We start from the raw sequence: 72,089 nt of genomic DNA, 5'->3' as shown, positions 1-72,089 counted from the left end.
AGAAGGTAAAAAGAGGTGATTTTTAGCCTCTCTCGATTTTGTACTTAGAAAAAATCCAATAATTTTTTTTTTTTTTTCCGTTTTTTTTCTAAGTGTCTGATCGAGAGAAGGTAAAAAGAGGTGATTTTTAGCCTCTCTCGATTTTGTACTTAGAAAAAATCCAAGAAATTTTTTTTTTTTTCCGTTTTTTTTCTAAGTGTCTGATCAAGAGAAGGTAAAAAGAGGTGATTTTTAGCCTCTCTCGATTTTGTACTTAAAAAAATCCAAATTTATTTTTTTTTTTTTCCGTTTTTTTTCTAAGTGTCTGATCGAGAGAAGGTAAAAAGAGGTGATTTTTAGCGTCTCTCGATTTTGTACTTAGAAAAAATCCAAGAATTTTTTTTTTTTTTCCCGTTTTTTTTCTAAGTGTCTGATCGAGAGAAGGAAAAAGAGGTGATTTTTAGCCTCTCTCGATTTTGTACTTAGAAAAAATCCAAGAAATTTTTTTTTTTTTTCAGTTTTTTTTCTAAGTGTCTGATCGAGAGAAGGTAAAAAGAGGTGATTTTTAGCCTCTCTCGATTTTGTAATTAGAAAAAATCCAAGAAATTTTTTTTTTTTCCGTTTTTTTTTCTAAGTGTCTGATCGAGAAAAGGTAAAAAGAGGTGATTTTTAGCCACTCTCGATTTTGTACTTAGAAAAAATCCAAAATTTTTTTTTTTTTTTCAGTTTTTTTTCTAAGTGTCTGATCGAGAGAAGGTAAAATGAGGTGATTTTTAGCCTCTCTCGATTTTGTACTTAGAAAAAATCCAAGAAATTTTTTTTTTTTTCCGTTTTTTTTCTAAGTGTCTGATCGAGAGAAGGTAAAAAGAGGTGATTTTTAGCCTCTCTCGATTTTGTACTTAGAAAAAATCCAAGAAATGTTTTTTTTTTCCGTTTTTTTTCTAAGTGTCTGATCGAGAGAAGGTAAAAAGAGGTGATTTTTAGCCTCTCTCGATTTTGTACTAAGAAAAAATCCAAAAAATTTTAATTTTTTTTCAGTTTTTTTTCTAAGTGTCTGATCGAGAGAAGGAAAAAGAGGTGATTTTTAGCCTCTCTCGATTTTGTACTTAGAAAAAATCCAAGAAATTTTTTTTTTTTTTCAGTTTTTTTTCTAAGTGTCTGATCGAGAGAAGGTAAAAAGAGGTGATTTTTAGCCTCTCTCGATTTTGTACTTAGAAAAAATCCAAGAATTTTAATTTTTTTTTCCGTTTTTTTTCTAAGTGTCTGATCGAGAGTAGGTAAAAAGAGGTGATTTTTAGCCTCTCTCGATTTTGTACTTAGAAAAAATCCAAGAAATTATTTTTTTTTTCCGTTTTTTTTCTAAGTGTCTGATCGAGAGAAGGTAAAAAGAGGTGATTTTCAGCCTCTCTCGATTTTGTACTTAGAAAAAATCCAAATTTTTTTTTTTTTTTTTCAGTTTTTTTTCTAAGTGTCTGATCGAGAGAAGGTAAAAAGAGGTGATTTTTAGCCTCTCTCGATTTTGTACTTAGAAAAAATCCAAATATTTTTTTTTTTTCCGTTTTTTTTCTAATTGTCTGATCGAGAGAAGGTAAAAAGAGGTGATTTTTAGCCTCTCTCGATTTTGTACTTAGAAAAAATCCAAGAAATTTTTTTTTTCTTTCCGTTTTTTTTCTAAGTGTCTGATCGAGAGAAGGTAAAAAGAGGTGATTTTTAGCCTCTCTCGATTTTGTACTTAGAAAAAATCCAAATTCTTTTTTTTTTTTTTCCGTTTTTTTTCTAAGTGTCTGATCGAGAGAAGGTAAAAAGAGGTGATTTTTAGCCTCTCTCGATTTTGTACTTAGAAAAAATCCAAATTTTTTTTTTTTTTTTCAGTTTTTTTTCTAAGTGTCTGATCGAGAGAAGGTAAAAAGAGGTGATTTTTAGCCTCTCTCGATTTTGTACTTAGAAAAAATCCAAGAATTTTTATTTTTTTTCCCGTTTTTTTTCTAAGTGTCTGATCGAGAGTAGGTAAAAAGAGGTGATTTTTAGCCTCTCTCGATTTTGTACTTAGAAAAAATCCAAGAAATTTTTTTTTTTTTCCGTTTTTTTTCTAAGTGTCTGATCGAGAGAAGGTAAAAAGAGGTGATTTTTAGCCTCTCTCGATTTTGTACTTAGAAAAAATCCAAATTTTTTTTTTTTTTTTTCAGTTTTTTTTCTAAGTGTCTGATCGAGAGAAGGTAAAAAGAGGTGATTTTTAGCCTCTCTCGATTTTGTACTTAGAAAAAATCCAAATATATATATTTTTTTTCCGTTTTTTTTCTAATTGTCTGATCGAGAGAAGGTAAAAAGAGGTGATTTTTAGCCTCTCTCGATTTTGTACTTAGAAAAAATCACTTTTTTTTTTCTTTTTTTTTCCCGTTTTTTTTCTAAGTGTCTGATCGAGAGAAGGTAAAATGAGGTGATTTTTAGCCTCTCTCGATTTTGTACTTAGAAAAAATCCAAGAAATTTTTTTTTTCTTTCCGTTTTTTTTCTAAGTGTCTGATCGAGAGAAGGTAAAAAGAGGTGATTTTTAGCCTCTCTCGATTTTGTACTTAGAAAAAATCCAAATTCTTTTTTTTTTTTTTCCGTTTTTTTTCTAAGTGTCTGATCGAGAGAAGGTAAAAAGAGGTGATTTTTAGCCTCTCTCGATTTTGTACTTAGAAAAAATCCAAATTTTTTTTTTTTTTTTCAGTTTTTTTTCTAAGTGTCTGATCGAGAGAAGGTAAAATGAGGTGATTTTTAGCCTCTCTCGATTTTGTACTTAGAAAAAATCCAAGAAATTTAATTTTTTTTCCGTTTTTTTTCTAAGTGTCTGATCGAGAGAAGGTAAAAAGAGGTGATTTTTAGCCTCTCTCGATTTTGTACTTAGAAAAAATCCAAGAATTTTTTTTTTTTTTCCGTTTTTTTTCTAAGTGTCTGATCGAGAGAAGGTAAAAAGAGGTGATTTTTAGCCTCTCTCGATTTTGTACTTAGAAAAAATCCAAGAAATTTTTTTTTTTTCCGTTTTTTTTCTAAGTGTCTGATCAAGAGAAGGTAAAAAGAGGTGATTTTTAGCCTCTCTCGATTTTGTACTTAAAAAAATCCAAATTTATTATTTTTTTTTTCAGTTTTTTTTCTAAGTGTCTGATCGAGAGAAGGTAAAATGAGGTGATTTTTAGCCTCTCTCGATTTTGTAATTAGAAAAAATCCAAGAATTTTTTTTTTTTTTCCGTTTTTTTTCTAAGTGTCTGATCGAGAGAAGGTAAAAAGAGGTGATTTTTAGCCTCTCTCGATTTTGTACTTGGAAAAAATCCAAGAATTTTTTTTTTTTCCCGTTTTTTTTCTAAGTGTCTGATCGAGAGAAGGTAAAAAGAGGTGATTTTTAGCCTCTCTCGATTTTGTACTTAGAAAAAATCCAAGAATTTTTTTTTTTTTTTCCGTTTTTTTTCTAAGTGTCTGATCGAGAGAAGGTAAAAAGAGGTGATTTTTAGCCTCTCTCGATTTTGTACTTAGAAAAAATCCAATTTTTTTTTTTTTTTTAAAGTTTTTTTTCTAAGTGTCTGATCGAGAGAAGGTAAAAAGAGGTGATTTTTAGCCTCTCTCGATTTTGTACTTAGAAAAAATCCAAATTTTTTTTTTTTTTTTTCCGTTTTTTTTCTAAGTGTCTGATCGAGAGGAGGTAAAATGAGGTGATTTTTAGCCTCTCTCGATTTTGTACTTAGAAAAAATCCAATTTTATTTTATTTTTTTTCCGTTTTTTTTCTAAGTGTCTGATCGAGAGAAGGAAAAGAGGTGATTTTTAGCCTCTCTCGATTTTGTACTTAGAAAAAATCAAATTTTTTTTTTTTTTTTTCCGTTTTTTTTCTAAGTGTCTGATCGAGAGAAGGTAAAAAGAGGTGATTTTTAGCCTCTCTCGATTTTGTACTTAGAAAAAATCCAAATTTATTTTATTTTTTTTCCGTTTTTTTTCTAAGTGTCTGATCGAGAGAAGGTAAAATGAGGTGATTTTTAGCCTCTTTCGATTTTGTACTTAGAAAAAATCCAAGAATTTATTTTTTTTTTTCCGTTTTTTTTCTAAGTGTCTGATCGAGAGAAGGTAAAAAGAGGTGATTTTTAGCCTCTCTCGATTTTGTACTTAGAAAAAATCCAAGAATTTTTTTTTTTTTTCCGTTTTTTTTCGAAGTGTCTGATCGAGAGAAGGTAAAAAGAGGTGCTTTTTACCCTCTTTCGATTTGGTACTTAGAAAAAATCCAAGAATTATTTTTTTTTTTCACGTTTTTTTTCTAAGTGTCTGATCGAGAGAAGGTAAAAAGAGGTGCTTTTTACCCTCTGTCGATTTGGTACTTAGAAAAAATCAATTTTTTTTTTTTTTCTCCGTTTTTTTTGTAAGTGTCTGATCGAGAGAAGGTAAAAAGAGGTGCTTTTTACCCTCTTTCGATTTGGTACTTAGAAAAAATCCAAGAATTATTTATTTTTTTCCCGTTTTTTTTCTAAGTGTCTGATCGAGAGAAGGTAAAAAGAGGTGCTTTTTACCCTCTTTCGATTTGGTACTTAGAAAAAATCCAATAATTAAAAAAAAAAAATTCTCCGTTTTTTTCCAAGTGTCTGATCGAGAGAAGGTAAAAAGAGGTGCTTTTTACCCTCTGTCGATTTGGTACTTAGAAAAAATCCAATATTTTTTTTTTTCTCCGTTTTTTTTCTAAGTGTCTGATCGAGAGAAGGTAAAAAGAGGTTCTTTTTACCCTCTGTCGATTTGGTACTTAGAAAAAAATCCAATTTTTTTTTTTTCTCCTCCGTTTTTTTTCTAAGTGTTTGATCGAGAGAAGGTAAAAAGAAGTGCTTTTTACCCTCTTTCGATTTGGTACTTAGAAAAAATCCAATACTTTTTTTTTTTTTTTCTCCGTTTTTTTTCTAAGTGTCTGATCGAGAGAAGGTAAAAAGAGGTGCTTTTTACCCTCTTTCGATTTGGTACTTAGAAAAAATCCAATAATTTAAAAAAAAAAATTCTCCGTTTTTTTTCCAAGTGTCTGATCGAGAGAAGGTAAAAAAGAGGTGCTTTTTACCCTCTGTCGATTTGGTACTTGGAAAAATTCCAATTATTATTTTTTTTTCTCCGTTTTTTTTCTAAGTGTCTGATCGAGAGAAGGTAAAAAGAGGTGCTTTTTACCCTCTTTCGATTTGGTACTTAGAAAAAAATCCAATATATATATATATATTTTTCCCGTTTTTTTTCTAAGTGTCTCATCGAGAGAAGGTAAAAAGAGGTGCTTTTTACCCTCTTTCGATTTGGTACTTAGAAAAAAATCCACTTTTTTTTTTTTTCTCCGTTTTTTTTTCTAAGTGTCTGATCGAGAGAAGGTAAAAAGAGGTGCTTTTTACCCTCTTTCGATTTGGTACTTAGAAAAAAATTCACTTTTTTTTTTTTTTCTCCGTTTTTTTTCCAAGTGTCTGATCGAGAGAAGGTAAAAAAGAGGTGCTTTTTACCCTCTTTCGATTTGGTACTTAGAAAAAATCCAAGAATTATTTATTTTTTTCCCATTTTTTTTCTAAGTGTCTGATCGAGAGAAGGTAAAAAGAGGTGCTTTTTACCCTCTGTCGATTTGGTACTTAGAAAAAATCTAATTTTTTATTTATTTTTCTCCGTTTTTTTTCTAAGTGTCTGATCGAGAGAAGGTAAAAAGAGGTGCTTTTTACCCTCTGTCGATTTGGTACTTAGAAAAAAATCCAATTTTTTTTTTTTCTCCTCCGTTTTTTTTCTAAGTGTCTGATCGAGAGAAGGTAAAAAGAGGTGCTTTTTACCCTCTTTCGATTTGGTACTTAGAAAAAATCCAATACTTTTTTTTTTTTCTCTCCATTTTTTTTCTAAGTGTCTGATCGAGAGAAGGTAAAAAGAGGTGCTTTTTACCCTCTGTCGATTTGGTACTTGGAAAAAATCCAAGAATTATTTATTTTTTTCTCCATTTTTTTTCTAAGCGTCTGATCCAGAGAAGGTAAAAAGAGGTGCTTTTTACCCTCTTTCGATTTGGTACTTGGAAAAAATGCAATTTTTTTTTTTTTTTTCTCCGTTTTTTTTCTAAGCGTCTGATCGAGAGAAGGTAAAAAGAGGTGCTTTTTACCCTCTTTCGATTTGGTACTTAGAAAAAATCCAATATATATATTTTTTTTTCCCGTTTTTTTTCCAAGTGTCTCATCGAGAGAAGGTAAAAAGAGGTGCTTTTTACCCTCTTTCGATTTTGTACTTAGATAGAAAAATCCACTTTTTTTTTTTCTCCGTTTTTTTTTCTAAGTGTCTGATCGAGAGAAGGTAAAAAGAGGTGCTTTTTACCCTCTTTCGATTTGGTACTTAGAAAAAAATCCACTTTTTTTTTTTTTTCTCCGTTTTTTTTCTAAGTGTCTGATCTAGAGAAGGTAAAAAGAGGTGCTTTTTACCCTCTTTCGATTTGGTACTTAGAAAAAATCTAAGAATTTTTTATTTTTTTTCCTGTTTTTTTTCTAAGTGTCTCATCGAGAGAAGGTAAAAAGAGGTGCTTTTTACCCTCTTTCGATTTGGTACTTAGAAAAAATCCAAGAATTTTTTTTTTGTCTCCGTTTTTTTTCTAAGTGTCTGATGAGAGAAGGTAAAAAGAGGTGCTTTTTACCCTCTTTCGATTTGGTACTTAGAAAAAAATCCACTTTTTTTTTTTTCTCCATTTTTTTTCTAAGTGTCTGATCGAGAGAAGGTAAAAAGAGGTGCTTTTTACCCTCTTTCGATTTGGTACTTAGAAAAAATCCAATAATTTTTTATTTTTTTTCCTGTTTTTTTTCTAAGTGTCTCATCGAGAGAAGGTAAAAAGAGGTGCTTTTTACCCTCTTTCGATTTGGTACTTAGAAAAAATCCAATAATTTTTTTTTTTTGTCTCCGTTTTTTTTCTAAGTGTCTGATGAGAGAAGGTAAAAAGAGGTGCTTTTTACCCTCTGTCGATTTGGTACTTAGAAAAAATCCAATTTTTTTTTTTTTCTCCGTTTTTTTTCTAAGTGTCTGATCGAGAGAAGGTAAAAAGAGGTGCTTTTTACCCTCTGTCGATTTGGTACTTAGAAAAAATCTAATTTTTATTTTTTTTTTCTCCGTTTTTTTTCTAAGTGTCTGATCGAGAGAAGGTAAAAAGAGGTGCTTTTTACCCTCTGTCGATTTGGTACTGTTGCGTCGACAGCTCTTCCTCCCAAGGAAGTCAAAGTCTGCTGTCCACTCCCAAGTTATTTTAATGGCAAATAAGCTGATGTTGAATTGACCACCAAAAGCAGTAGTTGGTATTTCGTTGTTTATTGTCAAAGCTTTGGCAATAATGAGACCAATCCAGCACCCAAGCGTTCCCTAGCCCGGTCCAGATCGGTCTAGCTCGGTCTCCCCTGTGCTCGTTATCTCAGGAATGTTATGGCAGTCTCAACAGCGCTCTGCCTGTCTACTCAAGGACACTCGAATCCAAGCACTTTGTACCACACGAGACATTAGCTGATGTAAATATGACTATAGGAGTTTTTAGAAAGAAGTAACACTTAAATATGGATATATGGAAAATATCTCGTTCCATCACTCCCCCTTTAAGATCTTCTTATAAGATCTTTTACTACTAGTTAAACACTTCTAAAGCACGCCCCACATTAAAGTAGGTGCTGTTTTTTTTCTTTGAGCAAGCTAGCAATAAAACAACAGCTTATTTACATGGGAGATAGATGGAGGGAGTCCACGTCAATGTCGTCATGGTCAGGGAAGTAAACCAACAATTCTCGAAAGTCTTAAATTTACCACTTTGCTAGACCCCCTTTAGTGACACTTAGCCCAAGGGGCGATAAAGCAACCGCATGAGGCTATGATGGCCAAAAAAAAACTCCGAATGGAGACCAAGACAGACTTAATTAGGTCAGTCCACCTGCCTAATGTGTCCCTAAACAGGGCCTGGAGGCCCTTTAAGGCCCTCTGAACTGAGCCATCGGGGGTAGTGTTGTTAGGAATGAAGGTACAGCATTGGTCACCAAACATTGCACACACGCCTTCTTCCTTGGCTAGGATGCGATCAAGGGCTATGCGGTTCTGGATGGCCATGAGGGAGGTCGGGGCAAGTTGTTCAGCAAGTCCCTCAACGGCGTCACGAGTCAGGTTGGTCAGTCTCAACAGATTATAAAAAACATAGTTAATGCGTTCAACATTTTTAGTAGCTGTCACAGGGAAAATAGCACCAATGATAGGAAGGTTTTCGAAACCTGCACAGGATTCACACCACAATTTATGTTGTGAGGGGACCCCTCTTGGTTGGCCTATTGCATCAAAGTAAACACCATCAGGGTTCCTCGTCAAATCGAAGGAGCCCTTTACACTCCTCCGAGATAAAACATGACGGCGTCGGTGGGGAGTTAGAGTGGCAGCTGAGACAGGAGTTACAAGGGGAGTTAATTAGGTACCCACTAGGGTGAGTGGGGTCACCAGTCTAACCATAGCACAAAACCCCACGAATAACTTTGGAATTCTAATGTACAATCTGTGCTCCCCACAACACCAGAATAAGTCAGCTCGTGCCCAAGGGCCTAGCCTCGAGCCATCTATCAGTGTGGTGCACCAGAAATGGTTGATGTCACCCAATTTGTTGGGGGACGGAGAGGGTCCTGTAATTTGAAAACGCGTGTAATTCAGCTTTTGGGCCACAAAGGGAAGAAGTCGGGTGGCATTGTCAACAGAAGGGTACACATGTCAGTCAACTTAAAAGGGGCGGGGTAAGTGTGGGAAAAGGGACGTCCAGCGGAAGAAGCAACACAGTCACCCAGGTTTTGGCATCCACCTGAGCCACAGGTTGTCTGCACCCGCTCCTAAGGTCAAAGTTACCAGGCCTTCGGCGGTGATGTCATTAGCACACACGGATGTGAGCCTTTGAAACACCACCGAGTTGGGGTGGTACTTTAGGGTGTAGAGGTAGTTAACGCCCTCTCAAGGACATTCATTTTAATAATTCCTTTAGCGTCTGTATCAGTCAGGTCAACCCCCAAAACAACATAAAAGGGAAGATGGGCACAACTTACCAGAGTATGTTGTCTGCATCCGACACCAATGGTTCAGGGTTGAGTCGTAACAAATATAGAGGTTATTACCACGGTAATAGCTATTGTGTCCCCCGTAATTAATCACACTGCACAGGTCAAAAAATAAGTCTTGCTATCCCCTTTGACCCAGTCTATTTAAAGTCCGCTGTATGTTCTTAGACACTTGTCAGTCACTGTCGTCAGGAAGGATGAACTGAGACACAAAGACAGTAGAACACGCCCAAGGGATAAACGGGGATGAACATCAAACTTTTCACTTCATGTAACGACACATATAGTTATGCTGCAAACAAGCAAGAAAAACTAAGAAACATTTAGCATACTGGATTGGTCTCACACAAGGATATACAATATAGAAGTTGAAAAGAGTAATGTAGGTAGAAAATCTCTCTCGTCTCCTGGGCTGAGGGGCAGATGTTGTGGCGAGGGGGTCAAGAGGGGCAGATGATGTGGCGAGGGGGTCAAGAGGGGCAGATGTTGTGGCGATGTCAGCAATGACATCCGCTGGTAATCTGTCAGGTTCTTCAGCTGTAGTGCAGAGGGAGAGGTGGTACCAGGTGTCCCCTCCACCAGCCAGTCGAAGGGCGTGGGACGTCCGTTCCACGACCTTGAAGGGACCAGTCCACCTGAGCTCCGTCCACTTGCGTTTGATGACCTTGATCTTGACCCTCTCAGCGGGCGGAAGGGAATCTGTACTGAAGAACTGGCACACAAATTCTGCAATTTTTTGCGTAAAATACCATTTTGGTTTTACGCTGAGTCCTCCTTCCATGGGGGGCTGCTGGTCCTGTGAATGGATGACCTGTATGCAACTCATAGGGTGAAAAACTCAAAGGGCGGTAAAACAGTTTTATTCACGGACCTTCGAATGATCATTAACGCTAATTGCAACATGTCAATCCAATTAAAGTTGGTCTGTGCACAGATTTTAGCCAATTAGTTTTTTATGTTCTGGTCCATCCTTTCAACCTTACCTTGGGACTCAGGATGGTACCCCAAACCTGTGTTCTAGTCCGAAAGCCTTTTCGACCAAGGCTAAGTGAGTATTTTTTTAATGGTTGCCGTTGTCTGACCTAATCTTTTTGGGGAAACCATGTCGGGGTACTAGGCCATTCACAAGTCATTTAATTACTGATATTGCATCCTCTTTTGAGGTTGTTGTTGCTTCTGGCCAACCACTGTGATTGTCAACACAAGTCAGTACGTACCTTTTCCCTTGTACCGTATTGATCATATCAGTGAAGTCAAAGACTATACATGGTTCACCCTCACCTCCTCCATATTCTAAATTTGATCTATTAAACTACTATCGATGTGTAAAATCTTTATTTTCAAATTAAAATTAGTTATAACTTCTTACCCACGGGAAAAACGTTAAAACTATGGAATGTGTCAGAGTCGGATGATTGTCGATTTTGTTCCAAGGAGTCTGTTTCCACCCTCACTCACCCCCTTCTGTTTCTGAAAAAAGGACTGTGTTAGTCACACTATCACTTTCAGAAACATCTCAGAAAAAGGTCAGCTAATAGTCAAGTAGCGGAGGACAGGTCATGTTTGAGGTCAATGATTGTCTCTTTAGCCTCTATAGTCCACTGGGGGGTGGTGTTAGGGTAGGGGACCCCTTAGCACTATCACAATTAACTCAAACTCAACTAAACCCTAGCTTTTATGTAACTTATTCAATATGGTGAAAGTAACAAATATGCTTATATTTATATTGTCACCAATACTAGAAAAATACTACCCTTGTGGCGAATGCTTTAGCAATAGTATTTTCAAATTTTACCACACCTAGTAGCCCCAATAATTCATTAAGTCAAGCTCATGTTGTAGAAAGTTGAATGATGCGGACACGTTTGTTACTGAATACTTTCTATCAGACTTCTGCCATGGCAACTTTGTGTATGTAATGAGCAACTATAATTATTTGATATGCTTAAATGTGTAATGTGTCGTTTTAGCTCAGCTGTTGTGTAGCTGCTAGCTCCTCGTAGCCTACAGGTGTTTAAAGTGCAGCCCATAGTTATGTGTTTAACATAACCATGGGCTAAACCTAAACAATTGAAAATGTGGTATTTGGGTGTCGGTGTAATGTTTGGCAGCTACGCCGTGTCTTATCATTGGACCTAAGTTCTTTGGTTTTGTAGGCGAGACAGAGAGCAAGGGAACAATGTGGGACACTATTGTGTCCATCTTATACCATGCTAGCTGTTGCAAAGATAGGTCAACATGAGCAGCCACACCTTGAGTTCCAACATATATAAATAATCATAACATATGGCGAGTGGGGTGGCAGAACACACGGAAGCATCTCAGTCAGTCAGGGTTTTCACCGTTAGAGCCATTCCTGTTGTTTCAGGCTGTGGTATGCTTGGTAGGTAACACCAGGAATGTTCCTTCTTTGCGATTTGAATGTCAGGGTACAGTCTGTAAAGGAGGTCCAGCAATCTGAACCGGAAGTGGTTTGGTGACAGTTAACCTTCTTGTGACCCCAGCGAAGCCTTCGACCTTTAAAGAGGAAGCACACAGTTTTTTTGGTACCTCTGCATTCAGAATCGAATGGGTGGCTGATAAAATTGTCCGTTGACACTCATGTCCAGCAGGGGTCCTGTCTGTACTTCCTGCTGCGGCTCCTGATGTGGGCGTCCTCTTACACGCCTTCGTGTTCGTTTGTCGGCACGACGGAACCTTTCCTGTTCGGAAATGTTCGGACAGTCACGACTCCAGTGACCAGGCTGGTCACAGCCGAAACAGTGTCTACCCCAGACTGGCTTTGAAGCATCGTGTTGTCCACCACCCGAGTCCAACCGCATGTCTGTTGAGGATTCTTTCCTCCACCTGTTGGAACTCAAAAGCAAGGTCACCCACTGCTGAATATACCCTAGCTGATCTTTGACCTTTTGGTTCTTTTAACCTTTTATCTTCAGCGATCTGTAATTTAAGTAGTCGTTTCCTTGTTGCTCTGTCATTAGCCCTATTTTGCATGGGATGAATAAAATGTCCTGCCATATATTGTTTTTGGCACCGTGTATATCAGGGTTAACTTTGTCCAAAGTGTTTGGCCAAAGGTTCCCTCCCGGAGGTACAGGTGGGAAACAAGGTCAACAATGGCTTGCATGTATGCATCGGCAAGAGACTTATATTAAAGTAGGCCCCTATAATTGTCATGTGTCAAAAATGTCTGGTGTGCACCGCCCTCTGCTGGAGGAAAATGGTCAGACTTGCAAAATAAGCGGTTAATACTTTCTCTTTTAACGTTGATGTTCCAGGTAATTTAATGTTCAGTGAATGTATAGGATAGGCCGATGTCGTTGTGGCTTGTACAGCCCTTTGAGACACTTGTGATTTAGGGCTATATAGATAAACATTGATTGATTGATTGATTGATTGATGGTTGATGGTTGATGGTTGATGGTTGATTATATGACCAAAATGAACTTATTTCATTTATTCATTCATTTTCTATCGCACTCATGGTTTTATTCCATTTTGCATCTAATTATTCCTATTGATTTCTTCCCATTTCACTCAAACAACTAAACAAACAAATAAACAAACTTGCAGCTAACCACAATCAACAGCATACCATTTACGAATACCTTCATTTGTCACTTTCTCATCTTTCTTTCACTTTCGTTTTCCTTTACAAACAACCTCCTGTTCCCTAACTCTTCCTTACATTTCACACAATGTTTCTATTTTCTGTTGTCCTAGAAACCATTCACGTAACGTAAGGTTATAAACATCCTTTTCCCATATTGTTAATGTCATTTGTCAAAAATGTCTGCCGTAGGAAAATGGAGAGACGTGTAGAAGGGGTTAATTTTCGGAGGCAAGATCAATCTTAGAGGGGGCGTGTTAATACCTCCTTCTCTTGTCACTGGAGTAGGGGGCGGTGTCAGTCAAAGTCTGGGCGGGTCGTTTGAATTGTCTTGCGCATGCGCGGCAGACAAAAAACCAATCAGTTCATTCTGTCATTAATCATTGTTTCTTTTGCTGCATTTCGTTTTTCCACGTAATGCCCGTTTACTTTTATCATACGCCAAACTCTTAAATTCTCTCCCTGAGTGTTCCATTTTCACCAGCGCACACACACACACACACACACACACACACACACACACACACACGAGCGCGCGTAAGCACTCCCACTCACACACACTCACACTCAGCAGCACACTCTCTGCGTTTCACTTTACCATAAAACTTCCAGTTACTTTTTTTTATTTATTTTTTATTTTATTTTACCAGACGTTTGAGTTCACGACTTTTCGAGTATTGTAAACTCCCTCTTAACCCTTTCAAGGAACGTTCTCCTTTTTTTTTTTCTTTTTTTTTTTTTTCTTTTTTTTTTTTTTGAACGGTAGCCAATCATCACATTTTGCCCCGCCGCCATCACATTTCTGTTTGTCACACTCCAAGGCCATTGTGTCTATATTTTCTTAATTCTAGTGCCCTCAACGCAAAGGGATCTTCCAACCCGCTTCCTTAGTTTTAGTGTCTTATCACACTGGTATCTATCAACCCGCTTCCTTAGTTTTAGTGTCTTATCACACTGGGATCTATCAACCCGCTTCCTTAGTTTTAGTGTCTTATCACACTGGGATCTATCAACCCGCTTCCTTAGTTTTAGTGTCTTATCACACTGGGATCTATCAACCCGCTTCTTTAGTTTTAGTGTCTTATCACACTGGGATCTATCAACCCGCTTCCTTAGTTTTAGTGTCTTATCACACTGGGATCTATCACCCCGTTGCTCTTTTAGGCGGCGACCAACTACCCAGGGTGAGCCACACCCAACTATTAGTTCACTCGTCAATGAAACTGCCCGTCACGGTAATCGAGACACAATGCCGTGAGTTGACCACTTATTTACAATTTTAATGCAATGGCAGGCTCGGCAAAAATGCAATCAATCTATCGAAATCACAGCTCTGCGTCTGGGGTACAATATAGTGTTTGACTTACAGACTTCAGGACAGACTCCTAACGCAGATTTTATCTAAAAAGAAAGGTTCTGCTTACCTTGAATTGGCCAATTGAGTCTGTCCAGAAGATTGCAAGAAGTCATCGATCAACAGCGTGCCATCTCGGACGAAGCCCCCAAATTGTTGCTTCGACAGCTCTTCCTCCCAAGGAAGTCAAAGTCTGCTGTCCACTCCCAAGTTCTTTTAATGGCAAATAAGCTGATGTTAAATTGACCACCAAAAGCAGTAGTTGGTATTTTGTTGTTTATTGTCAAAGCTTTGGCAATAATGAGACCAATCCAGCACCCAAGCGTTCCCTAGCCCGGTCCAGATCGGTCTAGCTCGGTCCCCCCCAAGCTCAGCACTCCCCTGTGCTCGTTATCTTAGGAATGTTATGGCAGTCTCAACAGCGCTCTGCCTGTCTACTCAAGGACACTCGAATCCAAGCACTTTGTACCACACGAGACATTAGCTGATGTAAATATGACTATAGGAGTTTTTAGAAAGAAGTAACACTTAAATATGGATATATGGAAAATATCTCGTTCCATCACAAACCTGGCTTCACCTAAGGAAGGCACACGTGACATACACAAAGCTGGCTTCACCTAAGGAAGGCACACGTGACATACACAAACCTGGCTTCACCTAAGGAAGGCACACGTGACATACACAAAGCTGGCTTCACCTAAGGAAGGCACATGTGACATACACAAACCTGGCTTCACCTAAGGAAGGCACACGTGACATACACAAAGCTGGCTTCACCTAAGGAAGGCACACGTGACACACACAAAGCTGGCTTCACCTAAGGAAGGCACACGTGACATACACAAACCTGGCTTCACCTAAGGAAGGCACACGTGACATACACAAAGCTGGCTTCACCTAAGGAAGGCACATGTGACATACACAAACCTGGCTTCACCTAAGGAAGGCACACGTGACATACACAAAGCTGGCTTCACCTAAGGAAGGCACACGTGACATACACAAACCTGGCTTCACCTAAGGAAGGCACACGTGACATACACAAAGCTGGCTTCACCTAAGGAAGGCACACGTGACATACACAAAGCTGGCTTCACCTAAGGAAGGCACACGTGACATACACAAAGCTGGCTTCACCTAAGGAAGGCACATGTGACATACACAAACCTGGCTTCACCTAAGGAAGGCACACGTGACATACACAAAGCTGGCTTCACCTAAGGAAGGCACACGTGACATACACAAAGCTGGCTTCACCTAAGGAAGGCACACGTGACACACACAAAGCCTAACCAGGCAGATTTGAATTGTTGTTTTGGGCAGTAGACGTGATCTTTGATCCAAGACACAACTTACATTGAACTAAAATGTTCTTTTCTTTGTGCTCGACAAAAGAAAAGAAGTGACAATATCTCATACTTGCCAACCCTCCCGAATTTCAGTGCCTCTCCCCGGGACAACCATTCTCCCAAATTACTCCCGATTTCCAGCCGGACTTATGGCACGCCCCCTCCAGGTCCATGCGGACCTGAGTGAGGACAGCCTGTCGTCACGTCCACTTGGCCAACCAAAAGGTAACCACAGAACACTATAGTGTTCTGTGGTTACTTTTTGCTTGGCCAACGGTTTACGTTGTATTGCGCACCCCCCTCCCCTCCCCTTCCCACACCCAGACACACCCAGACACACCCAGACACACACAGACACACAGACACACCCAGACACACACAGACACACCCAGACACACCCAGACACACACAGACACACCCAGACACACACAGACACACACAGACACACCCAGACACACACACCCAGACACACCCAGACACACACAGACACACCCAGACACACACACCCAGACACACACACCCAGACACACACAGACACACCCAGACACACACAGACACACCCAGACACACACACCCAGACACACCCAGACACACACAGACACACCCAGACACACCCAGACACACCCAGACACACACAGACACACACAGACACACCCAGACACACCCAGACACACCCAGACACACCCAGACACACCTAGACACACACAGACACACACAGACACACCCAGACACACCCAGACACACACAGACACACCCAGACACACACACCCAGACACACACACCCAGACACACACAGACACACCCAGACACACACAGACACACCCAGACACACCCAGACACACACAGACACACCCAGACACACACAGACACACCCAGACACACCCAGACACACCCAGACACACACAGACACACCCAGACACACACAGACACACCCAGACACACACAGACACACCCAGACACACACAGACACACCCAGACACACCCAGACACACACAGACACACCCAGACACACACAGACACACACAGACACACCCAGACACACACAGACACACCCAGACACACCCAGACACACCCAGACACACACAGACACACACAGAGCGCGCCATCTGGACTAACTGCAACCGGGAGAGAGCTTTTTGGCTAATGGCAGCATAAAGTGCATTGCAGTAGTCCAGGCCACTTGAAATAAAAGCATGCACCACTTGTTCAAAAAGGTTAAAGGATAAAAACGGTTTTACCTTTGCTAAAAGATGAAGATGATAAAAACAGGATTTTAAAACGCCCCTGACTTGTTTGTCAAGTTTAAAATGGCTGTCTATAGTGACGCCAAGGCTGCTGACTTTGGGACGCACATCATTTTGAAATGGTCCCAAGTCAGTGAGGGCCGGACCAAAAACTTGATTGATTGATTGAGACTTTTATTAGTAGGTTGCACAGTGAAGTACATATTCCGTACAATTGACCACTAAATGGTAACACCACAATAAGTTTTTCAACTTGTTTAAGTCGGGGTCCACTTAAATTGATTCATGATACAGATATATACTATCATATATACTATCATCATAATACAGTCATCACACAAGATAATCACATTGAATTATTTACATTATTTACAATCAGGGGTGTGGAGGGGGGGGGGGATTAGATTTGGTTGTTATCATCAGTCATCAACAATTGAGAACAGAAAAATGGACATTGGAACAGTGAAGGTCTGACTTGGTAGGATATGTACAGCAAGTAGTGGACATAGAGAGAGAGAGAGCGAGAGAGAGAGAGAGCGAGAGAGAGAGAGAGAGAGAGAGAGAGAGAGATAGAGAGAGAGAGAGAGAGAGAGAGAGAGAGAGAGAGAGAGAGAGAGAGAGAGAGAGAGAGAGAGAGAGATCAGAAGTCATAAGAAAAAGTATCTGCATTTGATTGTTTACATTTGATTATTAACAATCCAGGGAGGTGGGATGTGGAAGGGAGGGTGTTAGTTTAGGGTAGAAGTTGCCTGGAGGTGAACTTTTATTGCGATTTTGAAGGAGGATAGAGATGCCCTTTCTTTTATACCTGTTGGGAGTTCATTCCACATTGATGTGGCATAGAAAGAGAATGAGTTAAGACCTTTGTTAGATCGGAATCTTGGTTTAACGTGGTTAGTGGAGCGCCCCCTGGTGTTGTGGTTATGGCGGTCATTTACGTTAAGGGAGTAGTTGGACATGTACTTCGGTATCAGGGAGGTGTAGCGGATTTTATAGACTAGGCTCAGTGCAAGTTGTTTAACTCTGTCCTCCACCCTGAGCCAGCCCACTTTGGAGAAGTGGGTAGGAGTGAGGTGGGACCTGGGGTGGAGGTCTACAAGTAATCTGACTAGCTTGTTCTGGGATGTTTGGAGTTTAGATTTGAGGGTTTTGGAGGTGCTAGGGTACCAGGAGGTGCATGCGTAATCGAAAAAGGGTTGAACGAGAGTTCCCGCCAGAATCCTCATGGTGCTTTTGTTGACCAGAGAGGAGATTCTATAGAGAAATCTCGTTCGTTGGTTGACGTTTTTTATTACCGTGGTTGCCATTTTATCACAGGAAAGGTTAGCCTCTAGAATGGAACTTAGGTAGGTGACCTCATCTTTCCTGGTGATAACAATGTCACCCACTTTTATAGTGAAGTCATTGACTTTCTTAAGGTTGATGTGGGACCCAAACAGGATGGATTCAGTTTTACCCAAGTGTATGGATAGCTTGTTGTCAGCGAGCCAGGTGCAAGTTCTACAGAGCTCAGCACTGAGGATTTTCTCCACCTGTGACTTGTCCTTGTCTGATACCAGCAGGGCCGAGTCATCCGCAAACAAGAACAATTCACAGTCGCATGCTGATGACATGTGGTTTATGTATATTAGGAACAGTAAAGGCCCTAATATACTGCCTTGGGGGACTCCACAGCTTACTGAGAGGGGGGGGGGACACGGTGCCGTTCACCTCTACCACCTGTTTCCTCCCCTCCAAGTAAGATTGCATCCAGCTTGATGAGGTTTTGTTAAATCCGATTGCTCTGAGCTTATCCAACAGTATAGCGTGGTTAACGGTGTCAAAGGCCTTCTGAAGGTCCAGCATGACCATGCCGCAGTATTTGCCCGCGTCCACCTCATGTTTGATGTGGTCGCTCACATAGAGAAGGCATGTGTCAGTGGAGGGGTTAGTTCTGAAGTCAGATAGAGAAGGCATGTGTCAGTGGAGTGGTTAGTTCTGAAGTCAGATAGAGAAGGCATGTGTCAGTGGAGTGGTTAGTTCTGAAGTCAGATAGAGAAGGCATGTGTCAGTGGAGTGGTTAGTTCTGAAGTCACATAGAGAAGGCATGTGTCAGTGGAGTGGTTAGTTCTGAAGTCACATAGAGAAGGCATGTGTCAGTGGAGTGGTTAGTTCTGAAGTCAGATAGAGAAGGCATGTGTCAGTGGAGTGGTTAGTTCTGAAGTCAGATAGAGAAGGCATGTGTCAGTGGAGTGGTTAGTTCTGAAGCCGGATTGGAATTTGTACATGAGTTTATTAGTGGCAAGGTAACTATCGACCTGTTCATAAACTATTTTCTCCATTACTTTGGAAATGGAACTGAGAATGGAAACAGGTCGGTAGTTGCCAGGTTCCAATTTGCTTCCTTTTTTAAAGAGGGGAGTTACTCTTGCTATCTTAAAATCTTTTGGTACTTGGCCTTATGTAATTGATAGGTTTATTATGTGCGTGATGATCGGGGCAATGATGGAGGCAGAGTCCCTAGGAATCTGGAGGGAATATTATCAAGGCCGGTGGCCTTGTTTGGGTGGAGCGCGCTCAATTTTTTGAGCACCTCATCAGCTGTGACCATTTCTAATTTGAAATCATTATTTGATACTCCTAGCTTTCTGCAGAAGGCTTTAATGTGTTCTACACCAAAGCGACCAGAGTGGTGGGACAGCTTGTTGACAAGAGTTGTGGCTATGCTGGTGAAAAAGGCGTTAAGTCTGCTTGCTACCTCCATTTTGTCTGTAATGAGGGAGTCACCCTCCTTGATGCTGATGTTGGTGAGTCTGGTTTTAAGTTTTTGGCAGCAACCGGGAAGCTGGTTTTTCCAGAGCTCACGTGACTGACATTTCCGTTTTTCCCTCATTCAATATTAAAACATTCTGGGCTAACCAAGCCTTGACGTGGCATAGACAGTTGAGAAGGGGTGTCAGGGGGCCGTGGCCTTTTGAAATTGGCATATAAATTTGGCAGTCATCTGCATAAAAGTGTAATATATATAAATATAATGCCAAATGAAATTTAAAAAGAACATGAAAACCTCCCACATTTTAAAATACATTATAAAAACGATTAGCATCAAAGACAAAAATAATATCATGAGTGTAATATTTATTTATTTTTTATTTTTTATTTCCTTACGCTACCGTTGTTTCAATACATTGTTAAATATTTGAATATGTTTACGAAAATGAATTGTATGTCTTTGTTTTGAAAATTTGAAATGGACAAGTTGACTTTTATTTTCAGAATAAGTAAATAGTATATAATAAAATAGTTTTACCGGGGGTGGAAAGCTGGTTGTACTTATTTCTCTCGCGAGATCTGGAAAAGAACTGGTTACTTGTTTCTCTCGCGAGATCTGACAAGACTGCGCGCGAACCAAACACGGCGAGGATAACAAGATGGCGTCTGACGGTGAAGACGTTATTGCAGTCGTCACAGTTCAGTGTTCTTAATCTGTGCGTCCATGTACACATATATGTCCTTTATTACACTCCATTAAATAGAGTAATAATGACTGTTTGTATATTAGTCTGAGTGCACTTTGATGCTTCTCCAGCTAGCTTAGCTCTCTAGTTAGCTTAGCTCGTTAGCTGCTAACAAAGAGAGGCGGAAGTGGTGAAAACACATCGCTAAGCAGAGATCAAGTGTGACTGTAAAGTGTTGTGATTGTGTGAAAATGTGCGAAAGAACCATAGCAGAGTACGAGGAGGAACTTTGTCCAACAAAAGAGGAGAAGGAGCGACAACATCAAGTTGTGTTACACACAACAGGTTTGTTTACTTCTTACTCTCACATCTTTACTAACTTTATATTTATTATTAACACTATTCTTCAATAGATTGTCTATAGGAAGATGAATTGGATGATGCACTGATTGTTTTATGTTGTTCATGAAAACGAGACACTTTCAGACACACACTATTTATGAGAGGTTGATGTTCCTCTCAGTTTGTAACAATGTGTATCAACATGTTTACACAAAACTAAGACAAAGTCAGAGTCAGTTACCATGGTAACTGACGCTGTAAACCTAGCCTGCTAGCTGGCAGGTTTGACAAGTTATTTATGTGTGTATAAGCTATACTGACCTGTTATTTCCTTCATATTGGTGCAGCCATTAACCTACTACAACACCTACTCAGTGGCCTAGTGGTTAGAGTGTCCGCCCTGAGATGGGTAGGTTGTGAGTTCAAACCCCGACCCAGTCATACCAAAGACTATAAAATGGGACCCATTACCTCACCTCTTGGTACTCAGCATTACGGGTTGGAATTGGGGGTTACATCACCATAAAAATTATTCCCAGGCGCGGCCACCGCTGCTGCTCACTGGTCCCCTCACCTCCCAGGGGGTGATCAAGGGTGATGGGTCAAATGCAGAGAATAATCTGGCCACACCTAGTGTGTGTGTGACAATCATTGGTACTTTAACTTTTTAATGTGGCAGTGATTGTGTAAAAAACAAAGCCTGATGTAAAGATGACATCTTGATCTCATACCATCTCAAACCAATTGGCCGTTCATTATGAAGTGAAATGTCTCAAAGTCGCTTAAATTCGTCTTTAACCAAGCAACACTATGTTTTATCCAGTTACTCGATTAATCAAAAACATTCCCAGTAGAGCACTTGATTAATAAAATGTTCAATAGCCACAGCCCTATATTTCATGTACGATTTAATATTTAGCATGTAGGAGTTAAAATGTGTTTTGTTTGTGTCCTGTAGACATCCATCAGCTGATTGGACACCAAGAAGAATGTCTCCCTCATCTGCAGGGGGACACTTTCACTTTAGAGGATCCACAGCCCTCACATTTTAAAGGGGACGAGGAGGATCCACAGCCCCATTTTTTTAAAGAGGAAGATGAGGGAGAGTGTCCTGTAGGGCAGGAGGAGGATGATGTCATGACTGTTGTCTCTGTGAAGACTGAAGAGCATGAAGACAAAGCACGTGAGTCCTCACAGCTTCATCACAGTCCAAGTAAGCACAACATCCACATATCATCTAATACAATGTTTGTGACACATGTTCATCCGGGGGCCACATTTATGACTAAAGATGGAGATATACTTGCTTTTTAACACCACCATTTAAAAATGAATGCTCATCAATCATCAACAGTGTAATTGCTGGGGTGTAACCATGTGACCTAGAGGCCGTCCTCCTTACCTCACGTGGTCAAATGAAGGCAAACATTCAATATGGCTACTGTTTATTAACCTTTAGCAGCACATATGTCAGCATATTTCAAATGTTTAGTGGTGAAGATTAGGGATGTGTACCAAGTACCATTTTTTTTAGTACTGGTTCCTAATTATGTCGTCCATGAGGACCGTGAAGATTCTGGACTAATGACACAACTATTTGTATTTTTAATTCCAGCTGACTGACGTAACTATGACACGTTGTCACATTGAGTTCAGCTGCCGCTGCTACACATTAAAATAAGCTTTGAATAATGACAACACACACAAAAGTGTGATGTGTGTGTTATTGACAAGAAGATGACATAACTGCATTTCACCTTGCACTGCACAAATAGTTGACTTCTTTAAGACTTGAAATAAACAGCTGTTGATAAAAGACTTCCCTGCTCTGAGATGTTACAGAACATCATGTTCAACCTCTTGTGCTAATAGGAATGCTATTTAAAATGCCTTTTTTACACTTTTTTATTTCAACAAATGATATGTAGTACCGATAAGAGTACCGATGAATACTGGTATCGATAACGAGTATCGATTAGGGTATCATATCGATAAATTCTTAACGATTTATATCCCTAAAGAAGATACAAGCCAGATATCTTAAAAAAATATATTCAACGTTTATTTGGATTTAGTTACTTCTCTGCTGTCCAGCGATGTCTCAATCAATCTAGTTTATTAGTACTAATTAGCAAAGTTTTCTTGTCTTTCTAAAGTCTTTCTTTTGACAGCCCCCTCGTGGTAAAGTTGTCCGAGTGCAAAGTATTTGTGACTCATAACATTTTCGGTGAATCAATATTTAAGAAATTGTACCGGAAAGTTCATTACTTTGAAGACGGACAATAAAAACGCAATCAGAATCAGAATTACTTTTATAATCCCAGAGGGGAAATTAAGATTTTCAGCACAATCCCATTCAAGAGCAGACAAACATTACAGGGAGACAGAACAGGATCGCTGACGGGTCTGCCAACTTCCGGCACCCCTTACAAAAAAGGTGAGAAACAGGTACACGTAAATGCTGGGGGGAAGGGGGAGAAGAAAAAAATCAGTCTAAGCCTGGGCCCCTGGAGAGGGGGTCCAGACTGAGGCCAAAGAGAAAAACAAACTCATAGCCATAGAACACAGAAACATGTGAGTAAGAGGGAAACATCAAAGAACACAAAGGACATTGAAAGAACAGTCACTTCTACACACAGCCACAAAAGTCAAACAACAACAAAAACATATACACTGTGGTGACCTCTGTGGTGTTCCACGCCATCGTCTGCTGGGGTGGGGGGAACATGGCCAGAGACAGGAGCAGACCCAACAAAGCAACCAAGAGAGCCGACTCCACCCTTGGCCGCCCACTAACTCTCGGCCAGTGTCCAGTCTGCACGGATGAGCGAGGATACGTCCAAGGAGACAGAGGTGTCCGATACCTGCTCATTCAGCCAAGACGACTGTGAAGCTTGTCTGTCCCGGCTCTCAGCGCCAGCTCCGCAGTCCTGTCTCTTCATCCACATCTCCTCCAGTCTCTTTAAACTCTGCAGTCCTGTCTCTTCATCCACATCTCCTCCAGTCTCTCCAAACTCTGCAGTCCTGTCCCTTCATCCACATCTCCTCCAGTCTCTCCAAACTCTGCAGTCCTGTCTCTTCATCCACATCTCCTCCAGTCTCTCCAAACTCTGCAGTCCTGTCTCTTCATCCACATCTCCTCCAGTCTCTCCAAACTCTGCAGTCCTGTCTGTTCATCCACATCTCCTCCAGTCTCTCCAAACTCTGCAGTCATGTCTCTTCATCCACATCTCCTCCAGTCTCTCCAAACTCTGCAGTCCTGTCCCTTCATCCACATCTCCTCCAGTCTCTCCAAACTCTGCAGTCCTGTCTGTTCATCCACATCTCCTCCAGTCTCTCCAAACTCTGCAGTCATGTCTCTTCATCCACATCTCCTCCAGTCTCTCCAAACTCTGCAGTCATGTCTCTTCATCCACATCTCCTCCAGTCTCTCCAAACTCTGCAGTCCTGTCCCTTCATCCACATCTCCTCCAGTCTCTCCAAACTCTGCAGTCCTGTCTCTTCATCTGCATCTCCTCCAGTCTCTCCAAACTCTGCAGTCCTGTCTCTTCATCCACATCTCCTCCAGTCTCTCCAAACTCTGCAGTCCTGTCTCTTCATCCACATCTCCTCCAGTCTCTCCAAACTCTGCAGTCCTGTCCCTTCATCCACATCTCCTCCAGTCTCTCCAAACTCTGCAGTCCTGTCTCTTCATCTGCATCTCCTCCAGTCTCTCCAAACTCTGCAGTCCTGTCCCTTCATCCACATCTCCTCCAGTCTCTCCAAACTCTGCAGTCCTGTCCCTTCATCCACATCTCCTCCAGTCTCTCCAAACTCTGCAGTCCTGTCTCTTCATCTGCATCTCCTCCAGTCTCTCCAAACTCTGCAGTCCTGTCCCTTCATCCACATCTCCTCCAGTCTCTCCAAACTCTGCAGTCCTGTCCCTTCATCCACATCTCCTCCAGTCTCTCCAAACTCTGCAGTCCTGTCCCTTCATCCACATCTCCTCCAGTCTCTCCAAACTCTGCAGTCCTGTCTCTTCATCCACATCTCCTCCAGTCTCTCCAAACTCTGCAGTCCTGTCTCTTCATCTGCATCTCCTCCAGTCTCTCCAAACTCTGCAGTCCTGTCCCTTCATCCACATCTCCTCCAGTCTCTCCAAACTCTGCAGTCCTGTCTGTTCATCCACATCTCCTCCAGTCTCTCCAAACTCTGCAGTCCTGTCCCTTCATCCACATCTCCTCCAGTCTCTCCAAACTCTGCAGTCCTGTCTGTTCATCCACATCTCCTCCAGTCTCTCCAAACTCTGCAGTCCTGTCTGTTCATCCACATCTCCTCCAGTCTCTCCAAACTCTGCAGTCCTGTCTGTTCATCCACATCTCCTCCAGTCTCTCCAAACTCTGCAGTCCTGTCTGTTCATCTGCATCTCCTCCAGTCTCTCCAAACTCTGCAGTCCTGTCTGTTCATCCACATCTCCTCCAGTCTCTCCAAACTCTGCAGTCCTGTCCCTTCATCCACATCTCCTCCAGTCTCTCCAAACTCTGCAGTCCAGTCTCTTCATCCACATCTCCTCCAGTCTCTCCAAACTCTGCAGTCATGTCTCTTCATCCACATCTCCTCCAGTCTCTCCAAACTCTGCAGTCCTGTCCCTTCATCCACATCTCCTCCAGTCTCTCCAAACTCTGCAGTCATGTCTCTTCATCCACATCTCCTCCAGTCTCTCCAAACTCTGCAGTCATGTCTCTTCATCCACATCTCCTCCAGTCTCTCCAAACTCTGCAGTCCTGTCCCTTCATCCACATCTCCTCCAGTCTCTCCAAACTCTGCAGTCCTGTCTCTTCATCTGCATCTCCTCCAGTCTCTCCAAACTCTGCAGTCCTGTCTCTTCATCCACATCTCCTCCAGTCTCTCCAAACTCTGCAGTCCTGTCTCTTCATCCACATCTCCTCCAGTCTCTCCAAACTCTGCAGTCCTGTCCCTTCATCCACATCTCCTCCAGTCTCTCCAAACTCTGCAGTCCTGTCTGTTCATCCACATCTCCTCCAGTCTCTCCAAACTCTGCAGTCCTGTCTGTTCATCCACATCTCCTCCAGTCTCTCCAAACTCTGCAGTCCTGTCTCTTCATCCACATCTCCTCCAGTCTCTCCAAACTCTGCAGTCATGTCTCTTCATCCACATCTCCTCCAGTCTCTCCAAACTCTGCAGTCATGTCTCTTCATCTGCATCTCCTCCAGTCTCTCCAAACTCTGCAGTCCTGTCCCTTCATCCACATCTCCTCCAGTCTCTCCAAACTCTGCAGTCCTGTCCCTTCATCCACATCTCCTCCAGTCTCTCCAAACTCTGCAGTCCTGTCTCTTCATCTGCATCTCCTCCAGTCTCTCCAAACTCTGCAGTCCTGTCCCTTCATCCACATCTCCTCCAGTCTCTCCAAACTCTGCAGTCCTGTCCCTTCATCCACATCTCCTCCAGTCTCTCCAAACTCTGCAGTCCTGTCCCTTCATCCGCATCTCCTCCAGTCTCTCCAAACTCTGCAGTCCTGTCTCTTCATCCACATCTCCTCCAGTCTCTCCAAACTCTGCAGTCCTGTCTCTTCATCCACATCTCCTCCAGTCTCTCCAAACTCTGCAGTCCTGTCTCTTCATCCACATCTCCTCCAGTCTCTCCAAACTCTGCAGTCCTGTCTCTTCATCCACATCTCCTCCAGTCTCTCCAAACTCTGCAGTCCTGTCCCTTCATCCGCATCTCCTCCAGTCTCTCCAAACTCTGCAGTCCTGTCTCTTCATCCACATCTCCTCCAGTCTCTCCAAACTCTGCAGTCCTGTCTCTTCATCCACATCTCCTCCAGTCTCTCCAAACTCTGCAGTCCTGTCTCTTCATCCACATCTCCTCCAGTCTCTCCAAACTCTGCAGTCCTGTCTCTTCATCTGCATCTCCTCCAGTCTCTCCAAACGGACTCTGGTGTGGCAGAGACCCAGCAGCTGGTCTCCATGGCCAAAAGGCTCCCGGGAGGCAGATCCAGAAGTTCACCAAAAAAGCACCGCAGAAGTCACCAAAGTGCCTCTCCTTGTCACACAGTCCCAAAGGGTCCCCAACCAAAAGGCAAAACAACCCTGCATGAAAACAAGAAGGAAACATCCGGAACACAAAAGGATGACACAAGAGCACAGAGCTCCTGCCACCAGCAGCCACTACAGCGGCGCCATCTTGGGGACGGAAACTTGACCCGGTTATCTTCTCCAAGTCACGACACTGACATAAAAAGTGTTATACTGGTTATTAATGTGATTATCACACAGCAGTCATTTCCGTTAGACAATATTCAAATATAGGTGGTAGTGTTGTAACCATACCAATATTTTGGTACCGCTACTAAAATTATTTTGGTACTTTTCTAAATAAAAGGGGTCCACAAAAAATTGCATTATTGGCTTTATTTTAACAAAAAAAGTTAGGGTACATGAAACATATGTTTATTATTGCAGTTAAGTCCTTAAATAAAATGTTGAACATACTAGACAACTTGTCTTTTAGTAGTAAGTAAACAAACAAAGTCTCCTAATTAGTCTGCTGACATATGCAGTAACATATTGTGTCATTTATACACCTATTATTTTCTACACATTATGAGGGACAAGTGGTAGAAAATTAATTATTAATCTACCTGTTTATTTACTGTTAATATCTGCTTACTTTCTCTTTTAACATGTTCTATCTACACTTCTGTTAAAATGTAATAATCACTTATTCTTCTCTTCTTTGATACTTGACATTAGTTTTGGATGATACCACAAATTTGGGTATCAATCCGATACCGAGTAGTTACACGATCATACATTGGTCATATTCAAAGTCCTCATGTGTCCAGGGACATATTTCCTGACTTTATAAACATAATATACATTTTAAAAAAACAAAAGAAGATGTTGTGATGCCAAAAAATATCGACATAATCATAGTAGTATCGACTAGATATGTGGCGTTTGTTTACATTTTGATGCCGGTGAGCTACGGTGTGTAGTGAAGCATGTTCAGCTATTGTTCGTCCTGCAGTGATAATAATACTTGTAAGAAACTTACATTATTTGTCACCATGGAGGCGAGGATTAGTGATTTAGAAGTAGCTAAAACACTGTGGATGGACATTAGCCGCTAGCCATGTCCTAAAGCACCTCTTCCTGAGGGTGTTTCAGTGTTATAACTTCACCTTTATTGTTACTTTTCAAACCAAAATACGTCCGTTCTCCCTTTTCTGTCTACACACTGTGTCTGCTTGTAAGTACTCTGTGATTGTGTGCTGCCGAACATGCTCGTCTGCTCGTAAACCAGCAATGTCACCACGTGACTTCGACGTAGGAGCAGAGGGGGTGCGGGACCGGTACGTTTCAGAGACGGTATAGTACCGAACATGATTCATTAGTAGCGTGGTACTTATAATTAAACTAAGAAAATAATGTTGTTTTTCATCAGATATGTTGTAGTATTGTATATGTGGATGGGGGCGCTGCTTTGGAAATAATGTGTACCCCTTTCAGAGATCACCTTTAGTTCCACTTCAAACATTCACATGTTGCACAACGAGATGAGTGCTGTAGCACAAGCGTGGGATAACGTGAACACTTGTGGAACTTTCTAACCAACACAGTGGAAAGTATTTTGAGAAAAATGAAATGACGCAGATATTGCTTTCTCCTTTTCCTGTTAACTCGAGAGAGAAAACGGCGCCATGTATGTGCAGACGTCGTTTGGGTATAATAAAATGGTGGCTGCCAATGTAGTTTACAACGTCACTACGTCAGGAGTTGTCAAACTTTTTTCATCAAGTACCACCTCAGCAAATACTTGGATCTCCAAGTACCACCATCGTGAACAGCATTAGGGACGGCGTGGCGAAGTTGGTAGAGTGGCTGTGCCAGCAATCGGAGGGTTGCTGGTTACTGGGGTTCAATTCCCACCTTCTACCTTTCTAGTCACGTCCGTTGTGTCCTTGGGCAAGACACTTCACCGTTGCTCCTGATGGCTGCTGGTGAGCGCCTTGCATGGCAGCTCCCGCCATCAGTGTGTGAATGTGTGTGTGAATGGGTGTGTGAATGGGTGAATGTGGAAATAGTGTCAAAGTGCTTTGAGTACCTTGAAGGTAGAAAAGCGCTATACAAGTATAACCCATTTATCATTTATTTATCATTAAAATACAGTAGCATAGTAGGCCTTAATTATTCATTAAAAACAAGGGTCTCAAACTTAATTGACCTGGGGGCCACTGGATGCAGAAACTGGGTGAGGCTGGGCCGCAAGAAAAGATTTCTTAAAAAAATCTAACATGTACTTTTTAATGAATTCACCTTCTTTGAATGGCTATCTCGCCCTAGCAACATACTTGCCATCCCTCCCCATTTGTCCAGGAGACTCCTGAATTTCAGTGCCCCTCCCGACAACCTCCTGCATGGGGCAACCATTCTCCCGAATGTGTCCTGATTTTCACCCGGACAACAATATGAAGGGCGTGCCGTGATAGCACTGCCCGGACAACAATATTAAGGGTGTGCCGTGATAGCCCTGCCTTTAACGTCGCGTCCGCTTTTTCACCATACAAACAGCCAGTCACATGTTGTATGCGACTTCTGCAGACACACGTAAGTGACTGCAAGATATACTTGGTCAACAGCCATACAGGTCACACTGAGGGTGGCCGTATAAACAACTTTATCACTGTTACAAATATGCGCCAACCCACACCAAACAAGAATGACAAACACATTTCGGGAGAACATCCGCACCGTAAGACAACATAAACACAACAGAACAAATACCCAGAACACCTTGCAGCCCTAACTCTTCCGGGCTGCAATATACACCCCCTCTACCACCAAACCCTGCCCCCCCCAACCCTGCCCACTTCAACCAACGCACGGAGGGGGGGAGGGGGTTGATGTGTGGGGGGGCGGGGTTTGGTGGTAGCGGGGGTGTATATTGCAGCCCGGAAGAGTTAGGGCTGCACGGGCCGCTTGTTTGAGACCTCTGATTAAAAACAAGGAGGACACTTTATTTAACAAGTATATTTAATATTTTAGCCACTGTAATATTACACACAGTTTGAACAGTAACATTGTGTTTGAAAATAGGAAAATAAAACACTGTACTTAAACAATAAAATAATATTTGGCGTACCACTAGTGGTACACTTACATCAGTTTTATGTGTATGTACATATATATGTGTGTTTATATGTGTGTGTATCAGGGATATAACGGTAAACAGTATAATGATAAACCACATTAAAATTCTGGACATTGGGTACTACCGTTTAATTTTTAATTATGGAAAACCCTCATTTAGTAATGATGCATTTTAGGCGACATTGCTCACTTCCTGGAAATGCAGGGGCGGCGCGCCTCTGAAGGTGGCGCATGTGCACTAGTGCTGTTTGTTAAAGTTAAAGTACCAATGATTGTCACACACACACACTAGGTGTGGCGAAATTATTCTCTGGTCAGAGCAGGGGTGGGCAATTAATTTTTACCGGGGGCCGCATGAGCAACCCGAGCACTGCTGGAGGGCCACATTGACAATATATCAATTACATTGTGCTCAATATTATTTTTGATAGACCGTAAGATAAAAAATAACAATAATAAAAATAATTTCATTTAACCTTACTTAACTTTAAACAAAAGCAGATTGCTTTTGATGGTTTTAAACTCTTAATCCTTAAATATTTATATTAGGCTATGTGAAATTGAATAAAAAAACAAAAACAATCATTGAATCACTGCAATTTATTTTTAACTTGTTCACACTTTAACACATTGTTGCCTTCCGTATAGGTAAGAACGGAACCAATCGAGAGGTACCCCTCTGACACCATAGTGGTATAGCTTATACAATAAGATCTCAAAGTCTATTGTGTCAAAGGCCTTGGACAGACGGATATCTTCCCGTTTACATGAAGAATTAATCCTCACAAAGGGTTAAAAAAGGGTGGGTGCAAAAGAGCATATCTTTCTTGCCATCTCCAGGTCTAAGTTGGATGTCAAAGTTGACCCAGTTCTCCGGTTTATGTCCACAACCTTCACCATATAAGTGAGAGGCATGATTTATAATCTAGAATTAGCTTTCACCATCTTAGAGGCGAGGAAGCAGCTCAGTATGTCAATATAGCAACATAAGCTAGTTACTTCTGTGATCAATGCGCCGCTAAAAGTAGGTTCTTAACGTTAGTGCTTATAATAACAATATCGCTAATACTTGGTTATTATTCAGGTCACAAAATGTAAATGGAGTATTGTTGGCAGTGTTTGGATGGTTATTTGGAGGACTTTGTGGGTCTAATAGAGGAGCTCCCATTGACTCCAATGTTAGCTGATTTTTGCTCACGTTTGTTTACTAAATGTAAAATGTAAAAAAGATGTGTCACATAAGGATTGTGATCGATAGGCGACATTTTAAAAAAGTGCAGTTTCCTTTGAATTTGTCAGCTAAGTAAACAGTCCTTCAAATTAAAGATGACAAACAATTGAGGTTGTTTATAGATATTATCCACAATGAAGTTACAGTAAAACTAAGCACACAAGGGAAAGTACATTCATATACACATGAAGTACACGTATGTGTATGAATCATGTTAACCACCAAAATATCATCTCGTTCTACTAAAGCCAATATTGAGTATCCTTTGGTGAGCTGACCGTATCGTCACACCCTTAGTTAAAAGCACACCATGACATGACACTTCCACGTGATGTAGAACAGTAGGACTACATTTTAAACATACACACACGTCTGTAGAATATAAAAAATAAATATATTTGGTGGGCCAAACAAAATGACTCAGCAAACCAATGTTTGGTATGTGCGATATGACCTCAAATCAATATCCTAATAACAATATATGTCACGATATATCATTTGGTATATGATTAATAATAGAAGAATTTCAAAACTGGTTACAAAAGCTCCTAATTTAGCAGCTGACATATGCAGTAACATATTGTGTCATTTCTAATTGTATTATTTTGTCGAAACAATTATTATTAATGTACTTGTTACTATCTGGTTACTTTCTTTGAGAAAATAATACTGGAAATGATGTAATATTTTACTGCATATTTCAACAACTAAATTAGGAGCCTGTGTAGCCTGTTTTAAAATGGTTCTATTAGTAATTCTATATGAAATAATATATCGCAAAATCAATTTTAAACCATATCGTCTATCCATAGTAAAAGTCCTGTCGTCCTGGTTTGCTTTTCTTTTCCTGTGAATTCCTGAGATTTCAAGACAGTTCATACGATAACTTGTTGTTCCTAAGTGCATGTAAAAGTACTGAATGCATTGTGTGACTGAGCAGAGATGGTGTGTTTGTCTTGCAGACGTCTGGGAAGAACATCTTCACCCTGAGCAACAGCAGTGGAACTTCAGGATGCGGACGGAGGAGCCACAGCCCTCCCACATTAAGAAGGAAGAGGAGTACCCACTGAGCCCTCACATTAAAGAGGAAGAGGAGGAACACAGCATCAGTCAGCATGTTGAAGGAGTGGAGGAGGTTGATGTCACCAAGATGCCAGTGACTGGTGTCCCTGTGAAGAGTGATGTCACCAAGATGCCAGTGACTGGTGTCCCTGTGAAGAGTGATGTCACCAAGATGCCAGTGACTGGTGTCCCTGTGAAGAGTGATGTCACCAAGATGCCAGTGACTGGTGTCCCTGTGAAGAGTGATGTCACCAAGATGCCAGTGACTGGTGTCCCTGTGAAGAGTGATGTCACCAAGATGCCAGTGACTGGTGTCCCTGTGAAGAGTGATGTCACCAAGATGCCAGTGACTGGTGTCCCTGTGAAGAGTGAAGGTGATGAGGTCAAAGGTGAGAGTGAGGAGAAGAGAAGCAGCAGATCAACACACCACATGACAACAGAAGCTGATGGAGACCACTGTGGAGCAGACAAGATGTTAGCTCCACTATCAGATAGTGAGGACACAAGGTCACACTCTCCTGACACTGATGATGAACACTCTAAAGATGATGCAACATGTCACACTGACAACACACACTTCACATGTTCTCTCTGTCACACAACTTTTAAACACCATTGTCGTCTAAAAGTACACATGAGAAGACACACTGGAGAAAAACCTTTTTCCTGCTCAGAATGTGGTAAAAGTTTTGTAATGAATCAACATTTCAAAGCACACATGAGAACACACACTGGAGAAAAACCTTTTTCCTGTTCAATCTGCGGTAAAGATTTTACTCAAAGGCCCAATTTCAAAGCACACCTAAGAAGACACACTGGAGAAAAACCTTTTTCCTGCTCAGAATGTGGTAAAAGTTTTGTAATAAATGGAAATTTAAAAGTTCACATGAGAACACACACTGGTGAAAAACCTTTTTCCTGCTCAGAATGTGGTAAAAGTTTTGTAATAAATGAAAATTTAAAAGTTCACATGACAACACACACTGGGGAAAAACCTTTTTCCTGCTCAGAATGTGGTAAAAGTTTCGTACTAAATAAAATTTTAAAAGCACACATGAGAAGACACACTGGAGAAAAACCTTTTTCCTGCTCAGAATGTGGTAAAAGTTTTGTAACAAATGACAATTTAAAAGCACACATGAGAACACACACTGGGGAAAAACCTTTTTCCTGCTCAGAATGTGGTAAAAGTTTTGTTACAAATGAAAATGTAAAAGCACACATGAGAACACACACTGGTGAAAAACCTTTTTCCTGTTCAACCTGCGGTAAAGGTTTTACACAAAGTCATTATGTAAAAGCACACATGAGAAGACACACTGGGCAAAAATCCCATTTGTGTTCAATGTGCAACAGAAGCTTTTATGAACGATCAACACTTGTAAGACACATGAGAACACACACTGGTGAGAAAGTGTTGAGTTGCAGTGTGTGTGCTGAAAGATTCTCCTATAAGTACCAGAGTAAGAAACACAAGTGTGCTGGTGAGAGCAAATGAAGATGCAGGATTTGAAATCAACTTCAACTTTGACTTTCTAACAACATCAGCACATATAACATGTGCGACATCATTGTTGTGTGTGTAACACAATCTTGTTAATATGATTGTAACATTTATAGATGAGACACTTGAGATTAGTGCTTTTATTTCAGTCAAGTACATGAGTTAATATACACATTTGTGTACTTTAAAATGAACACAACAATTGGACTGAAAAGGTGACAATAAACACTACATCAAATATGTTACACACAATAAACATTTTATGTGTAGATATTCAATATTCACTTTTATACTTATTCATAATAGTGTTTTATATATGTTTTTTGAAATAATGAAGTGTTACATATTTTATTTTCTAATTGTAGATGATTCCATGGATGAACTCCTTTATATGATATACATATTTGTTTTACATGTGTTCATACCTCTGCTTTTGAGTACACATAAATCCCTCTTAGTTCATATTTACTGGTTCACATCTGAAACATCTTCTGGAAGCATATTATTATTTACTTTATACATCATTTGAGCAGTTGTCTTTTATACAATTTTAAAATGTGTGACTTTATGAATCATTAGTTGGGTCTCTATAATCCATTCTATTAATTGTCTTTATTACTCTCTTGTGTAATATGAATATTGTTGTGTGATTGTTTTATATGTATGTCCCCAGACCTTTATGCAATAAACTGAAGTTGGGTACAATAATTGTAGTTAATATTTGTAAGTATGTATTTTATTCTATTCTATTTTTTTGCACTCAAATAAAAAAAAATATGAAAGACTTTGACTTTAATTACTCAATTTATTATTACAACACTGGAGAGCTACTTGCGGCAGCAGCCGTACACGACACAAAGTCCGCTGCCATCAATGTGCCGCAACCACCGTAGCCTCAGCCTGTAGAAATGGGCGTACAGGAAGCAGGAAGTTGGCGTTAGCGCACATTTCCACATCCACGTCTCAACTTACTACACAGCCAGGTTTTAAAAGCTGGGGCCCCTGGCCGATCCTTTTCAGGGAGTGATCCCCTGGCTGGAGCCAATAATCAATACTGTGAGACCTCCAGATCTGGGATCTCACACGCCACCAAGTCAGGACTGAACATGTTGGAAGGAACATGTGATGGTTTTATGAAAGGAGGCCATGTTTGCTGTGGTCTTCTTCTGATGGCTTCTTGACTTGGTGCATGTTCTCCACTTGGTGGGCCAACATGGTGCTCACCTTCCTCTGGTGGGCCAACATGGTGCTCACCTTCCTCTGGTGGGCCAACATGGTGCTCACCTTCCTCTGGTGGGCCAACATGGTGCTCACCTTCCTCTGGTGGGCCAACATGGTGCTCACCTTCCTCTGGTGGGCCAACATGGTGCTCACCTTCCTCTGGTGGGCCAACATGGTGCTCACCTTCCTCTGGTGGGCCAACATGGTGCTCACCTTCCTCTGGTGGGCCAACATGGTGCTCACCTTCCTCTGGTGGGCCAACATGGTGCTCACCTTCCTCTGGTGGGCCAACATGGTGCTCATCTTCCTCTGGTGGGCCAACATGGTGCTCACCTTCCTCTGGTGGGCCAACATGGTGCTCACCTTCCTCTGGTGGGCCAACATGGCGCTCACCTTCCTCTGGTGGGCCAACATGGCGCTCACCTTCCTCTGGTGGGCCAACATGGTGCTCACCTTCCTCTGGTGGGCCAACATGGTGCTCACCTTCCTCTGGTGGGCCAACATGGTGCTCATCTTCCTCTGGTGGGCCAACATGGTGCTCACCTTCCTCTGGTGGGCCAACATGGTGCTCACCTTCCTCTGGTGGGCCAACATGGCGCTCACCTTCCTCTGGTGGGCCAACATGGCGCTCATCTTCCTCTGGTGGGCCAACATGGTGCTCACCTTCCTCTGGTGGGCCAACATGGTGCTCACCTTCCTCTGGTGGGCCAACATGGTGCTCACCTTCCTCTGGTGGGCCAACATGGTGCTCACCTTCCTCTGGTGGGCCAACATGGTGCTCACCTTCCTCTGGTGGGCCAACATGGTGCTCACCTTCCTCTGGTGGGCCAACATGGTGCTCACCTTCCTCTGGTGGGCCAAAGCCTCTTCCTTGTCGCTCAGCTGCAAAACAAGATGGAACCTCCTCATATCACTTGCTCTCCACCAAATCTAGAAGTATAAAGAAGTACAAGTAAGAGTACTTGGAGATGTTTAGTGGCAGAGTAATACTACCTCAACTGCAACTACATAAATAAGTTCTTGCGGGTCATGTCCTGTTTTGGCCCACCTCCTCCAGTCAGGACAAAGAAGCAGAATGGAGTTCATACCAAGTCCAGAAGTTCATAAAGAGCATCTGGAAGAGCAGCAGACATCTTGGCTTCCTTGTGGGACGGAAGAAAGTGTCTCAGGTTCTCACTGACAGCCCCTGAAGAACCTGCCAACAAATACACATGGAAGTAACACCACAACTAAAGTACTACCACAACTAAAGTACTACCACAACTAAAGTACTACCACAACTAAAGTACTAAGTGTCTCAGGTTCTCACTGACAGCCCCTGAAGAACCTGCCAACAAATACACATGGAAGTAACACCACAACTAAAGTACTACCACAACTAAAGTACTACCACAACTAAAGTACTAAGTGTCTCAGGTTCTCACCGACACCCCCTGAAGAACCTGCCAACAAATACACATGGAAGTACTACCACAACTGAAGTACTACCACAACTGAAGTACTACCACAACTAAAGTACTAACACAACTAAAGTACTACCACAACTAAAGTACGAACACAACTAAGGTATTAACACAATTAAAGTACTACCACAACTAAAGTACGAACACAACTAAGGTATTAACACAACTAAAGTACTACCACAACTAAAGTAAGAACAAAACTAAGGTATTAACACAACTAAAGTACTACCACAACTAAAGTACTAACACAACTAAAGTACTAACACAACTAAAGTACTACCACAACTAAAGTACGAACACAACTAAGGTACTAACACAAATAAAGTACTACCACAACTAAAGTACTACCACAATTAAGTACTAACACAACTAAAGTACTACCACAACTAAAGTACTAACACAACTAAAGTACTAACACAACTAAAATACTAACACAACTAAAGTACTAACACAACTACAGTACAAACACCTCAATACTAACACAACTAAAGTACTACCACAACTAAAGTACTAACACCTCAATACTAGCACAACTAAAGTACTACCACAACTAAAGTACTAACACCTCAATACTAACACAACTAAAGTACTACCACAACTAAAGTACTAACACAACTACAGTATAAACACCTCAATACTAACACAACTAAAGTACTACCACAACTAAAGTACTAACACCTCAATACTAACACAACTAAAGTACTACCACAACAAAGTACTACCACAACTAAAGTACTAACACCTCAATACTAGCACAACTAAAGTACTAACACAACTACAGTACAAACACCTCAATACTAACACAACTAAAGTACTACCACAACTAAAGTACTAACACAACTAAAGTACTACCACAACAAAGTACTACCACAACTAAAGTATTTCCACAACTAAAGAACTAACACAACAAAAGTACTAACACAACTAAAGTACTACCACAACTAAGTACCAACACAACTAAAGTACTACCACAACTAAGTACCAACACAACTAAAGTACTACCACAACTAAGTACTAACACAACCAAAAAACTACCACAACTTAGGCACTACCAAAACTACAGTACTAAAACTACTAAAGTACTACCACAACTAAAGTACTATCCATCCATCCATTTTCTACCGCTTGTCCCTTTTGGTCATGGTCGCGGGGGGTCGCTGGAGCCTATCTCAGCTACAATCGGGCGGAAGGCGGGCTACACCCTGGACAAGTCACCACCTCATCACAGGGCCAACACAGATAGACAACATTCACACACTAGGAACCATTTAGTGTTGACAATCAACCTATCCCCATCTTTGGAGGTGGGAGGGGCCTATCCCCATCTTTGGAGGTGGGAGGGGCCTATCCCCAGGTGCATGTCTTTGGAGGTGGGAGGGGCCTATCCCCAGGTGCATGTCTTTGGAGGTGGGAGGGGCCTATCCCCAGGTGCATGTCTTTGGAGGTGGGAGGGGCCTATCCCCAGGTGCATGTCTTTGGAGGTGGGAGGGGCCTATCCCCAGGTGCATGTCTTTGGAGGTGGGAGGGGCCTATCCCCAGGTGCATGTCTTTGGAGGTGGGAGGAGCCTATCCCCAGGTGCATGTCTTTGGAGGTGGGAGGAAGCCGGAGTAGAAGCCACACAATCACGGGGGAGAACATGCAAACTCCACACAGAAAGATCCCGAGCCCAGGATCGAACCCAGGACCTTCGTATTGTGAGGCACATGCACTAACCCCTCTACCTCCGTGCTGCCCAACTGAAGTACTAACACAACTGAAGTACTAATGCAACTAAAGTACTACCACAACTAAAGCCTGAGTAGTCATGAAAAACAACTCAGCTTTGTTTGGTAGTGTAATGTAGCCATGCAGTAGTGCAGTACTCTGTGAAAGTATACTTACCTTTCAGGAGGTTATTTGGAGTGAACAGCATCAAGTTGTCACTGCGGTTCTTCATTTGTTGCTCAAAAGTGATACAAAAAGCGTCAGAAAGCATGAATGCTTCTTCTCTCCTCCAACACTCAGCCTCCAGCTGGGAAGTAGCAGTACACACTAAGTACACACTCAAATACTACTACCTTTTCTACTCCTATCTCCTCATCCTCCTGGGGGCGGGGGAAAAGTACTACATCACTACATTAAAATCATTTAGTCAATGAGTACTACATCAAAGACTTTAGTCAATGAGTATTACATCAAAGACTTTAGTCAATGAGTACTACATCAAATACTTTAGTCAATGAGTACTACATCACTACTTCAAAGACTTTAGTCAATGAGTACTACATCACTACATCAAAGACTTTAGTCAATGAGTACTACATCAAAGACTTTAGTCAATGAGTACTACATCACTACATCAAAGACTTTAGTCAATGAGTACTACATCAAAGACTTTAGTCAATGAGTACTACATCACTACATCAAAGACTTTAGTCAATGAGTATTACATCACTACTTCAAAGAATTTAGTCAATGAGTACTACATCACTACATCAAAGACTTTAGTCAATGAGTACTACATCAAAGACTTTAGTCAATGAGTACTACATCAAAGACTTTAGTCAATGAGTACTACATCAAAGACTTTAGTCAATGAGTACTACATCAAAGACTTTAGTCAATGAGTACTACATCACTACATCAAAGACTTTAGTCAATGAGTACTACATCAAAGACTTTAGTCAATGAGTACTACATCACTACATCAAAGACTTTAGTCAATGAGTACTACATCAAAGACTTTAGTCAATGAGTACTACATCACTACATCAAAGACTTTAGTCAATGAGTATTACATCACTACTTCAAAGAATTTAGTCAATGAGTACTACATCACTACATCAAAGACTTTAGTCAATGAGTACTACATCAAAGACTTTAGTCAATGAGTACTACATCAAAGACTTTAGTCAATGAGTACTACATCAAAGACTTTAGTCAATGAGTACTACATCAAAGACTTTAGTCAATGAGTACTACATCACTACATCAAAGACTTTAGTCAATGAGTACTACATCAAAGACTTTAGTCAATGAGTACTACATCACTACATCAAAGACTTTAGTCAATGAGTACTACATCAAAGACTTTAGTCAATGAGTACTACATCACTACATCAAAGACTTTAGTCAATGAGTATTACATCACTACTTCAAAGAATTTAGTCAATGAGTACTACATCACTACATCAAAGACTTTAGTCAATGAGTACTACATCAAAGACTTTAGTCAATGAGTACTACATCAAAGACTTTAGTCAATGAGTACTACATCAAAGACTTTAGTCAATGAGTACTACATCAAAGACTTTAGTCAATGAGTACTACATCACTACATCAAAGACTTTAGTCAATGAATACTACATCATTACATCAAACAATTTAGTCAATGAGTACTACATTACTACATCAAATACTTTAGTCAATGAATACTACATCATTACATCATACGGATTATTTATATATATATATATATACAGTATATATTTATATCAATCAATCAATCAATGTTTATTTATATAGCCCTAAATCACTAGTGTCTCAAAGGGCTGTACAAGCCACAACGACATCCTCGGTGTCGAGTGGGTCTGACATAATATTGTGAAAGTCCAACACATCAGCGAAAGTCCAGTCCATGGTGGGGCCAGCGGGAACCATCCCGAGTGGAGACGGGTCAGCAGCGTAGAGATGTCCCCATCTGATGGACAGGCTAGCGGTCCACCCCGGAGCAGAGTAGAAAAGAAAAGAAAAGAAACGGCAGATCAACTGGTCTAAAAAAGGGGGGGTCTATTTAAAGGCTAGAGTATACAAATGAGTTTTAAGATGAGACTTAAATGCTTCTACTGAGGTAGCATCTCTAACTGTTACCGGGAGGGCATTCCATAGTATTGGAGCCCGAATAGAAAACGCTCTATAGCCCGCAGACTTTTTTTGGGCTCTGGGAATCACTAATAAGCCGGAGTTCTTTGAAGGCAGATTTCTTGTCGGGACATATGGTACAATACAATCGGCAAGATAGGCAGGAGCTTGACCGTGTAGTATTTTATACGTAAGTAGTAAAACCTTAAAGTCGCATCTTAGGTGCACAGGAAGCCAGTGCAACTGAGCCAGTATGGGTGTGTATATATGTATATAAAGGTATATACAGTATAGGCGTAATATGATCAAACTTTCTTGTTTTTGTCAAAAGTCTAGCAGCCGCATTTTGTACCAACTGTAATCTTTTAATGCTAGACATAGGGAGGCCCCAAAATAATACGTTACAGTAATCGAGACGAGATGTAACGAACGCATGAATAATGATCTCAGCGTCGCTAGTGGACAAGATGGAACGAATTTTAGCGATATTACGGAGATGAAAGAAGGCCGTTTTAGTAACACTCTTAATGTGTGACTCAAACGAGAGAGTTGGGTGGAAGATAATACCCAGATTCTTTACCGAGTCACCTTGTTTAATTGTTTGGTTGTCAAATGTTAAGGTGGTATTATTAAATAGATGTTGGTGTTGAGCAGGACCGATAATCAGCATTTCCGTTTTCTTGGCGTTGAGTTGCAAAAAGTTAGCGGACATCCATTGTTTAATTTCATTAAGACACGCCTCCAGCTGACTACAATCCGGCGTGTTGGTCAGCTTTAGGGGCATGTAGAGTTGAGTGTCATCAGCATAACAGTGAAAGCTAACACCGTATTTGCGTATGATGCCACCTAGCGGCAGCATGTAAATACTAAAGAGTGCAGGGCCAAGAACTGAACCATGGGGAACTCCACACGTTACCTTGACATAGTCCGAGGTCACATTGTTATGGGAGACGCACTGCATCCTGTCAGTAAGATAAGAGTTAAACCAAGACAAGGCTAAGTCTGACATACCAATACGTGTTTTGATACGCTCTAATAAAATATTATGATCAACAGTATCGAAAGCGGCGCTAAGATCAAGAAGCAGCAACATAGATGACGCATCAGAATCCATCGTTAGCAATAGATCATTAGTCATTTTATATATATATATAAGAAATACTTGAAAATATATACACCCCCGCTACCCCCTCCCCCCCACCCCACCTTAACCCCGCCCACATCTCCCGAATTCGAAGGTCTCAAGGTTGGCAAGTATGGCCTGGTGCTGATGCAGTTCTGGCAGATTTGATGACCTCTTTATCTTCCTTCAGGGTGGCTTCACTGATGTGGAACAGGGTGCAGGGTTCTGGTGGGCATATGAGGGCTGCACAGTGGCCCAGGTCTGGATGTGGAACAGGATGTGGAACTGGATGTGGAACAGGGTGCAGGGTTCTGGTGGGCATATGAGGGCTGCACAGTGGCCCAGGTCTGGATGTGGAACAGGATGTGGAACTGGATGTGGAACAGGGTGCAGGGTTCTGGTGGGCATATGAGGGCTGCACAGTGGCCCAGGTCTGGATGTGGAACAGGATGTGGAACTGGATGTGGAACAAGGTGCAGGGTTCTGGTGGGCATATGAGGGCTGCACAGTGGCCCATGTCTGGATGTGGAACAGGATGTGGAACTGGATGTGGAACAGGGTGCAGGGTTCTGGTGGGCATATGAGGGCTGCACAGTGGCCCAGGTCTGGATGTGGAACAGGATGTGGAACTGGATGTGGAACAGGGTGCAGGGTTCTGGTGGGCATATGAGGGCTGCACAGTGGCCCAGGTCTGGATGTGGAACAGGATGTGGAACTGGATGTGGAACAGGGTGCAGGGTTCTGGTGGGCATATGAGGGCTGCACAGTGGCCGAGGTCTGGATGTGGAACAGGATGTGGAACTGGATGTGGAACAGGGTGCAGGGTTCTGGTGGGCATATGAGGGCTGCACAGTGGCCCAGGTCTGGATGTGGAACAGGATGTGGAACTGGATGTGGAACAGGGTGCAGGGTTCTGGTGGGCATATGAGGGCTGCACAGTGGCCCAGGTCTGGATGTGGAACAGGATGTGGAACTGGATGTGGAACAGGGTGCAGGGTTCTGGTGGGCATATGAGGGCTGCACAGTGGCCCAGGTCTGGATGTGGAACAGGATGTGGAACTGGATGTGGAACAAGGTGCAGGGTTCTGGTGGGCATATGAGGGCTGCACAGTGGCCCAGGTCTGGATGTGGAACAGGATGTGGAACTGGATGTGGAACAGGGTGCAGGGTTCTGGTGGGCATATGAGGGCTGCACAGTGGCCCAGGTCTGGATGTGGAACAGGATGTGGAACTGGATGTGGAACAGGGTGCAGGGTTCTGGTGGGCATATGAGGGCTGCACAGTGGCCCAGGTCTGGATGTGGAACAGGATGTGGAACTGGATGTGGAACAGGGTGCAGGGTTCTGGTGGGCATATGAGGGCTGCACAGTGGCCGAGGTCTGGATGTGGAACAGGATGTGGAACTGGATGTGGAACAGGGTGCAGGGTTCTGGTGGGCATATGAGGGCTGCACAGTGGCCCATGTCTGGATGTGGAACAGGATGTGGAACTGGATGTGGAACAAGGTGCAGGGTTCTGGTGGGCATATGAGGGCTGCACAGTGGCCCATGTCTGGATGTGGAACAGGATGTGGAACTGGATGTGGAACAGGGTGCAGGGTTCTGGTGGGCATATGAGGGCTGCACAGTGGCCCAGGTCTGGATGTGGAACAGGATGTGGAACTGGATGTGGAACAGGGTGCAGGGTTCTGGTGGGCATATGAGGGCTGCACAGTGGCCCAGGTCTGGATGTGGAACAGGATGTGGAACTGGATGTGGAACAGGGTGCAGGGTTCTGGTGGGCATATGAGGGCTGCACAGTGGCCGAGGTCTGGATGTGGAACAGGATGTGGAACTGGATGTGGAACAGGGTGCAGGGTTCTGGTGGGCATATGAGGGCTGCACAGTGGCCCAGGTCTGGATGTGGAACAGGATGTGGAACTGGATGTGGAACAGGGTGCAGGGTTCTGGTGGGCATATGAGGGCTGCACAGTGGCCCAGGTCTGGATGTGGAACAGGATGTGGAACTGGATGTGGAACAGGGTGCAGGGTTCTGGTGGGCATATGAGGGCTGCACAGTGGCCCAGGTCTGGATGTGGAACAGGATGTGGAACTGGATGTGGAACAAGGTGCAGGGTTCTGGTGGGCATATGAGGGCTGCACAGTGGCCCAGGTCTGGATGTGGAACAGGATGTGGAACTGGATGTGGAACAGGGTGCAGGGTTCTGGTGGGCATATGAGGGCTGCACAGTGGCCCAGGTCTGGATGTGGAACAGGATGTGGAACTGGATGTGGAACAGGGTGCAGGGTTCTGGTGGGCATATGAGGGCTGCACAGTGGCCCAGGTCTGGATGTGGAACAGGATGTGGAACTGGATGTGGAACAGGGTGCAGGGTTCTGGTGGGCATATGAGGGCTGCACAGTGGCCGAGGTCTGGATGTGGAACAGGATGTGGAACTGGATGTGGAACAGGGTGCAGGGTTCTGGTGGGCATATGAGGGCTGCACAGTGGCCCAGGTCTGGATGTGGAACAGGATGTGGAACTGGATGTGGAACAGGGTGCAGGGTTCTGGTGGGCATATGAGGGCTGCACAGTGGCCCAGGTCTGGATGTGGAACAGGATGTGGAACTGGATGTGGAACAGGGTGCAGGGTTCTGGTGGGCATATGAGGGCTGCACAGTGGCCCAGGTCTGGATGTGGAACAGGATGTGGAACTGGATGTGGAACAAGGTGCAGGGTTCTGGTGGGCATATGAGGGCTGCACAGTGGCCCAGGTCTGGATGTGGAACAGGATGTGGAACTGGATGTGGAACAGGGTGCAGGGTTCTGGTGGGCATATGAGGGCTGCACAGTGGCCCAGGTCTGGATGTGGAACAGGATGTGGAACTGGATGTGGAACAGGGTGCAGGGTTCTGGTGGGCATATGAGGGCTGCACAGTGGCCCAGGTCTGGATGTGGAACAGGATGTGGAACTGGATGTGGAACAGGGTGCAGGGTTCTGGTGGGCATATGAGGGCTGCACAGTGGCCGAGGTCTGGATGTGGAACAGGATGTGGAACTGGATGTGGAACAGGGTGCAGGGTTCTGGTGGGCATATGAGGGCTGCACAGTGGCCCAGGTCTGGATGTGGAACAGGATGTGGAACTGGATGTGGAACAGGGTGCAGGGTTCTGGTGGGCATATGAGGGCTGCACAGTGGCCCAGGTCTGGATGTGGAACAGGATGTGGAACTGGATGTGGAACAGGGTGCAGGGTTCTGGTGGGCATATGAGGGCTGCACAGTGGCCCAGGTCTGGATGTGGAACAGGATGTGGAACTGGATGTGGAACAAGGTGCAGGGTTCTGGTGGGCATATGAGGGCTGCACAGTGGCCCAGGTCTGGATGTGGAACAGGATGTGGAACTGGATGTGGAACAGGGTGCAGGGTTCTGGTGGGCATATGAGGGCTGCACAGTGGCCCAGGTCTGGATGTGGAACAGGATGTGGAACTGGATGTGGAACAGGGTGCAGGGTTCTGGTGGGCATATGAGGGCTGCACAGTGGCCCAGGTCTGGATGTGGAACAGGATGTGGAACTGGATGTGGAACAGGGTGCAGGGTTCTGGTGGGCATATGAGGGCTGCACAGTGGCCGAGGTCTGGATGTGGAACAGGATGTGGAACTGGATGTGGAACAGGGTGCAGGGTTCTGGTGGGCATATGAGGGCTGCACAGTGGCCCAGGTCTGGATGTGGAACAGGATGTGGAACTGGATGTGGAACAGGGTGCAGGGTTCTGGTGGGCATATGAGGGCTGCACAGTGGCCCAGGTCTGGATGTGGAACAGGATGTGGAACTGGATGTGGAACAGGGTGCAGGGTTCTGGTGGGCATATGAGGGCTGCACAGTGGCCCAGGTCTGGATGTGGAACAGGATGTGGAACTGGATGTGGAACAAGGTGCAGGGTTCTGGTGGGCATATGAGGGCTGCACAGTGGCCCAGGTCTGGATGTGGAACAGGATGTGGAACTGGATGTGGAACAGGGTGCAGGGTTCTGGTGGGCATATGAGGGCTGCACAGTGGCCCAGGTCTGGATGTGGAACAGGATGTGGAACTGGATGTGGAACAGGGTGCAGGGTTCTGGTGGGCATATGAGGGCTGCACAGTGGCCGAGGTCTGGATGTGGAACAGGATGTGGAACAGGATGTGGAACAGGGTGCAGGGTTCTGGTGGGCATATGAGGGCTGCACAGTGGCCGAGGTCTGGATGTGGAACAGGATGTGGAACTGGATGTGGAACAGGGTGCAGGGTTCTGGTGGGCATATGAGGGCTGCACAGTGGCCCAGGTCTGGATGTGGAACAGGATGTGGAACTGGATGTGGAACAGGGTGCAGGGTTCTGGTGGGCATATGAGGGCTGCACAGTGGCCGAGGTCTGGATGTGGAACAGGATGTGGAACAGGATGTGGAACAGGGTGCAGGGTTCTGGTGGGCATATGAGGGCTGCACAGTGGCCGAGGTCTGGATGTGGAACAGGATGTGGAACTGGATGTGGAACAGGGTGCAGGGTTCTGGTGGGCATATGAGGGCTGCACAGTGGCCGAGGTCTGGCTCTCTCCTGCCGTCGCTGTAGGTGTTGTTGATGTGGAGGTTGATGTCCTCCATGAGAGCTGACCACTGCGTTTCTCTCCCAGCAGCTTCTTTGTCAATCCATGAAGGCACTGCGCTTTCCTTGCCTCTCTTTCTGTGCCACTCGGCACGTCGCAGGGTGAGTAGCCTATCCCTTACCACACCCCTTCAGTTCTGCCAAGGCTGCCTTCTCATCGTCGCTCGCCTTCCTGCACTGGCTCCTGAGTACTCTCAGTTCTTGTCTGAGTTGGGAAATCTTGGTGTCTCACCGGTTTGGAATTGTTGCTGCAGTTGTAGTCTTGGCGGTGCGTTGTTGCTTCATGCCAAACCTGACTGATGCAATTCTAATGATGAACATGCTCATTGTCTTCAGCCTCTAGTCCACATCGCTACATTACTACGGCACAGTATTTCCTTAAATAGTACTACTTCACAACATTGCTGTATTTAGTCAATGAATAAAACATCACTACATCATTGTATTTAGTCAATTAATATTACATCACTACATTACTACATCATTGTATTTAGTCAATTAATATTACATCACTACATTACTACATCATTGTATTTAGTCAATTAATATTACATCACTACATTACTACATCATTGTATTTAGTCAATTAATATTACATCACTACATTACTACATCATTGTATTTACTCAATTAATATTACATCACTACATTACTACATCATTGTATTTAGTCAATGAGTATTACATCGCTACATTACTACATCACAGTATTTTGTCAAATAGTACTACATCACTACATTACTGTATTTAGTCAATAAATATTACATAACTACATCATTGTATTTAATCAATGAGTATTACATCACTACATAACTACATCATTGTATTTAATCAATGAGTATTACATCACTACATAACTACATCATTGTATTTAGTCAATGAATATTACATCACTACATAACTACATCATTGTATTTAATCAATGAGTATTACATAACTACATAACAACATCATTGTATTTAGTCAATGAATATTACATCACTACATAACTACATCATTGTATTTAATCAATGAGCATTACACCACTACATAACTACATCATTGTATTTAATCAATGAGCATTACACCACTACATAACTACATCATTGTATTTAGTCAATGAGCATTACACCACTATATAACTACATCATTGTATTTAGTCAATGAGCATTACACCACTATATAACTACATCATTGTATTTAGTCAATGAGCATTACACCACTATATAACTACATCATTGTATTTAATCAATGAGTATTACATCACTACATAACTACATCATTGTATTTAGTCAATGAGTATTACATAACTACATTACCGTATTTAGTCAATGAATATTACACCACTATATAACTACATCATTGTATTTAGTCAATGAGCATTACACCACTATATAACTACATCATTTGATTTAGTCAATGAGCATTACACCACTACATAACTACATCATTGTATTTAGTCAATGAGTATTACATAACTACATTACCGTATTTAGTCAATGAATATTACACCACTATATAACTACATCATTGTATTTAGTCAATGAGCATTACACCACTATATAACTACATCATTGTATTTAGTCAATGAGCATTACACCACTATATAACTACATCATTTGATTTAGTCAATGAGCATTACACCACTACATAACTACATCATTGTATTTAGTCAATGAGCATTACACCACTATATAACTACATCATTGTATTTAGTCAATGAGCATTACACCACTACATAACTACATCATTGTATTTAGTCAATGAGCATTACACCACTATATAACTACATCATTTGATTTAGTCAATGAGCATTACACCACTATATAACTACATCATTGTATTTAGTCAATGGGCATTACACCACTATATAACTAGATTACCGTATTTAGTCAATGAATATTACACCACTATATAACTACATCATTGTATTTAGTCAATGAGCATTACACCACTATATAACTACATCATTGTATTTAGTCAATGAGTATTACACCACTATATAACTACATCATTGTATTTAGTCAATGAGCATTACACCACTATATAACTACATCATTGTATTTAGTCAATGAGCATTACACCACTATATAACTAGATTACCGTATTTAGTCAATGAATATTACACCACTATATAACTACATCATTGTATTTAGTCAATGAGCATTACACCACTATATAACTACATCATTGTATTTAGTCAATGAGCATTACACCACTATATAACTACATCATTGTATTTAGTCAATGAGCATTACACCACTATATAACTACATCATTGTATTTAGTCAATGAGCATTACACCACTATATAACTACATCATTTGATTTAGTCAATGAGCATCACACCACTATATAACTACATCATTTGATTTAGTCAATGAGCATTACACCACTACATAACTACATCATTGTATTTAGTCAATGAGCATTACACCACTATATAACTACATCATTGTATTTAGTCAATGAGCATTACACCACTATATAACTACATCATTGTATTTAGTCAATGAGCATTACACCACTATATAACTACATCATTGTATTTAGTCAATGAGCATTACACCACTATATAACTACATCATTTGATTTAGTCAATGAGCATCACACCACTATATAACTACATCATTTGATTTAGTCAATGAGCATTACACCACTACATAACTACATCATTGTATTTAGTCAATGAGCATTACACCACTATATAACTACATCATTTGATTTAGTCAATGAGCATTACACCACTATATAACTACATCATTGTATTTAGTCAATGAGCATTACACCACTATATAACTACATCATTGTATTTAGTCAATGAGCATTACACCACTATATAACTACATCATTGTATTTAGTCAATGAGCATTACACCACTATATAACTACATCATTTGATTTAGTCAATGAGCATTACACCACTATATAACTACATCATTGTATTTAGTCAATGAGCATTACACCACTATATAACTACATCATTGTATTTAGTCAATGAGCATTACACCACTATATAACTACATCATTGTATTTAGTCAATGAGCATTACACCACTATATAACTACATCATTGTATTTAGTCAATGAGCATTACACCACTATATAACTACATCATTGTATTTAGTCAATGAGCATTACACCACTATATAACTACATCATTGTATTTAGTCAATGAGCATTACACCACTATATAACTACATCATTGTATTTAGTCAATGAGCATTACACCACTATATAACTACATCATTGTATTTAGTCAATGAGCTTTACACCACTATATAACTACATCATTGTATTTAGTCAATGAGCTTTACACCACTATATAACTACATCATTGTATTTAGTCAATGAGTATTACACCACTATATAACTACATCATTGTATTTAGTCAATGAATATTGCATGACTACATAACTACCTGGTGATTATTGGTACATCAATATATGCAAGATGGCAGCAGTATGTGCTGTGTCTCTCGCTGTCAGCTCACTGCTCGTGTATGACCGCCAAACGCTGTGTGATCTTTGCCCCTCTCCCACGGATGTGGTTCATTTCGAGGGTGGTTCATTTCGAGGGTGGTTCATTTCGAGGGTGGTTCATTTCGAGGGTGGTTCATTTCGAGGGTGGTTCATTTCGAGGGTGGTTCATTTCGAGGGTGGTTCATTTCGAGGGTGGTTCATTTCGAGGGTGGTTCATTTCGAGGGTGGTTCATTTCGAGGGTGGTTCATTTCGAGGGTGGTTCATTTCGAGGGTGGTTCATTTCGAGGGTGGTTCATTTCGAGGGTGGTTCATTTCGAGGGTGGTTCATTTCGAGGGTGGTTCATTTCGAGGGTGGTTCATTTCGAGGGTGGTTCATTTCGAGGTCCCAGTCGTCTCACTCACCCGGCCAGATTCCTGCCTTCCTTTCCCGTCCCCTGGCTCCTCTCCCCCGGCGAAAGCGTCGCGGCAAACGTGTCGGCCAGCTGATGCAAGGTAGGGCCGTCCTGGCCCGGCTTCCTGTGGCTTCCCGAAGGAGGAATGGTGCGGTACCCGGTCTCTTCCTGCACCCGTGCTCGCTGGATCCCGTCGGCTCCTGGCTTGTTCCTGTCGTCGGTTTGGAGGGGGAGGCTCGCCCCCATCGCTCCTGCTCTCCCCGCCCCCGGAGGCACGGGGTGAATTCCCGCCACCTGCGGGCTCTGTGTCGGGCCGCACCCGGATCAGTTGCTGCCTCGGACGTGCCGGCCCCCGCCAGGTTTGGTCTTGTTTGATCTCTGACAAACAAAACGTTTATCCTGAACGATTTCTTCACTTCCTGTGGACTGGACTTCCTCTGTGTGACGGAGACATGGCTGAGAACTGGTGAGTCCGCCCCTCTTAATGAACTTTCACCACCGGAGTGCTCCTACTTTAAATCTCCGCGGTCATCCGGTCGAAAAGGAGGAGGATTAGCTGTCGTTTTTAAAAGTCGCTTTAAATGCCGTCAGATCCGCCTGCAATCTTCCTTTTCAAGCTTCCAACTGTGCATGTTTCAACTGATGTGGTCTTGTGTGTCGTTGTCTATCCACCACCCGAGTACCTTAAAGACTTTATAACCCACTTTTATGAATTTCTGGCTGAAATCCTGCATAAATATGATCGTGTCCTGATTGTTGATGATTGTAATATTCACACCTGCTGCCCAGGAGCTTCCTGATTGTCTTTGACTCATTTAACTTTGTACAGTCTGTGTCGGGTTGTATTGGTGATGAAACGTGTTACAAGTTGTATTGGTGATGAAACGTGTTACAAGTTGTATTGGTGATGAAACGTGTTACAAGTTGTATTGGTGATGAAACGTGTTACAAGTTGTATTGGTGATGAAACGTGTTACAAGTTGTATTGGTGATGAAACGTGTTACAAGTTGTATTGGTGATGAAACGTGTTACAAGTTGTATTGGTGATGAAACGTGTTACAAGTTGTATTGGTGATGAAACGTGTTACAAGTTGTATTGGTGATGAAACGTGTTACAAGTTGTATTGGTGATGAAACGTGTTACAAGTTGTATTGGTGATGAAACGTGTTACAAGTTGTATTGGTGATGAAACGTGTTACAAGTTGTATTGGTGATGAAACGTGTTACAAGTTGTATTGGTGATGAAACGTGTTACAAGTTGTATTGGTGATGAAACGTGTTACAAGTTGTATTGGTGATGAAACGTGTTACAAGTTGTATTGGTGATGAAACGTGTTACAAGTTGTATTGGTGATGAAACGTGTTACAAGTTGTATTGGTGATGAAACGTGTTACAAGTTGTATTGGTGATGAAACGTGTTACAAGTTGTATTGGTGATGAAACGTGTTACAAGTTGTATTGGTGATGAAACGTGTTACAAGTTGTATTGGTGATGAAACGTGTTACAAGTTGTATTGGTGATGAAACGTGTTACAAGTTGTATTGGTGATGAAACGTGTTACAAGTTGTATTGGTGATGAAACGTGTTACAAGTTGTATTGGTGATGAAACGTGTTACAAGTTGTATTGGTGATGAAACGTGTTACAAGTTGTATTGGTGATGAAACGTGTTACAAGTTGTATTGGTGATGAAACGTGTTACAAGTTGTATTGGTGATGAAACGTGTTGCAAGTTGTATTGGTGATGAAACGTGTTGCAAGTTGTATTGGTGATGAAACGTGTTGCAAGTTGTATTGGTGATGAAACGTGTTGCAAGTTGTATTGGTGATGAAACGTGTTACAAGTTGTATTGGTGATGAAACGTGTTACAAGTTGTATTGGTGATGAAACGTGTTACAAGTTGTATTGGTGATGAAACGTGTTACAAGTTGTATTGGTGATGAAACGTGTTGCAAGTTGTATTGGTGATGAAACGTGTTGCAAGTTGTATTGGTGATGAAACGTGTTGCAAGTTGTATTGGTGATGAAACGTGTTGCAAGTTGTATTGGTGATGAAAGGTGTTACAAGTTGTATTGGTGATGAAAGGTGTTACAAGTTGTATTGGTGATGAAAGGTGTTACAAGTTGTATTGGTGATGAAACGTGTTACAAGTTGTATTGGTGATGAAACGTGTTACAAGTTGTATTGGTGATGAAACGTGTTGCAAGTTGTATTGGTGATGAATTGTGTTGCAAGTTGTATTGGTGATGAAACGTGTTACAAGTTGTATTGGTGATGAAACGTGTTACAAGTTGTATTGGTGATGAAACGTGTTACAAGTTGTATTGGAGATGAAACGTGTTACAAGTTGTATTGGTGATGAATTGTGTTACAAGTTGTATTGGTGATGAAACGTGTTACAAGTTGTATTGGAGATGAAACGTGTTACAAGTTGTATTGGTGATGAATTGTGTTACAAGTTGTATTGGTGATGAAACGTGTTACAAGTTGTATTGGTGATGAAACGTGTTACAAGTTGTATTGGTGATGAAACGTGTTACAAGTTGTATTGGTGATGAAACGTGTTACAAGTTGTATTGGTGATGAAACGTGTTACAAGTTGTATTGGAGATGAAACTTGTTACAAGTTGTATTGGTGATGAAACGTGTTACAAGTTGTATTGGTGATGAAACGTGTTTGGCAACATTTACCTCCTGCTGAAGTTGGAGCAGCTTCTTCTGGCAAGCTCTTCTCTGCATGCACGGACAGGGTTCAGTACAACAGTGACACCTGCAGGCTCCTCTCTGCACTGCAGGCTGAAGTTGGCAGCACTCATGCAGCCTCCACACTGTACACACATCCATGCACACAAAGACAAGATCATTGTGTCAAGTTGGCAGCACTCATGCAGCCTCCACCCTGCACACACATCCATGCACACAAAGACACAATGGTTGTGTCAAGTTGGCAGCACTCATGCAGCCTCCACACTGTACACACATCCATGCACACAAAGACAAGATCATTGTGTCAATTTGGCAGCACTCATGCAGCCTCCACACTGCACACACATCCATGCACACAGAGACAAAATCATTGTGTCAAGTTGGCAGCACTCATGCAGCCTCCACACTGTACACACATCCATGCACACAAAGACAAGATCATTGTGTCAAGTTGGCAGCACTCATGCAGCCTCCACACTGCACACACATCCATGCACACAGAGACAAAATCATTGTGTCAAGTTGGCAGCACTCATGCAGCCTCCACACTGTACACACATCCATGCACACAAAGACAAGATCATTGTGTCAAGTTGGCAGCACTCATGCAGCCTCCACCCTGCACACACATCCATGCACACAAAGACACAATGGTTGTGTCAAGTTGGCAGCACTCATGCAGCCTCCACACTGTACACACATCCATGCACACAAAGACAAGATCATTGTGTCAATTTGGCAGCACTCATGCAGCCTCCACACTGCACACACATCCATGCACACAGAGACAAAATCATTGTGTCAAGTTGGCAGCACTCATGCAGCCTCCACACTGTACACACATCCATGCACACAAAGACAAGATCATTGTGTCAAGTTGGCAGCACTCATGCAGCCTCCACACTGCACACACATCCATGCACACAGAGACAAAATCATTGTGTCAAGTTGGCAGCACTCATGCAGCCTCCACACTGTACACACATCCATGCACACAAAGACAAGATCATTGTGTCAAGTTGGCAGCACTCATGCAGCCTCCACCCTGCACACACATCCATGCACACAAAGACACAATGGTTGTGTCAAGTTGGCAGCACTCATGCAGCCTCCACACTGTACACACATCCATGCACACAAAGACAAGATCATTGTGTCAATTTGGCAGCACTCATGCAGCCTCCACACTGCACACACATCCATGCACACAGAGACAAAATCATTGTGTCAAGTTGGCAGCACTCATGCAGCCTCCACACTGTACACACATCCATGCACACAAAGACAAGATCATTGTGTCAAGTTGGCAGCACTCATGCAGCCTCCACACTGCACACACATCCATGCACACAGAGACAAAATCATTGTGTCAAGTTGGCAGCACTCATGCAGCCTCCACACTGTACACACATCCATGCACACAAAGACAAGATCATTGTGTCAAGTTGGCAGCACTCATGCAGCCTCCACCCTGCACACACATCCATGCACACAAAGACACAATGGTTGTGTCAAGTTGGCAGCACTCATGCAGCCTCCACACTGTACACACATCCATGCACACAAAGACAAGATCATTGTGTCAATTTGGCAGCACTCATGCAGCCTCCACACTGCACACACATCCATGCACACAGAGACAAAATCATTGTGTCAAGTTGGCAGCACTCATGCAGCCTCCACACTGTACACACATCCATGCACACAAAGACAAGATCATTGTGTCAAGTTGGCAGCACTCATGCAGCCTCCACACTGCACACACATCCATGCACACAGAGACAAAATCATTGTGTCAAGTTGGCAGCACTCATGCAGCCTCCACACTGTACACACATCCATGCACACAAAGACAAGATCATTGTGTCAAGTTGGCAGCACTCATGCAGCCTCCACACTGCACACACATCCATGCACACAAAGACAAGATCATTGTGTCAAGTTGGCAGCACTCATGCAGCCTCCACACTGCACACACATCCATGCACACAAAGACACAATGGTTGTGTCAAGTTGGCAGCACTCATGCAGCCTCCACACTGTACACACATCCATGAACACAAAGACAAGATCATTGTGTCAAGTTGGCAGCACTCATGCAGCCTCCACACTGCACACACATCCATGCACACAAAGACAAGATCATTGTGTCAAGTTGGCAGCACTCATGCAGCCTCCACACTGTACACACATCCATGCACACAAAGACAAGATCATTGTGTCAAGTTGGCAGCACTCATGCAGCCTCCACACTGCACACACATCCATGCACACAAAGACACAATTGTTGTGTCAAGTTGGCAGCACTCATGCAGCCTCCACACTGCACACACATCCATGCACACAAAGACACAATTGTTGTGTCAAGTTGGCAGCACTCATGCAGCCTCCACACTGCACACACATCCATGTACACAAAGACAAGATCATTGTGTCAAGTTGGCAGCACTCATGCAGCCTCCACACTGCACACACATCCATGCACACAAAGACACAATTGTTGTGTCAAGTTGGCAGCACTCATGCAGCCTCCACACTGTACACACATCCATGCACACAAAGACAAGATCATTGTGTCAAGTTGGCAGCACTCATGCAGCCTCCACACTGCACACACATCCATGCACACAAAGACACAATTGTTGTGTCAAGTTGGCAGCACTCATGCAGCCTCCACACTGCACACACATCCATGCACACAAAGACACAATTGTTGTGTCAAGTTGGCAGCACTCATGCAGCCTCCACACTGCACACACATCCATGCACACAAAGACACAATTGTTGTGTCAAGTTGGCAGCACTCATGCAGCCTACACACTGCACACACATCCATGCACACAAAGACAAGATCATTGTGTCAAGTTGGCAGCACTCATGCAGCCTCCACACTGCACACACATCCATGCACACAAAGACAAGATCATTGTGTCAAGTTGGCAGCACTCATGCAGCCTCCACACTGCACACACATCCATGCACACAAAGACACGATCGTTGTGTAAAGTTGGCAGCACTCATGCAGCCTCCACACTGCACACATATCCATGCACACAAAGACACGATCATTGTGTCAAGTTGGCAGCACTCATGCAGCCTCCACACTGCACACACATCCATGCACACAAAGACACAATTGTTGTGTCAAGTTGGCAGCACTCATGCAGCCTCCACACTGCACACACATCCATGCACACAAAGACACGATCATTGTGTCAAGTTGGCAGCACTCATGCAGCCTCCACACTGCACACACATCCATGCACACAAAGACACAATTGTTGTGTCAAGTTGGCAGCACTCATGCAGCCTCCACACTGCACACACATCCATGCACACAAAGACACAATTGTTGTGTCAAGTTGGCAGCACTCATGCAGCCTCCACACTGCACACACATCCATGCACACAAAGACACGATCATTGTGTCAAGTTGGCAGCACTCATGCAGCCTCCACACTGCACACACATCCATGCACACAAAGACACAATTGTTGTGTCAAGTTGGCAGCACTCATGCAGCCTCCACACTGCACACACATCCATGCACACAAAGACACGATCATTGTGTCAAGTTGGCAGCACTCATGCAGCCTCCACACTGCACACACATCCATGCACACAAAGACAAGATCATTGTGTCAAGTTGGCAGCACTCATGCAGCCTCCACACTGTACACACATCCATGAACACAAAGACAAGATCATTGTGTCAAGTTGGCAGCACTCATGCAGCCTCCACACTGCACACACATCCATGCACACAAAGACAAGATCATTGTGTCAAGTTGGCAGCACTCATGCAGCCTCCACACTGTACACACATCCATGCACACAAAGACAAGATCATTGTGTCAAGTTGGCAGCACTCATGCAGCCTCCACACTGCACACACATCCATGCACACAAAGACACAATTGTTGTGTCAAGTTGGCAGCACTCATGCAGCCTCCACACTGCACACACATCCATGCACACAAAGACACAATTGTTGTGTCAAGTTGGCAGCACTCATGCAGCCTCCACACTGCACACACATCCATGCACACAAAGACAAGATCATTGTGTCAAGTTGGCAGCACTCATGCAGCCTCCACACTGCACACACATCCATGCACACAAAGACACAATTGTTGTGTCAAGTTGGCAGCACTCATGCAGCCTCCACACTGTACACACATCCATGCACACAAAGACAAGATCATTGTGTCAAGTTGGCAGCACTCATGCAGCCTCCACACTGCACACACATCCATGCACACAAAGACACAATTGTTGTGTCAAGTTGGCAGCACTCATGCAGCCTCCACACTGTACACACATCCATGCACACAAAGACACGATCATTGTGTCAAGTTGGCAGCACTCATGCAGCCTCCACACTGCACACACATCCATGCACACAAAGACACGATCATTGTGTCAAGTTGGCAGCACTCATGCAGCCTCCACACTGTACACGCATCCATGCACACAAAGACACAATTGTTGTGTAAAGTTGGCAGCACTCATGCAGCCTCCACACTGCACACACATCCATGCACACAAAGACAAGATCATTGTGTCAAGTTGGCAGCACTCATGCAGCCTCCACACTGCACACACATCCATGCACACAAAGACACGATCGTTGTGTAAAGTTGGCAGCACTCATATAGCCTCCACACTGCACACACATCCATGCACACAAAGACACGATCATTGTGTCAAGTTGGCAGCACTCATGCAGCCTCCACACTGCACACACATCCATGCACACAAAGACACAATTGTTGTGTCAAGTTGGCAGCACTCATGCAGCCTCCACACTGCACACACATCCATGCACACAAAGACACAATTGTTGTGTCAAGTTGGCAGCACTCATGCAGCCTCCACACTGCACACACATCCATGCACACAAAGACAAGATCATTGTGTCAAGTTGGCAGCACTCATGCAGCCTCCACACTGCACACACATCCATGCACACAAAGACACGATTGTTGTGTCAAGTTGGCAGCACTCATGCAGCCTCCACACTGCACACACATCCATGCACACAAAGACACGATCATTGTGTCAAGTTGGCAGCACTCATGCAGCCTCCACACTGCATACACATCCATGCACACAAAGACAAGATCATTATGTCAAGTTGGCAGCACTCATGCAGCCTCCACACTGCACACACATCCATGCACACAAAGACACAATTGTTGTGTCAAGTTGGCAGCACTCATGCAGCCTCCACACTGTACACACATCCATGCACACAAAGACAAGATCATTGTGTCAAGTTGGCAGCACTCATGCAGCCTCCACACTGCACACACATCCATGCACACAAAGACAAGATCATTGTGTCAAGTTGGCAGCACTCATGCAGCCTCCACACTGCACACACATCCATGCACACAAAGACACGATCATTGTGTCAAGTTGGCAGCACTCATGCAGCCTCCACACTGCACACACATCCATGCACACAAAGACAAGATCATTGTGTCAAGTTGGCAGCACTCATGCAGCCTCCACACTGTACACACATCCATGTACACAAAGACAAGATCATTGTGTCAAGTTGGCAGCACTCATGCAGCCTCCACACTGTACACACATCCATGCACACAAAGACAAGATCATTGTGTCAAGTTGGCAGCACTCATGCAGCCTCCACACTGCACACACATCCATGCACACAAAGACACAATTGTTGTGTCAAGTTGGCAGCACTCATGCAGCCTCCACACTGTACACACATCCATGTACACAAAGACACGATCATTGTGTCAAGTTGGCAGCACTCATGCAGCCTCCACACTGCACACACATCCATGCACACAAAGACAATATCATTGTGTAAAGTTGGCAGCACTCATGCAGCCTCCACACTGCACACACATCCATGCACACAAAGACAATATCATTGTGTAAAGTTGGCAGCACTCATGCAGCCTCCACACTGCACACACATCCATGCACACAAAGACAATATCATTGTGTAAAGTTGGCAGCACTCATGCAGCCTCCACACTGCACACACATCCATGCACACAAAGACAATATCATTGTGTCAAGTTGGCAGCACTCATGCAGCCTCCACACTGCACACACATCCATGCACACAAAGACAATATCATTGTGTCAAGTTGGCAGCACTCATGCAGCCTCCACACTGCACACACATCCATGCACACAAAGACAATATCATTGTGTCAAGTTGGCAGCACTCATGCAGCCTCCACACTGCACACACATCCATGCACACAAAGACAAGATCATTGTGTCAAGTTGGCAGCACTCATGCAGCCTCCACACTGCACACACATCCATGCACACAAAGACAATATCATTGTGTCAAGTTGGCAGCACTCATGCAGCCTCCACACTGCACACACATCCATGCACACAAAGACAAGATCATTGTGTCAAGTTGGCAGCACTAATGCAGCCTCCACACTGTACACACATCCATGCACACAAAGACAAGATCATTGTGTCAAGTTGGCAGCACTCATGCAGCCTCCACACTGCACACACATCCATGCACACAAAGACAAGATCATTGTGTCAAGTTGGCAGCACTCATGCAGCCTCCACACTGCACACACATCCATGCACACAAAGACAAGATCATTGTGTCAAGTTGGCAGCACTCATGCAGCCTCCACACTGTACACACATCCATGCACACAAAGACACGATCATTGTGTCAAGTTGGCAGCACTCATGCAGCCTCCACACTGCACACACATCCATGCACACAAAGACAAGATCATTGTGTCAAGTTGGCAGCACTCATGCAGCCTCCACACTGCACACACATCCATGCACACAAAGACACAATTGTTGTGTCAAGTTGGCAGCACTCATGCAGCCTCCACACTGCACACACATCCATGCACACAAAGACACAATTGTTGTGTCAAGTTGGCAGCACTCATGCAGCCTCCACACTGCACACACATCCATGCACACAAAGACACAATTGTTGTGTCAAGTTGGCAGCACTCATGCAGCCTACACACTGCACACACATCCATGCACACAAAGACAAGATCATTGTGTCAAGTTGGCAGCACTCATGCAGCCTCCACACTGTACACACATCCATGCACACAAAGACAAGATCATTGTGTCAAGTTGGCAGCACTCATGCAGCCTCCACACTGCACACACATCCATGCACACAAAGACACAATTGTTGTGTCAAGTTGGCAGCACTCATGCAGCCTCCACACTGTACACACATCCATGCACACAAAGACACGATCATTGTGTCAAGTTGGCAGCACTCATGCAGCCTCCACACTGCACACACATCCATGCACACAAAGACACGATCATTGTGTCAAGTTGGCAGCACTCATGCAGCCTCCACACTGCACACTCATCCATGCACACAAAGACACAATTGTTGTGTAAAGTTAGCAGCACTCATGCAGCCTCCACACTGCACACACATCCATGCACACAAAGACAAGATCATTGTGTCAAGTTGGCAGCACTCATGCAGCCTCCACACTGCACACACATCCATGCACACAAAGACACGATCGTTGTGTAAAGTTGGCAGCACTCATGCAGCCTCCACACTGCACACACATCCATGCACACAAAGACACGATCATTGTGTCAAGTTGGCAGCACTCATGCAGCCTCCACACTGCACACACATCCATGCACACAAAGACACAATTGTTGTGTCAAGTTGGCAGCACTCATGCAGCCTCCACACTGCACACACATCCATGCACACAAAGACACAATTGTTGTGTCAAGTTGGAAGCACTCATGCAGCCTCCACACTGCACACACATCCATGCACACAAAGACACGATCATTGTGTCAAGTTGTCAGCACTCATGCAGCCTCCACACTGCACACACATCCATGCACACAAAGACACAATTGTTGTGTCAAGTTGGCAGCACTCATGCAGCCTCCACACTGCACACACATCCATGCACACAAAGACACGATCATTGTGTCAAGTTGGCAGCACTCATGCAGCCTCCACACTGCACACACATCCATGCACACAAAAGACAAGATCATTGTGTCAAGTTGGCAGCACTCATGCAGCCTCCACACTGTACACACATCCATGAACACAAAGACAAGATCATTGTGTCAAGTTGGCAGCACTCATGCAGCCTCCACACTGCACACACATCCATGCACACAAAGACAAGATCATTGTGTCAAGTTGGCAGCACTCATGCAGCCTCCACACTGTACACACATCCATGCACACAAAGACAAGATCATTGTGTCAAGTTGGCAGCACTCATGCAGCCTCCACACTGCACACACATCCATGCACACAAAGACACAATTGTTGTGTCAAGTTGGCAGCACTCATGCAGCCTCCACACTGCACACACATCCATGCACACAAAGACACAATTGTTGTGTCAAGTTGGCAGCACTCATGCAGCCTCCACACTGCACACACATCCATGCACACAAAGACACAATTGTTGTGTCAAGTTGGCAGCACTCATGCAGCCTACACACTGCACACACATCCATGCACACAAAGACAAGATCATTGTGTCAAGTTGGCAGCACTCATGCAGCCTCCACACTGTACACACATCCATGCACACAAAGACAAGATCATTGTGTCAAGTTGGCAGCACTCATGCAGCCTCCACACTGCACACACATCCATGCACACAAAGACACAATTGTTGTGTCAAGTTGGCAGCACTCATGCAGCCTCCACACTGTACACACATCCATGCACACAAAGACACGATCATTGTGTCAAGTTGGCAGCACTCATGCAGCCTCCACACTGCACACACATCCATGCACACAAAGACACGATCATTGTGTCAAGTTGGCAGCACTCATGCAGCCTCCACACTGCACACGCATCCATGCACACAAAGACACAATTGTTGTGTAAAGTTGGCAGCACTCATGCAGCCTCCACACTGCACACACATCCATGCACACAAAGACAAGATCATTGTGTCAAGTTGGCAGCACTCATGCAGCCTCCACACTGCACACACATCCATGCACACAAAGACACGATCGTTGTGTAAAGTTGGCAGCACTCATGCAGCCTCCACACTGCACACACATCCATGCACACAAAGACACGATCATTGTGTCAAGTTGGCAGCACTCATGCAGCCTCCACACTGCACACACATCCATGCACACAAAGACACAATTGTTGTGTCAAGTTGGCAGCACTCATGCAGCCTCCACACTGCACACACATCCATGCACACAAAGACACAATTGTTGTGTCAAGTTGGCAGCACTCATGCAGCCTCCACACTGCACACACATCCATGCACACAAAGACACGCTCATTGTGTCAAGTTGGCAGCACTCATGCAGCCTCCACACTGCACACACATCCATGCACACAAAGACACGATTGTTGTGTCAAGTTGGCAGCACTCATGCAGCCTCCACACTGCACACACATCCATGCACACAAAGACACGATCATTGTGTCAAGTTGGCAGCACTCATGCAGCCTCCACACTGCATACACATCCATGCACACAAAGACAAGATCATTATGTCAAGTTGGCAGCACTCATGCAGCCTCCACACTGCACACACATCCATGCACACAAAGACACAATTGTTGTGTCAAGTTGGCAGCACTCATGCAGCCTCCACACTGTACACACATCCATGCACACAAAGACAAGATCATTGTGTCAAGTTGGCAGCACTCATGCAGCCTCCACACTGCACACACATCCATGCACACAAAGACAAGATCATTGTGTCAAGTTGGCAGCACTCATGCAGCCTCCACACTGCACACACATCCATGCACACAAAGACACGATCATTGTGTCAAGTTGGCAGCACTCATGCAGCCTCCACACTGCACACACATCCATGCACACAAAGACAAGATCATTGTGTCAAGTTGGCAGCACTCATGCAGCCTCCACACTGTACACACATCCATGTACACAAAGACAAGATCATTGTGTCAAGTTGGCAGCACTCATGCAGCCTCCACACTGTACACACATCCATGCACACAAAGACAAGATCATTGTGTCAAGTTGGCAGCACTCATGCAGCCTCCACACTGCACACACATCCATGCACACAAAGACACAATTGTTGTGTCAAGTTGGCAGCACTCATGCAGCCTCCACACTGTACACACATCCATGTACACAAAGACACGATCATTGTGTCAAGTTGGCAGCACTCATGCAGCCTCCACACTGCACACACATCCATGCACACAAAGACAATATCATTGTGTAAAGTTGGCAGCACTCATGCAGCCTCCACACTGCACACACATCCATGCACACAAAGACAATATCATTGTGTAAAGTTGGCAGCACTCATGCAGCCTCCACACTGCACACACATCCATGCACACAAAGACAATATCATTGTGTAAAGTTGGCAGCACTCATGCAGCCTCCACACTGCACACACATCCATGCACACAAAGACAATATCATTGTGTCAAGTTGGCAGCACTCATGCAGCCTCCACACTGCACACACATCCATGCACACAAAGACAATATCATTGTGTCAAGTTGGCAGCACTCATGCAGCCTCCACACTGCACACACATCCATGCACACAAAGACAATATCATTGTGTCAAGTTGGCAGCACTCATGCAGCCTCCACACTGCACACACATCCATGCACACAAAGACAAGATCATTGTGTCAAGTTGGCAGCACTCATGCAGCCTCCACACTGTACACACATCCATGCACACAAAGACAAGATCATTGTGTCAAGTTGGCAGCACTCATGCAGCCTCCACACTGCACACACATCCATGCACACAAAGACAAGATCATTGTGTCAAGTTGGCAGCACTCATGCAGCCTCCACACTGCACACACATCCATGCACACAAAGACAAGATCATTGTGTTAAGTTGGCAGCACTCATGCAGCCTCCACACTGTACACACATCCATGCACACAAAGACACGATCATTGTGTCAAGTTGGCAGCACTCATGCAGCCTCCACACTGCACACACATCCATGCACACAAAGACAAGATCATTGTGTCAAGTTGGCAGCACTCATGCAGCCTCCACACTGCACACACATCCATGCACACAAAGACACAATTGTTGTGTCAAGTTGGCAGCACTCATGCAGCCTCCACACTGCACACACATCCATGCACACAAAGACACAATTGTTGTGTCAAGTTGGCAGCACTCATGCAGCCTCCACACTGCACACACATCCATGCACACAAAGACACAATTGTTGTGTCAAGTTGGCAGCACTCATGCAGCCTACACACTGCACACACATCCATGCACACAAAGACAAGATCATTGTGTCAAGTTGGCAGCACTCATGCAGCCTCCACACTGTACACACATCCATGCACACAAAGACAAGATCATTGTGTCAAGTTGGCAGCACTCATGCAGCCTCCACACTGCACACACATCCATGCACACAAAGACACAATTGTTGTGTCAAGTTGGCAGCACTCATGCAGCCTCCACACTGTACACACATCCATGCACACAAAGACACGATCATTGTGTCAAGTTGGCAGCACTCATGCAGCCTCCACACTGCACACACATCCATGCACACAAAGACACGATCATTGTGTCAAGTTGGCAGCACTCATGCAGCCTCCACACTGCACACGCATCCATGCACACAAAGACACAATTGTTGTGTAAAGTTGGCAGCACTCATGCAGCCTCCACACTGCACACACATCCATGCAAACAAAGACAAGATCATTGTGTCAAGTTGGCAGCACTCATGCAGCCTCCACACTGCACACACATCCATGCACACAAAGACACGATCGTTGTGTAAAGTTGGCAGCACTCATGCAGCCTCCACACTGCACACACATCCATGCACACAAAGACACGATCATTGTGTCAAGTTGGCAGCACTCATGCAGCCTCCACACTGCACACACATCCATGCACACAAAGACACAATTGTTGTGTCAAGTTGGCAGCACTCATGCAGCCTCCACACTGCACACACATCCATGCACACAAAGACACAATTGTTGTGTCAAGTTGGCAGCACTCATGCAGCCTCCACACTGCACACACATCCATGCACACAAAGACACGATCATTGTGTCAAGATGGCAGCACTCATGCAGCCTCCACACTGCACACACATCCATGCACACAAAGACACAATTGTTGTGTCAAGTTGGCAGCACTCATGCAGCCTCCACACTGCACACACATCCATGCACACAAAGACACGATCATTGTGTCAAGTTGGCAGCACTCATGCAGCCTCCACACTGCACACACATCCATGCACACAAAGACAAGATCATTGTGTCAAGTTGGCAGCACTCATGCAGCCTCCACACTGTACACACATCCATGAACACAAAGACAAGATCATTGTGTCAAGTTGGCAGCACTCATGCAGCCTCCACACTGCACACACATCCATGCACACAAAGACAAGATCATTGTGTCAAGTTGGCAGCACTCATGCAGCCTCCACACTGTACACACATCCATGCACACAAAGACAAGATCATTGTGTCAAGTTGGCAGCACTCATGCAGCCTCCACACTGCACACACATCCATGCACACAAAGACACAATTGTTGTGTCAAGTTGGCAGCACTCATGCAGCCTCCACACTGCACACACATCCATGCACACAAAGACACAATTGTTGTGTCAAGTTGGCAGCACTCATGCAGCCTCCACACTGCACACACATCCATGCACACAAAGACACAATTGTTGTGTCAAGTTGGCAGCACTCATGCAGCCTACACACTGCACACACATCCATGCACACAAAGACAAGATCATTGTGTCAAGTTGGCAGCACTCATGCAGCCTCCACACTGTACACACATCCATGCACACAAAGACAAGATCATTGTGTCAAGTTGGCAGCACTCATGCAGCCTCCACACTGCACACACATCCATGCACACAAAGACACAATTGTTGTGTCAAGTTGGCAGCACTCATGCAGCCTCCACACTGTACACACATCCATGCACACAAAGACACGATCATTGTGTCAAGTTGGCAGCACTCATGCAGCCTCCACACTGCACACACATCCATGCACACAAAGACACGATCATTGTGTCAAGTTGGCAGCACTCATGCAGCCTCCACACTGCACACGCATCCATGCACACAAAGACACAATTGTTGTGTAAAGTTGGCAGCACTCATGCAGCCTCCACACTGCACACACATCCATGCACACAAAGACAAGATCATTGTGTCAAGTTGGCAGCACTCATGCAGCCTCCACACTGCACACACATCCATGCACACAAAGACACGATCGTTGTGTAAAGTTGGCAGCACTCATGCAGCCTCCACACTGCACACACATCCATGCACACAAAGACACGATCATTGTGTCAAGTTGGCAGCACTCATGCAGCCTCCACACTGCACACACATCCATGCACACAAAGACACAATTGTTGTGTCAAGTTGGCAGCACTCATGCAGCCTCCACACTGCACACACATCCATGCACACAAAGACACAATTGTTGTGTCAAGTTGGCAGCACTCATGCAGCCTCCACACTGCACACACATCCATGCACACAAAGACACGATCATTGTGTCAAGTTGGCAGCACTCATGCAGCCTCCAATCTGCACACACATCCATGCACACAAAGACACAATTGTTGTGTCAAGTTGGCAGCACTCATGCAGCCTCCACACTGCACACACATCCATGCACACAAAGACACGATCATTGTGTCAAGTTGGCAGCACTCATGCAGCCTCCACACTGCACACACATCCATGCACACAAAGACAAGATCATTGTGTCAAATTGGCAGCACTCATGCAGCCTCCACACTGTACACACATCCATGAACACAAAGACAAGATCATTGTGTCAAGTTGGCAGCACTCATGCAGCCTCCACACTGCACACACATCCATGCACACAAAGACAAGATCATTGTGTCAAGTTGGCAGCACTCATGCAGCCTCCACACTGTACACACATCCATGCACACAAAGACAAGATCATTGTGTCAAGTTGGCAGCACTCATGCAGCCTCCACACTGCACACACATCCATGCACACAAAGACACAATTGTTGTGTCAAGTTGGCAGCACTCATGCAGCCTCCACACTGCACACACATCCATGCACACAAAGACACAATTGTTGTGTCAAGTTGGCAGCACTCATGCAGCCTCCACACTGCACACACATCCATGCACACAAAGACACAATTGTTGTGTCAAGTTGGCAGCACTCATGCAGCCTACACACTGCACACACATCCATGCACACAAAGACAAGATCATTGTGTCAAGTTGGCAGCACTCATGCAGCCTCCACACTGTACACACATCCATGCACACAAAGACAAGATCATTGTGTCAAGTTGGCAGCACTCATGCAGCCTCCACACTGCACACACATCCATGCACACAAAGACACAATTGTTGTGTCAAGTTGGCAGCACTCATGCAGCCTCCACACTGTACACACATCCATGCACACAAAGACACGATCATTGTGTCAAGTTGGCAGCACTCATGCAGCCTCCACACTGCACACACATCCATGCACACAAAGACACGATCATTGTGTCAAGTTGGCAGCACTCATGCAGCCTCCACACTGCACACGCATCCATGCACACAAAGACACAATTGTTGTGTAAAGTTGGCAGCACTCATGCAGCCTCCACACTGCACACACATCCATGCACACAAAGACAAGATCATTGTGTCAAGTTGGCAGCACTCATGCAGCCTCCACACTGCACACACATCCATGCACACAAAGACACGATCGTTGTGTAAAGTTGGCAGCACTCATGCAGCCTCCACACTGCACACACATCCATGCACACAAAGACACGATCATTGTGTCAAGTTGGCAGCACTCATGCAGCCTCCACACTGCACACACATCCATGCACACAAAGACACAATTGTTGTGTCAAGTTGGCAGCACTCATGCAGCCTCCACACTGCACACACATCCATGCACACAAAGACACAATTGTTGTGTCAAGTTGGCAGCACTCATGCAGCCTCCACACTGCACACACATCCATGCACACAAAGACACGATCATTGTGTCAAGTTGGCAGCACTCATGCAGCCTCCAATCTGCACACACATCCATGCACACAAAGACACAATTGTTGTGTCAAGTTGGCAGCACTCATGCAGCCTCCACACTGCACACACATCCATGCACACAAAGACACGATCATTGTGTCAAGTTGGCAGCACTCATGCAGCCTCCACACTGCACACACATCCATGCACACAAAGACAAGATCATTGTGTCAAATTGGCAGCACTCATGCAGCCTCCACACTGTACACACATCCATGAACACAAAGACAAGATCATTGTGTCAAGTTGGCAGCACTCATGCAGCCTCCACACTGCACACACATCCATGCACACAAAGACAAGATCATTGTGTCAAGTTGGCAGCACTCATGCAGCCTCCACACTGTACACACATCCATGCACACAAAGACAAGATCATTGTGTCAAGTTGGCAGCACTCATGCAGCCTCCACACTGCACACACATCCATGCACACAAAGACACAATTGTTGTGTCAAGTTGGCAGCACTCATGCAGCCTCCACACTGCACACACATCCATGCACACAAAGACACAATTGTTGTGTCAAGTTGGCAGCACTCATGCAGCCTCCACACTGCACACACATCCATGCACACAAAGACAAGATCATTGTGTCAAGTTGGCAGCACTCATGCAGCCTCCACACTGCACACACATCCATGCACACAAAGACACAATTGTTGTGTCAAGTTGGCAGCACTCATGCAGCCTCCACACTGTACACACATCCATGCACACAAAGACAAGATCATTGTGTCAAGTTGGCAGCACTCATGCAGCCTCCACACTGCACACACATCCATGCACACAAAGACACAATTGTTGTGTCAAGTTGGCAGCACTCATGCAGCCTCCACACTGCACACGCATCCATGCACACAAAGACACAATTGTTGTGTAAAGTTGGCAGCACTCATGCAGCCTCCACACTGTACACACATCCATGCACACAAAGACAAGATCATTGTGTCAAGTTGGCAGCACTCATGCAGCCTCCACACTGCACACACATCCATGCACACAAAGACACGGTCGTTGTGTAAAGTTGGCAGCACTCATGCAGCCTCCACACTGCACACACATCCATGCACACAAAGACACGATCATTGTGTCAAGTTGGCAGCACTCATGCAGCCTCCACACTGCACACACATCCATGCACACAAAGACACAATTGTTGTGTCAAGTTGGCAGCACTCATGCAGCCTCCACACTGCACACACATCCATGCACACAAAGACACAATTGTTGTGTCAAGTTGGCAGCACTCATGCAGCCTCCACACTGCACACACATCCATGCACACAAAGACACGATCATTGTGTCAAGTTGGCAGCACTCATGCAGCCTCCACACTGCACACACATCCATGCACACAAAGACACAATTGTTGTGTCAAGTTGGCAGCACTCATGCAGCCTCCACACTGCACACACATCCATGCACACAAAGACACGATCATTGTGTCAAGTTGGCAGCACTCATGCAGCCTCCACACTGCACACACATCCATGCACACAAAGACAAGATCATTGTGTCAAGTTGGCAGCACTCATGCAGCCTCCACACTGTACACACATCCATGAACACAAAGACAAGATCATTGTGTCAAGTTGGCAGCACTCATGCAGCCTCCACACTGCACACACATCCATGCACACAAAGACAAGATCATTGTGTCAAGTTGGCAGCACTCATGCAGCCTCCATACTGTACACACATCCATGCACACAAAGACAAGATCATTGTGTCAAGTTGGCAGCACTCATGCAGCCTCCACACTGCACACACATCCATGCACACAAAGACACAATTGTTGTGTCAAGTTGGCAGCACTCATGCAGCCTCCACACTGCACACACATCCATGCACACAAAGACACAATTGTTGTGTCAAGTTGGCAGCACTCATGCAGCCTCCACACTGCACACACATCCATGCACACAAAGACAAGATCATTGTGTCAAGTTGGCAGCACTCATGCAGCCTCCACACTGCACACACATCCATGCACACAAAGACACAATTGTTGTGTCAAGTTGGCAGCACTCATGCAGCCTCCACACTGTACACACATCCATGCACACAAAGACAAGATCATTGTGTCAAGTTGGCAGCACTCATGCAGCCTCCACACTGCACACACATCCATGCACACAAAGACACAATTGTTGTGTCAAGTTGGCAGCACTCATGCAGCCTCCACACTGTACACACATCCATGCACACAAAGACACGATCATTGTGTCAAGTTGGCAGCACTCATGCAGCCTCCACACTGCACACACATCCATGCACACAAAGACACAATTGTTGTGTCAAGTTGGCAGCACTCATGCAGCCTCCACACTGCACACACATCCATGCACACAAAGACACAATTGTTGTGTCAAGTTGGCAGCACTCATGCAGCCTCCACACTGCACACACATCCATGCACACAAAGACAAGATCATTGTGTCAAGTTGGCAGCACTCATGCAGCCTCCACACTGTACACACATCCATGCACACAAAGACACGATCATTGTGTCAAGTTGGCAGCACTCATGCAGCCTCCACACTGCACACACATCCATGCACACAAAGACACAATTGTTGTGTCAAGTTGGCAGCACTCATGCAGCCTCCACACTGCACACACATCCATGCACACAAAGACACAATTGTTGTGTCAAGTTGGCAGCACTCATGCAGCCTCCACACTGCACACACATCCATGCACACAAAGACACAATTGTTGTGTCAAGTTGGCAGCACTCATGCAGCCTCCACACTGCACACACACATCCATGCACACAAAGACAAGATCATTGTGTCAAGTTGGCAGCACTCATGCAGCCTCCACACTGCACACACATCCATGCACAGAAAGACACGGTCATTGTGTCAAGCATGTGGTGAGGCTGCATGAGTGCTGCGAGCACTGGAGAGCTGAGGTTCATTAATAGAAGAATGAATAGGTATTTAGAAAGTACTTGAAAAGGTGTGTCCTGCTACGTAAGATATATGATCCAAGTACTTTTGTGAGATACTACAATAGTTTTTATGAAAGGTGTATTTTCTTGACCTGAGTTTTCCACTTGCAGCCTCTCAACTTCTTTGTCTCTCTCCTCCAGTTTGTGTGCCAGAGTCTTGTTGTCGCTCAGCATTCTGACTCCAATCACAGTAAACTTAGGGAGTACTTTGGCAAATACTGCATAGTCTGCTAGATTTGGGAGTACTATCAAGCTCACATGCAGTATTTCTGCTCCCACGACTGCTCACTCTTCTTCATCTGCAACTGCTTGAAACTCAACTCCCACTGCAAGCTGTTCACTTCCTGGACACAAAACACTTGTTTACTACTTCCTAGTAGTTGTACTTTGTAGTAGTTGTACTCTGGTAGTGTACTTTGTAGTAGTTGTACTCTAGTAGTGTATAGTAGATACAATGAACTTTAATGTCATATGTTTGCTTCCTGGACACAGTACACACAAACCACCTATTTAGTACTTCCTTGTCGTCGTACTCTGGTAGTGTACTTTGTAGTAGTTGTACTCTAGTAGTGTACTTTGTAGTAGTTGTACTCTAGTAGGGTATATTAGGATTCAAGGAACTTTAATGACTGATGTTTGCTTCCTGGACACAGTACACACAAACCACCTATTTAGTACTTCCTTGTCGTCGTACTCTGGTAGTGTACTTTGTAGTAGTTGTACTCTAGTAGTGTACTTTGTAGTAGTTGTACTCTAGTAGGGTATATTAGGATTCAAGGAACTTTAATGGCTGATGTTTGCTTCCTGGACACAGTACACACAAAACACCTGTTTAGTACTTCCTAGTAGTTGACTCTGGTAGTGTACTTTGTAGTAGTTGTACTCTAGTAGTGTACTTTGTAGTAGTTGTACTCTAGTAGGGTATATTAGGATTCAAGGAACTTTAATGGCTGATGTTTGCTTCCTGGACACAGTACACACAAACCACCTATTTAGTACTTCCTTGTCGTCGTACTCTGGTAGTGTACTTTGTAGTAGTTGTACTCTAGTAGTGTACTTTGTAGTAGTTGTACTCTAGTAGGGTATATTAGGATTCAAGGAACTTTAATGGCTGATGTTTGCTTCCTGGACACAGTACACACAAAACACCTGTTTAGTACTTCCTAGTAGTTGACTCTGGTATTGTACTTTGTAGTAGTTGTACTCTAGTAGTGTACTTTGTAGTAGTTGTACTCTAGTCGTGTACTTTGTAGTAGTTGTACTCTAGTAGTGTATAGTAAATTCAAGGAACTTTAATGTCATATGTTTGCTTCCTGGAGACAGTACACACCAGTGACGTGCAGTCAGGTGAGGCAGGGGAAGGCGGGGCCTCACGTGCCATCATGGAAAGAAAAAAATGTAAAAAGAAAAAAAAATAATTCAATTGTTATATGTATCCAGTGATTATACTATAAAGTTATTTTCCATTTAACTTCACCAGTTTTAGATTATTTTTATTGAAAATCGCTGAATTTTCACATTTGCCGTTCAAATACTGAGAAGAGACTTGCGGTGAGTCACCAGCCAGTTGTGCCTCACCATGGATTGCGCAATGACTCGGCTAATTGCTGGCCTGCTGTGCAGTGAGAGCGTATTGCTATATGAATTATATTATACATTTAGTTATCTGAGGTATATCATGTACAGTGTATACAGTCAACAACTGTATGTGTGTAACCTATTTCTTGTGCTGAGCAATCATAAAACTGCTGCGAAGACGCACTGGGTAAGGCTCGCAGTAATCCCGCCTCCTGGTGGTAGAGGGCGCTAGTGATCCCAGAGATCATTTTTGCGACTACTCGGCTGCAGAAGAAGTGACAA

At 43.6% G+C, this 72,089-nt stretch overlaps 2 protein-coding genes across 4 annotated transcripts in view; one reads left to right on the top strand and one right to left on the bottom strand.

Moving 5' to 3' along the window:
- Nucleotides 1–19,997: 19,997 nt before the first annotated feature.
- On the top strand, nucleotides 19,998–33,994 carry LOC133632728 (gastrula zinc finger protein XlCGF57.1-like). 3 transcript variants are annotated; one of them, XM_062025353.1, is made up of 3 exons: nucleotides 19,998–20,379; nucleotides 21,385–21,589; nucleotides 31,722–33,994. In XM_062025353.1, exons 2-3 carry the CDS (start codon nucleotides 21,514–21,516, stop codon nucleotides 33,317–33,319), a joined length of 1,674 nt encoding a protein of 557 aa, XP_061881337.1. In that variant the 5' UTR covers nucleotides 19,998–20,379; nucleotides 21,385–21,513; the 3' UTR covers nucleotides 33,320–33,994. The 3 variants fall into 3 exon arrangements, with proteins under 3 accessions (XP_061881337.1, XP_061881336.1, XP_061881335.1); XM_062025352.1 differs by having other exon boundaries at nucleotides 21,335–21,559; XM_062025351.1 differs by having other exon boundaries at nucleotides 21,335–21,589.
- Nucleotides 33,995–70,483: 36,489 nt separating this feature from the next.
- LOC133631791 (cell cycle checkpoint protein RAD17-like) overlaps nucleotides 70,484–72,089 on the bottom strand; it is a 111,726-nt gene continuing 110,120 nt past the window's right edge. Inside the window, exon 20 of the mRNA XM_062023952.1 lies at nucleotides 70,484–70,573. Within this exon, the coding sequence (XP_061879936.1) occupies nucleotides 70,484–70,573 (90 nt within the window). The remainder of the gene's footprint in view (nucleotides 70,574–72,089) is intronic.

Source organism: Entelurus aequoreus, linkage group LG17 (genome assembly GCF_033978785.1).
Source record: "Entelurus aequoreus isolate RoL-2023_Sb linkage group LG17, RoL_Eaeq_v1.1, whole genome shotgun sequence".
In the NCBI taxonomy this organism is placed as follows: Eukaryota; Metazoa; Chordata; class Actinopteri; order Syngnathiformes; family Syngnathidae; genus Entelurus; species Entelurus aequoreus.
The sequence above is the reverse complement of the archived record's forward strand: the minus strand, read 5'-3'. Positions and strand labels throughout refer to the sequence as shown.

Bases quoted from the DNA above. Each gene is read 5' to 3' on its own strand.
- LOC133632728 (XM_062025351.1), top strand. From the start codon at position 20,286: ATGTGCGAAAGAACCATAGCAGAGTACGAGGAGGAACTTTGTCCAACA. The intron at 20,380-21,334 runs GTTTGTTTACTT...TGTGTCCTGTAG, and splicing joins AGTTGTGTTACACACAACAG to ACATCCATCAGCTGATTGGA. The intron at 21,590-31,721 runs GTAAGCACAACA...TTTGTCTTGCAG, and splicing joins ACAGCTTCATCACAGTCCAA to ACGTCTGGGAAGAACATCTT.